The sequence below is a fragment of the Prionailurus bengalensis genome, chromosome E3 (assembly GCF_016509475.1).
Source record: "Prionailurus bengalensis isolate Pbe53 chromosome E3, Fcat_Pben_1.1_paternal_pri, whole genome shotgun sequence".
NCBI classification, from domain to species: Eukaryota; Metazoa; Chordata; class Mammalia; order Carnivora; family Felidae; genus Prionailurus; species Prionailurus bengalensis.
The window spans coordinates 7,604,622-7,658,047 of NC_057357.1; the positions used below are offsets into that span (position 1 = coordinate 7,604,622).

At 42.3% G+C, this 53,426-nt stretch overlaps 2 protein-coding genes across 2 annotated transcripts; both read right to left on the reverse strand.

Moving 5' to 3' along the window:
* Positions 1-21,093: 21,093 nt before the first annotated feature.
* TRIM4 (tripartite motif containing 4) lies at positions 21,094-37,731 on the reverse strand. The gene is made up of 6 exons (XM_043561245.1): positions 37,099-37,731; positions 31,754-31,849; positions 30,855-31,085; positions 26,525-26,547; positions 26,164-26,261; positions 21,094-22,799 (listed from the first exon to the last, which is right to left on the reverse strand). Exons 1-6 carry the CDS (start codon positions 37,489-37,491, stop codon positions 22,216-22,218), a joined length of 1,425 nt encoding a protein of 474 aa, XP_043417180.1. The 5' UTR covers positions 37,492-37,731; the 3' UTR covers positions 21,094-22,215.
* Positions 37,732-42,440: 4,709 nt separating this feature from the next.
* On the reverse strand, positions 42,441-44,184 carry GJC3 (gap junction protein gamma 3). The gene is made up of 2 exons (XM_043561265.1): positions 43,074-44,184; positions 42,441-42,761 (listed from the first exon to the last, which is right to left on the reverse strand). The coding sequence occupies exons 1-2, from the start codon at positions 43,918-43,920 to the stop codon at positions 42,754-42,756; spliced, it is 855 nt and encodes a 284-aa protein (XP_043417200.1). The 5' UTR covers positions 43,921-44,184; the 3' UTR covers positions 42,441-42,753.
* Positions 44,185-53,426: the final 9,242 nt, after the last annotated feature.

The window sequence follows — 53,426 nt, forward strand, 5'->3', positions numbered from 1 at the left end:
GAAAAAGAACTCAAATCTCTCTTCACAAACGTGATTAACTCTGAAAATCCAGAATATCTACATTCTGTTAAGTGCCATTCTTCAAAACAAGAGTCTCTCCTCATTAAGGAAGAAGTGTGTGTGTGTGTGTGTGTGTGTGTGTGTGTGTGTATACACATAAGGAAGAAATATATATATACACATACATGTGTATATACACATATATTTTTATACACATATATGATGTATATTTTATATATTTTTATATACCTCATATACGTGTATTTTTATACACATTATATATGTGTATATCTTTACACACATATGCTTTTATATGTGTATATATACTTTATGTGCACTAAATTTTATATACTTTATATATATACTTATGAGTATGTGTACTTTTTTATAAGTATAAATATAAACATATACGTTTAGTGGATTGTACAAAAATTTGGGGGCGCCTGGGTGGCTCAGTCGGTTAAGCGTCCGACTTCGGCTCAGGTCATGATCTCGCGGTTGGTGAGTTCAAGCCCTGCGTCGGGCCCTGTGCTGACAGCTCGGAGCCTGGAGCCTGTTTCAGATTCTGTGTCTACCTCTCTCTGACCCTCCCCCGTTCATGCTCTGTCTCTCTCCGTCTCAAAAATAAATAAACATTAAAAATTTTTTTTTTAATTTGGCCTTACACAGTTGTGAAAGCTGGTTAAGCTGTCTATATAAGGTTGTCACCTTTGTGTCTGATCGTTCAACTTGAGGTCTGTAGGGCAAGTGGTAAGGAAGGGAAAATGGATATAAAGGGTGGTAGACCAAGGGCAGACTGGAATATACAAGCCTAAGCTACAACCCCACAAGGGCAGACTGAAACCCATGTCAGTTCTTGTTGCCTCTGGAATTGGGGGATGTGGTTATTTGGAAGAAGCAGGGGCTCTTCCTAATGAGGCTAAACATGCACACCTGGCCCAGAAATCAGAGAGGATAAGTTAGGAGGATCCAGGGAAATGTAGAGCAATCGCGGGCCCAACAGCTGCTTTCACACCAAGAGATTAAGTCAGCAGATCAGCAACCACATATGTAAACTACAAAATGGCTACTTCCTTTATGCCCTCTAAATCTCCCTTAGAATCTCTCCTATGGCCCATCTTCACCAGAAAAGCACAAAAATGGGAATTCTGGGAAGTATAATTCACCCTAGCAAAGAGGACATATTACAAAACCACCAGAGTCCATCCTCTGTTGGCTGGACATTCATACACATTTCCTTAAAGCCAATGAACACAACAAAGTCATTCTTCTGCCTAACATAACTATCCTGCATACAACTAAAAATGTGCAAAATATTTGTATAAAAATAGGGAAGAAATACCCATTACTATCGTCCACAAAATAAGTCATCCTATCCAAGCACCAACGCATTCTGTGGACCACAGTTAGCACGTTCAGTCACTCCTGTTCATGTCAATGGACTCACAAGCAAAGTAGCCATGGCAACAGGGATGGTGGTTATGCATGGGCTCAGCAACATGGACCTCTACTCACTGAAGCTGGTCTAGCTACAACCACTGCTGGGTGCCCAGTCAGCCAACAGCAGAGACCAACACGGAGTCTCTGATAAGGCAGCATTCACCAAAGGAATCAGCCAGCTACCTGGTGGCACACTGATTATGTTGGACTGCTTCAAATTCGGAAGGGACAATACTGTGTTCTTACTGGAATAGACACTTACTCTGGATATGGTTTCACCTTTCTTGCCTATAGTGCTACCAGCACAACTACCACCTGCAGACTTATAGAATACTTTATTCAACATGATGGTATTCCAAGAAGCATGGATTCTGAATAAGAAATTCATTTCACAATAAATGAAGTGTGGGATTGGGGCCATGCTCATGGAATCTACTGGGCTTACCACAGTTTCCACCATCCTCAAACAACTGGCTTGATAGAATGGTAGAACAGCCTTTTGAAAACTCAGTAACAACACAATGGAGCGATGTCCTCCAGAATGTGGTATGTGCTCTAAGTCTGCATCCAGCTTAGAGTGCTGTTTCTCCTATTGCAAGGGTTCACTGGACCAGGAATCAAGACGTAGAAATGGGAGTGAGTCCTCTTACTATAATGTCTGTAACTGTTGTCCCCCAGCAAAATGCTTGCTTCCTGTCCTTGCACTTTTAGACTTTGCTGATTTAGAGGTCTTAGTTCCAAGGGGAAGTATTCTTCCACCAGGTGACACAACAATGATTCCATTTACTCAGAGTTGAGACTGTCACCCTGCCACTTTGGGATCCTCATATCACTGAATCAACAAGCAAAGGAGGTTACTCTACTGGCTTGGTGTGATTGATCCTGACTAGCAAGGAAAAACTGAGTTGCTACTATACCATGGGGATAAGAAGGAGCACATCAGGGATGTAGGGTATTTTCTATGGTGTCTCTCTATACTCAAATGTCCTGTGATAACAGTCAGTGGAAAACTACAACAACCCAATTCAGACAGGACTGGTAATGGCCCAGATCCTTCAAGAATGAAGGTTTGGGTCACTCCACAGGCAAGTAAAATGACCCTGTGGAAAAAGGAAATATGGAATGGGTAGTGAAAGAAATAGTTATAAACACCAGCCATGACCATGTGACCAGCTGTAGAAACCAAAAGTGTAATAGTCATAGGCATTTCTTCCTTATTTTAATATGAACATTTTGTACATGTATATTACCCAAATATTTTTGTTTTCTTCCCCTTAGCCATCCCTTTTTCTAACAACAGATATATTAATATAATTAATTTCATATCTCAGTATGAATTTAACTAGATTAATATAGTTAAATATTAAATATCTCAGCATTTAAGCTATAGGACATAAAAGCAGGAGTATAATCAGATAGGAGTATAATGAATTTTACCTAAAGACAAAAAGAGGATTTTGTATCCTCTTATGGGGAAATGCTTGATGTGTTTTATATTCTCCTCTTGGGAAAAGGATAACATGTTTTTTCATTATACATGGGATAGTTGTATCATGTTAGGTGGAAGGGTAACTTGGTATTGTCTTTATTGGGAAGTTAAGTATAGTTTAAAGAGTTGTGTATAGGTGCCAAGTGAACACATAACAAAGCCACCATATTTATGTACCTGGACACAAAAAAAGATATGTTCTGGGTAGACCTGAGAGCCTTCAAATCGGGCTGATAAAACTAGGATTATGAAATTTAATCATCCAGATTTCCCAATCAGCCCTTTATCTAATTTTTATGTGAATACTGACCAGAATGATAGTTTGGTCTCCATGGGAAAGCTCAACTCAGCAGAATAATAGTCCAAATTGATCCCCAGCCATCCCTCTTTATGTTTTTCCTCCTGAACATTTGCTTAGATCTTTATACATTCCAGATTATCTACTTACTTTTTAAAGCAAATAACTCAGAATTCAATGTATTCTTCAAAATATAATTTGACCACTAAGAAAGAGGTCACATTTTCTCTCTCCAAATTAATGCAGTCTGGGATTATCTATCTGGCCATCCCCCTCACATTGCCATTTCAAACTCGCCTCTTGTGGATTAAGAGCCCAACCTTCCCCATGCTCCCTCCAGTCACTCCAACCCAGTCAAAACATCCACATATTTCCCTTTTACTTAGATATCCATACTCTTCCCCATCTCCTTCCTTCTTGGTTTCCATCTTTCTCTGTAAGTCTCCACAGTGTAGATTTTTCCATCACCTGATTCATGTCCCTTCCTCTCTTAGGCAACTTTCCTAATAATTTCGCATTTTGATTTGTGGCCCTCAAGTGACTTTTTCTTCTGCCATTTCTGGCAACTTTGTTCACAAACTGTCCAAACATCACCCTTTGACTAAAGAGATGGGGAAATAAGCTGACAATACCAGAGGATACCCTAACTTCTAATAAAGATTTCCTAGATACCTCAAGCCCCAGCATTACCTTACCCGGAATTCCTTCTGCAGAGACTTGTGGGCAGAACAAATACAGAAGTGGAATAGAGAGGGCTGGATAGGTCCACACTGACTCACACAGTGGCTACTGATCACTCAGGTCTTTTCTGAGGTGCTCATCACACTTCCTTGTCTAATCCTGGAAATCGCCATTTAAATTCCAGTGGAATGGCATAAAAGATATTGTCCTACACAGTTACCATTGTTGACACTAATTATCCTAATGACAGAGTATCATCAGGAACAACAGTAACTGTAATTCTGTAATGCTCTTGCAATCTGTCCTCAGATTTTGAACTCGGCAGTGCACATCATGACATATTAAGTAACTGAACTTCTTTAACCTCTACTAGTGGGGCCTTTGAATCATGCATATATTTCCTCTGCCTCTAAACATGTATCTGAGCCACTGCTCTATCCCAAAATGGAAATGCAAGCTTGGACAATAAAAATTTCCATTAATGTGACCTGATTAAGAAGCTGCATTTAATATTAGATTAATCTTCAATGAGTCCAGAGTCAAAAGAACATCTGTTTTGGATTTTTCCCTATTTTGAATCACCCAAGGCACTGTCTTCTTAGCTTTATACTTCCTTTTCTGCTTAACTAGAATTTTTTTTCTAGCACTGGTGTTTTTAGAATAAGCCCCTTCCTAAATGCATGAATCTTTTCTCAGCAGCAATCATAGGGGTGAGAATGAGGATAGACTTGTCCTGACATGAACCAATCTTGAGGACAGAGGAGCAGCATCTGTGAGAAATAGAACATCCCTCTAATTCAGAAGACCTATGATGTCATCTGAAGCAAACTGAGGACACTAAATATATGGCATCAGGGATCCCAACCCAGGGGACATATCCTGAATCTTTTCTGGAAACCATTACTCAAGATGCCAATTAGACTTGCCATATGAATTGAGATAAGCATTCCCAAAGGGCTTTGCTTAAAGTTTACTTGTAGGGGTCAGGGGAATGAGATATTTTGAGGAGTGTAGATCTGAAGATACATGGGAGTATCTTCTCCAAGGGCCAATTAACTATGGAGACAAACAATCCCGAGAGTCCCTAGCTTGTTTTTCATCTTAGAACTCAGATCACCTTAGCCCCTTTCCATCCAACCCTTTTGAGAGCACAATCTGAGAAAGATCTAATCCCTATTGCTCACAACACACTTTAGAAGGTTTCCTCATGTGCCATATCATAGAAAAGAAGTCAAGGAATGGAAGCAGGCAATTAACCACTAGACTTTCCCACCCTGACTATGGGTCAAAGTCCAATTTTACACACTACATTAATATAATATGTGAGAAGATTTCAGATACAAAGGTTAAAAAATAAAATGGCATATCTCTTTATCTTCTTTGTATTTACTACCATCTCATCCTCATATCCTACTCTTCCTCTCCATTATAGGGATATGTTGAACTATTCTTTGTTTCTCTATCTCAACTCAAATACTAAAATGTCTTACTTCACTGAACTTATCTTGTTTATTCTTTGAGTAGATTGAATGTATCATTACTTTCTTCAAAACCTACTGTCTAATACTTTAAGCTGGTGCTCTCTTTCTCACCAGAATATAATCTTTCTCTAATTAAGGCATATATGGTACTTATATAATTCACTAACTTATTTGACAAATATATGATAAGCATCTGCTATATCCCAAGCACAATACTGGGTGCCATGTGTACACTGATTAACATGCAAGCATAGTGTCTTCCCTCATGGGATTTACAGATACAACAAACAAATATAACATATCATGTTAGGCTAAAAGTTTGTATTGATCAGTGCTCTTGTGACAATACTCAAGTGATATAAAAGAAAACTTATACTATCTTAAGGGAAAGGTGTGAAATCACAGCAATGAATACGGTTGAACGGATCTCAGAATCAGCTAGATTCAGTAGCATGAATAATGTGTCTTCTTTTCCCATCTTTCATCTTGGCTTGGGTCTCTGTGTTGATCTTATTCTCTCAGGCATTTTTTTTTCTTTTCCAATTTTTATTTAAATTCCAGTTAGTTAACATACAGTGCAATATTGGTCCTAGGAGTACAATTGAATGATTCATCGCTTACAAACAACACCCAGTGTTCATCATAACAAGTACCCACCTTAATACCCATCACCCATCTACCCCATCCTGCACCCACCTCCCTCCATCAACCCTATTGTTAAGGGTCTCTTATGGTTGGGGAGCCTGGGTGGCTCAGTCGGTTAAGGATCCAACTCTTGATTTTAGCTCAGGTCATGATCTCACAGTTCATGAGTTCAAGCCCCAAGTCAGGCTCTGCACTGGCAGTGCAGAGATTCTGCTTGGGATTCTCTCTCTCACTCTCTCTGCCCCGCCTCTGCTTGCCTGCTTTCTCTCTCTCTCTCAAGATAAATAAATAAACTCTTTTTTAAAAAGTCTCTTATGATTTGTTTCCCTCTCTCTTTTTCCCCCTCTGATATGTTTATCTGTTTTGTGTCTTAAATTCCACATATGAGTGAAATCATATGGTATTTGTCTTTCTCTGACTGACTTATTTCATTTGGCATAATACATTCTAGCTCCAACCATGCCATGGCAGATGTCAAGATTTCATTCTTTTTTATGGCTGAGTAATAGTCCAGTGTGTGTGTGTGTGTGTGTGTGGGTGTGGGTGTATACCACAATCTTCTTTGTCCAGTCATCAGTCAGTGGACATTTGGGCTCTCTCCATAGTTTGGCTATTGTTGATGATGCTGCTATAAACATGAGGGTGCATGTCTCCCATGGAATCTGTATTTTTGAATCCTTTGCATAAATACCTAGTAGTGAAATTTCTGGGTCATAGGTTAGTTCTATTTTTAACTTTTTGAGGAACCTCCATACTGTTCTCCAGAATGACTGCACCAGGTTGCATTCCCAGCAACAGTGCAAGAGAGTTCCCCTTTCTCCACATCCTTGCTAACACTTGTTGTTTCTTATGTTAATTTTAGCCATTCAGACAGGTGTGAGGTGATATCTCACCATGGTTTTCATTTGTATTTCCTTGATGATGAGTGATGTTGAGCATCTTTTCATATGTCTGTTAGCCATCTGAATGATGGCTTTTTTTTAATTTTTTAATGTTTAATTTTGAGAAAGAGAGAAACAGCGTGAGCAGGGGAGGGACAGAAAGAGAGGAAGACACAGAATCTGAAGCAGGCTCCAGGCTCTGAGCTGTCAGCACAGAGCCCAATGCAGGGCTTGAACTCATGAACCACGAGATCATGACCCGAGCCAAAGTCAGACGTCTAACTGATGGAGCCACCAAGGCGCCACCATCTGGATGTCTTCTTTGGGAAAGCATCTGTTCATGTCTTCTGCCCATTTCTTCCCTGGATGACTTTTTTTTTTTTGGTGTTGAGTTTGATAAGTTCTTTATAGATTTTGGATACTAGCCCTTCATCAGATATGTCATTTGCAAATATCTTCTCCCATTCCATAGGCTGCCTTTTAGTTTTGTTTCTTCCTTCACTGTGCAGAAGCTTTTTATCTTGATGAAGTCCCAATAGTTCATTTTTGCTTTTGTTTCCCTTGCCTCTGGTAATATGTCTAATATAAAGTTGCTATGGCCAAGGTCAAAGAGGTTGCTGCCTGTGTTCTCCTGTAGGATTTTGATGGTTTTCTGTCTTACAATTAGGTCTTTCATCCATTTTGAATTTATGTTTGTATATGGTGCAAGAAAGTAGTCCATTTTCACTCTTCTGCGTGTTGCTGTCCAGTTTCCCCAGTACCATTTGTTGAAGAGACTATCTTTTTCCCATTGGATATTCTTTCCTGCTTTGTCAAAGGTGAGTTGACCATATAGTTGTGGATCCCTTCCTGGATTTTCTATTCTGTTCCAATGATCTATGTTTCTGTTTTGGGGCCAGTACCATCTTGTCTTGATGACTACAGCTTTGTAATATAGCTTGAAATCCAGAATAATGATGCCTCCAGTTTTCTCTTTTTCAGGATTGCTTTGGCTATTTGGGGTCTTTTGTGAATCCATACAAACTTTAGGATTGTTTGCTCTACATCTGTGAAAATTGCTGGCGGTATTTTTTTTTAAGTTTATTTATTTATTTTGAGAGACAGAGCATGAGCATAACATCAGTCGAGTGGTGTGTGCAGAGAGAGAGAGGAAGAGAATCCCAAGCAGACAATGTGCTGTCAGGACGCGGGACTCTATCTCACCAACCAATATGTGATCATGACCTGAGCCAAAATCCAGTCTGAGGCTTCACTGATTGAGCAACCTGGGCGCCCCCTGGTGGCATTTTGATAGGAATTGCATTAAATGCGTAGATTGCTTTGGGTAGTACAGACATTTTAACAATATTTGTTCTTCCAATACATGAGCATGGAATGTTTTTCCATTTCTTTGTGTCCTCTCAATTTCTTTCATAAGTGTTCTATAGCTTTCAGAATACAGCTCTTTTTTACCTCTTTGCTTAGGTTTATTCCTAGGTATCTAATTGTCTTTGGTGTGATTACAAATAGCATCAATTCCTTGATTTCTTTTTCTGCTGCTTTGTTATTGGTGTATAGAAATGCAACAGGTTTCTGTACATTGGTTTTATATCCTTCAACCTTGCTTCCGCATTTTTTTAAGTTTATTTATCTATTTTGATAGAGAGAGAGAAAGGTAGAGAGAGGGGGAGAGAGAGAATCCCAAGCAGCTCTATGCTCAGCACAGAGCCCATCACAAGGCTCGATCTCACAACTGTGAGATCACGACCTGAGCCAAAATCAGGAGCTGGCCACTCAACCAGCTGAGCTACCCATGTCCCCCTGCTCTCAGGCATTTTTATATAGAGGGTACACATATAGCTCTAAACTTTGGTGCCATATTTATGGCTTAATATCTAATACTCCATCACCTCCAATTTAAAAAACTCTGGAAAAGAATTCTGTTCAACAGTTTAGCCTGGTGGCCACTCTTTGGAGCAATCACTGTGTGCCAGGAGCCTGCAGATAAATGATGGACTTGCCTAGGACCAGTGCCTGTCTCTTGCAGGGGGTGGAGAGGTAGGGTGGTAACAGAGCCACCAGAATCACATGGATCTGGATCAAAGTAGTATCACAAAGAAACCATGGTTTGAAGGGGTGAGTTTAACAGAAGTAGGGAAAGAATCCATAAAGGACAAAACAGTGCATAAACCTACTAAAGTGTGATAAAAGAAGAATTCACTATGCCAGAATAAAAGAAGAGAAGTTGCTATATTAGACTGGGTCATAAGGGAAAGCCTCCTTAAAGAAGTGGCATCTAAGCTAAGATCTCTAAATTAGGGTAAGTGTTAACCAGGTAACTAAAAGCAAAAAGAGGTCCAGATAAAGGCAAAGACATGTTAAAAATCCATGAGTTGGGAAAATGTGTGGTGTACTTGAGGAGCTGAAAGGAAGCCAAAGTGACAGGAGCTACAGTGAGGAAAGAGGTAGGAGATGATGTCAGGGAAATAAGCATGAATCCAAAAAGAGAAAAAGCAAGGCCTTGAAGGTTTCATACAGAGTCTTTAGAAAGCTTCTAAGCAAAGGAATATCAAGATAAAATTTACATGTTTTAATTTACACTAGATGATGCAGGAGGGTGGACATATACCAGTGGTAAGGACAGAAGCAGTGTGGCCACTTATGAAGTTGCTGCTCCATTCCAAGGAGAAACAATAGTGCTTTGGACTAAGACTGTAGCAGGGAATGACTTCAAGATATTTTCAGAGGGTGTCATTAACATAACCTGAAGATTCATTTATTTATTTAATTGAATTCGAATTTTTTAGATGTTAAGATCAAAATCCTTATTGAGCATAAAGGACTGTCATGATAGAAGACTAATAAAACTGCTTTTAGAAACAGAGGTTTAAAGGTGTCATGTAAAATTAATTATGAAGGAAAATACTAGGATAAAAATATACAACTTTCTTAAATTTCAGAACTATTTAAAAGGAAAAAAGTAGATATATGTATAAAGATTTTAAAAATAAGAGCAGAATGGAAACCAATTTGTCAATAAATTTCAGAAAAAAAAATAAATAAAATAAAATAAAATAAAATAAAATAAAAACTAAAAACTAAATAAATAAAAAAATTAAAAAAATAAAAATAAGAGCAGAAAACATATGAATACAATGTGACAGAATACAGGACAAAGATAGCTGAGCTATTAATAAATGTAAATGGACTTAATCCAGTTATTCACTGAAAAATATTTTCAAATTAGGTCACAAAGAAAAATTGAACTCTATTGAAATTTTTTTAATGTAACTCTAAAAAAAGTAGTTCATAAGGCTAAATATAAAAGGATGGGCAGAGCTAAATTAACATTTTTAAAAATAAGGATTTTTGGGGCGCCTGGGTGGCGCAGTCGGTTAAGTGTCTGACTTCAGCCAGGTCATGATCTTGCGGTCCGTGAGTTCGAGCCCCGCGTCAGGCTCTGGGCTGACGGCTCAGAGCCTGGAGCCTGTTTCCGATTCTGTGTCTCCCTCTCTCTCTGCCCCTCCCCCGTTCATGCTCTGTCTCTCTCTGTCCCAAAAATAAATAAACGTTGAAAAAAAAATTTTAAAAAAAAAAAAATAAATAAAAAATAAAAAAAATAAAAATAAGGATTTTTATCTTAGCATCTAAAAAAATTCAGATTCGATTCCAAAGGCATGAAAGACAAAGAAAATACTGTAATGTTAAAGGGTATTCTCTGAAGTGTATATAACATCAACATTGAAATCTATAAGAGACTGTAAAAATGGATGCAATCTATAATGAAAATATAGTAGTTATGAAATGTAAATACCAACACAGCAACAACACTCAATTAAGCAAATTATAGGAACTACAGGAGAAACAGATGTTCACTGTTGGAAGAAAATATTAATCCACCTCTCAGTCTAAAAAAGATTAGGTGGACAAAAATACAATTCAAGACTGAAGAAAAGAAAGATTCCTAACCAACATAGTCTGCTGAGAGAACCTGCCTGGTGCAGTGATTAAGCGGAGGAATATGGGGCCCAGAGATCCTGAATTCAAATCCCAGTTTCAGTACTTACTGGCTATGTGGTCTCAGGCTAGTTACTTCAACAGCTATGCTTATTTTCTCTTTTGAAAAATGGTGTTAAAAATAATATATACTTCACAGGATTTTATGAGAATTCAATAAGTTAATATGTTTAAAACATACAGAATAGTGTCATGGTGCCTGTTACATAGTAAGTTCTATGTACGTGTAAGCTATTATTATCCACAAGAATGTAGCTCTACAAGGGCAGAGCTACATTCTGATTTGTGCAGAATATGTTTTCTTCACTGATGCATTATCATTACCTAAAACAGAATTTGAGTTTTCTGACCACAGATAATTTTATGTAATCATATTACCAAGATAGGTTTGGAAAAAAGCCAGAAATTTAACACATCTGTTTTAATTTCTCTGTTCATAAATCCACATTACTTTATAATAATGTATATTAAACATTCAAGTTATACAATTAGAATATGACAAGTATTAAGGTACTCAAGAATTCCAATTAAGTAAAATGTGTTGTCTAGTGAAAATAAAATCAGAACGAGAGGTAGAGATGGTTTGAGTGTGAGAAAAATCCTTCTCTAATTGCTTAAAACATACTTGTAGGAACTTCTGGTTCTAAAGATGGAGTAACACAGGTGGGATTTTCCCTTCTGCCTGAAATTACTAAAAAATGCACAAAATGTATGAAAAAAACAATTTAAGATACAAAACATCAGATTTTTTAAAAGGACAGTGATCCCTGCCCTAAGAGTTTCCAGGTTTCAGTGCTAGAAGAAACCAGTGGAAGCAAACCAACTCCCTGAATTAAGAATATGGAGTTGATAGTCTGAAAATTCCATGCTTACTGGAATTTGTAGGTCAGACTATGCTAGAGAGAAAAAAAGCTGCACGGAGAGAAAAATCCAGAGATGTGCAGGAGCTTTCCCTCTTGTATTTAGCAGAGTATTGACCAGCATATGCACTTGATGCAACTACCCAACGCTTGGAAAAAGAATTACCTGAAAATATTGGGGGAACAGTACCTGGATCTGGACCAGGCCAGGAGCGGTGCCTGTTACCACCACCAAACCAGAAAAACAGTTTTAGAGTATTGGGTGCAATATGCAGAAGGGTCTTGAGGAATAATTAGACCTAGACTACACCCTGCTATGGTTCTGCCTAACAAATCCTAAAAAGCAAGCTCCAAAAGGATTCAATTCACAATAATTTAACTGCATTCCAGAAAAAAAGCTCAAGAATATTTGTAGGAATACAAAAATATCCAGAACATGGCAAGGTAAAATTCATAATGTCTAGCATCCAATAAAAAATTACCAAGCATGCAAAGAAACAAGAAAATATTACCCATCATGAATAGAAAAAAATATGTGACTTGAAACCAACCCAGAACTGATACTCAATATACCAATTTAAGGTATCTTATTGATATTGTGGTTTAGAGCAGACAGAATTAGCAAAGACTTTGCACATATTACAACTGTATTCCATCTGTTCAAAATGCTAAAGGAAATATTAGGCATGTTAGTAGAGACAAGAAAGATAAAACACAAACACATATACATGTTTCTAGTGTTGAAAACTACAGTGTCTATAATGAAAAACACTCCAGAATAATTAGCAGCAAATTGGACATTGCAAAAGAAAATACCAGTATATGAAGACAGCATATAAACTATTCAGAATGAAACAAGATAGAAAAAAAAGTCTAAAAAATAATGAACAGAGCATCTGTGATCTTTAGGATAACCTCAAACAGCCTAATATACATATAACTGGAGTCCTGAAAGAGCAGAGATAGAAGGGCTAAAAAAAAATTTTTCAGGTGGGTGCCTGGGTGGCTCAGTTGGTTAAGTATCCTACTGTTGATTTTGGCTTAGGTTATGATTTCATGGTTCATGGGATAGAACCTTGCGTCAGGCTCTGTGTTGACAGTGCAGAGCCTGCTTGGGGTCCTCTCTCGCCTTCTCTCTCTGCCTCTCCCCCTCTCATGCTCTCTCAAAATAAATAAACAAACTTAAAAAAAAAGAGGGGTGCCTAGGTGGTTCAGTCAGTTAAGCATCTGACTCTTGATTTCAGCTCAGGTCATGATCTTAAGGTTCATGGGTTCGAGCTCCATGTCGAGCTCTGTGCTGACAGTTCAGAGCCTGCTTGGGATTCTCTCTCTCTCTCTCTCTCTCTCTCTCTCTCTCTCTCTCTCTCTCATAAAAATAAATTAAAATTAAAATTAAAGTTAAAATAAATAAAAGAATGAATGAATGTTTGAGGAAATAATAAAACACTATTAGCTAAATAGACCAAATTGGGGGTACCTGGGTGGCTCAGTCAGTTAAGCTTCCAACTTTGGCTCAGGTCATGATCTCACAGTTCATGGGTTCAGCCCCGCATTGGGCTCTGTGCTGACAGCTCAGAGCCTGGAACCTGCTTCGGATTCCATATTTCCCTCTCTCTCTCTCTCTCTCTCTCTCTGCTCTTCTCCTGCTCACACTCTGTCTCTCGCTCTCAAAAATAAAAAAAATAAACGTTAAAAAAATAAAAATAAATAAATAGACCAAATTGACACTTGTAGAACACTCCATTCAACAAAAGAATAATACACATATTTCAAGTGCATATGGAACGTTTATCAAGATAGACTATATTCTGGGCCATAATAAAATCATCAGCAAATTTTTTTAAGTTTATTTCTTTTGAGGGGGGAGAAGGGCAGAGAGAAAGGGAGAGAGAGAGAATCCCAAGCAGGCTCCACATGAGCCCGACGAGAGGCTTGAACTCACAAACTGTGAAATCAAGAGTCAGACATTTAACCGACTGAGCCACCCAGACACCCCAAGCATCAATAAATTTTAAAAGAATTTAAGTCATACAAACTGTTTTTCAGGTCACAATAGAATTAGAAATAATAACAGAAAGATCTCCAGAAAAATCTCAAATATTTCTTAATAGCATAACTCTAAATAGTGTATATCAAAAGATAAATCAGAGGAGAAATAAGTAGGTATTTGTTTTGTTTAAACCACTTTATTGAGGTATGATTGGCATACAAAAAGTTATACATATTTAATGAATAAAACTTGATGAGTTTGGAGATAAATGTACATACATTAAACCATCACTATAATCTATGCCATCTATACCCATCACCTCCAAAATTTCCTCCTGCCTTATTATTTTTTTGTGATAAGAACACTTAACGTAGGATCTCTTACCAAAATTTTATGTATACAATATCATATTGTTAACTATAGTATGTATGCTGTACAACGTATCTCTAGGACTTATTCCTCTTGTATAACTGTAACTTTATAACCATTAACTAATACTTCCCATTTCTGCCTCCCCCCTCCCCAGACCTTTGCAACCAGCACTCTAATCTGTGCTATGAGTCTGACTAGTTTAGATTACATAAATGTGTAAGTGGTATCATGTAGCATTTGTCCTTTTGGTTGTGGCTTATTTCACTTAACTGATGTCCTCCAGATTCGTCCATGTTGTCAAAAATGGCAGGACTTAGGGGCGCCTGGGTGGCACAGTCAGTTAAGCATCCGACTTCAGCCAGGTCACGATCTCACGGTCCGTGAGTTCGAGCCCCGCGTCAGGCTCTGGGCTGATGGCTCGGAGTCTGGAGCCTGTTTCCGATTCTGTGTTTCCCTCTCTCTCTGCCCCTCCCCTGCTCATGCTCTGTCTCTCTCTGTCCCAAAAATAAATAAACGTTGAAATAAAAAAATTAAAAAAAAAATGGCAGGACTTAAAGGCAAATAATACTTCACTGCATGTACATACCATTTTCTTTTTTTTTTTTTTTAATTTTTTTCAACGTTTATTTATTTTTGGGACAGAGAGAGACAGAGCATGAACAGGGGAGGGGCAGAGAGAGAGGGAGACACAGAATCGGAAACAGGCTCCAGGCTCTGAGCCATCAGCCCAGAGCCTGACACGGGGCTCGAACTCACGGACCGTGAGATCGTGACCTGGCTGAAGTCGGACGCTTAACCGACTGCGCCACCCAGACGCCCCCCATTTTCTTTATCTATTCATCATGATGTCCATGATCTGATGGACATTTAGTTTTGCTTCCATGCCTTGGCTATTGTGAATAATGCTGCAATAAACATGAGTTTATTAATATCTCAAAGATTATTCTTTGAGATATTGATTTCAAGTCTTTGGGATATATAGTTAGAAGTGGATTTCTAGCTCATATGGTAGTTCTATTTTTAATTTTTTGAGAAACCTCCATACTACTTCCCATCTTTTGCTTTCTTGATAATAGCCATCCAAATAAATGTGATGCTATATCTGCTTGCAGATTTGATTTGCATTTCCCCAATGATTAGTCATGTTGAGCACTTTTTCATGTACCTGTTGGTCATCTGTATGTCTTCTTTGGAGAGATGTCTATCCAGAGCCTTTGCCCCCCCCCCCCTTTTTTTTTAATAGGGTTATTTTATTTTTGGTATTGAGTTGTAGAAATTCCTTATATATTCTGGTTATTAACTCTCTATCGGATCACGGTTTGCAACTATTTTCTCCCATTCCATAGGTTGCCTTTTCATTTTGTTGATCATTTACTTTGCTGTGCAATGTTTTAACTTGATGTAATACCATTTATTTTGCTTTTGCTGACTGTGCTTTTGGTGTCATATCTAAGAAATGATTGCCAAGGCCCACATCAAGGTTTTACAGTTCCAGGTTTTACATTTAATTCTTTAAGCCATTTCACGTTTTTTGCATAAGGATCCAATTTCTCAAAAACCACTTCTTGAAGAGCCTATAATTTCCCCATTCTGTATTCTTGACACCCTTGTTGAAGAACAGTTGACCAAAATGTCAAATTTAAAATATTTTATTTTATTTTATTAATTTATTTATTTATTTTTTTTTTTTAGAGAGAGAGAGAGAGAGAGTGCATGCAAGCAGGGGAGAGGGACAGAGGGGAAGTGAGAGAGAGAGAGGAGATCTTAAGGAGGCTCCACACTCAGTGTGGGGCGCAACAGAGGGCTCGATCCCACAACCCTGAGCTCAAGACCTGAACCAAAATCAAGAGTTGGACACTCAACCAACTGAACCATCCAAGCGCCCCTAAAATCTTTTATTTTTTAATAGAAGTATAGCTCTAAAGCGATCCAAAAGCTGAAATGAAATAAAACTTAATATTTTATTAACTCAAAAGAAGACAGGAAGAGTATTAGATTAAAAGCAGAAAGGCAAAATTTAAAACAAGTTCATAGATTTAAACTCAACTATATCAATAATTTCATTAAATATAAATGGACTAAACAGTTCAACTAAAAGCGATTCTAAAAGAGATTCTTACAATGGGCAAAGAAGAAAGACCTGAAAGTGTATGTCATGCTAAATGAGAAACCAAAAATGGGATGACATGTCAATAAGCATTCCACACATCTACACTATGACACTGATAATGGTAAAACTAAGGAAAGACAAACTGTAACCTTCAATTTTTTTCAGAGAACTCTGATCCCTTTGACTCTGGAAATCTTTTCCATTTAAGAGTTATCTATCTTTGGAGTGCCTAGGTGGCTCAGTCGGTTAAGTGTCTGACTCTTGATTTTGGCTCAGGTCATGATCTCACGGTTCATGAGATCAAGCCCTACATCAGGCTCTGCACTGACACTGTGGACCCTGCTCGGGATTCTCCATCTCCCTCTTTCTGCCCCTCTCCCCCTCAAAATAAACTTAAAAAAAAAAAAAGGAATTATCTATCTTCTGCATTCTTTCTTTTAACCCTGAAAATAGGCCAGATCATTGAAGAATAGAAGGCTAAAGTGTCAACATCTAGATTCTGGAGCTGTGATTTTCTCTTTCCTGAGTCTCTTTGGCTGCAGGAATGTAGTCTATAAGTTATAAGTCATTTTTCCAAAATCTCTTGAGTCTTCAGTTACTTGGCTTTATTCATTGTGTCTCCTTTCCACCTTTTTGTGTTGTTGTGTCAGTTCATACCCCCTTACACTTTCAATATACCAGAAGATGTTTAAAGCAAGTAAGTGTTTAAAACATTAAAAGTAACAATGTATTGGGTTTTTATTGCGTCCAAAAAAAGTGAAATGTATGATAACAATAGAACAAGGACTGGAAAACAATTTCTACTATTATAAAGTCTCTTTCTACACATTAAGTGACACGTTACTTGAAGGTAGATTCAGATTTTTTCAAAACGTATACTGTAAATCCCATGGCAATGACTAAAAAGGTTTTTAAAAGAAGTATCAATAATAAGTAGAGGAGATAAAATGAATTTTATTTTTTAAATATGCAATAAAACTAGAGAAAGCAGAAAAAGGAAAAAAACTTAGAAAAAATTAAACTAATAAAAGAACTAGCAAAATAATATATTTTCATCCAACTATATCAAACAATAACGTTTTCTGTTGCAGTTTTATACATTTATTTGACAATCAGTGGTTAGTTCTCATCCACATCTATTACCTGTAGATTTTTGAAAGTGATGATGTGTACATATGTAACCAATGTGTGAAGCCTGTTTGATGAATCTTCATCCTTGCTGTTTTTTGGACAACCACACATGGACATGGTATGAAACATTCCTTATTCCTTTGGCCCACATTGGTATCAATGTGCACATCTGAAGTTCACATCTCCTTCATGGCAAATTTCCAAATTTCTTTGAGTGCCCAAAGGGCACACTTCTTGAAATCCACTCCATGGATACTTGTGAATATTGATGGTGTATTCTCTTGTCACTACCTTGATGATAGAAGAATAGCCCTTCCTCTCACCACCCTTCTCTGTAGGAGCTATTCTGCTGGGCCATGTTGGAAAGAAACAATAACTTTAAAGGTGAATAGTTTAAGAATAACAGTTAAGAATGGAAAGACTAGATGATTTAAAAAAAAAAAAAAAAGCAAGGGGTCCTCCAGAAAAACAGAACCAATAAGATGGATGGATCACTGGCCATTGGCTCACGTCACCATGGAGGACAAGAAGTCCCACAATCTACTGTCTGCAAGCTGGAAACTCAGGGAAGCTGGTGCTGTAATTCAATCCAGGTCCAAAGACCTGAAAACTAGGAGAACTAATGATGTAAGTTCCAGTTGGGGTCCAGAGGCTCAAGAATCGGGGATCAATGGTATAAGTCCCAGTCCACATCTGAAGGCCCAAGAATCAGAAGCGCCAATGTCCCCGGGGCAGATGGACGTCCCAGCTCATGCAGAGGAGAAACTTGCCTTTCTGTTCTATCCAGCTCTCCATTGATTGGACAATGTCTACCCACTTTGGTGAAAATGATCTTTTTTTTACTCAATGTATCAGTTCAAATGTTAATCTCTCCTGGAAATACCTTCACAGACACACCCAGAAAGAATGTTTTACCAGCTATCTAGGCACCCTTTAGTCGAGCTGACACAATTAACCATACAGAGGTCTCACAAGAAGCCTATTTTAATATTATGATATATTATGACAGACTTGCAGTTTCAGCTCCTACATGTAAAGAATTGGGAAGTCCTAACTCACATCCTTACAAGAAAAAGATGAGAAAACTGAAAAGTAATGGCTTTTCCTGCACTTATCAGAGAATTTAGGTTGCATGGCAAACTGCCACCCCAAAATCTGGATAGACAAGCAAATCCACAGAGGCAAAGCTAAGATCTCCTTACCTGAAGCAAAATCTAACAGAGCTATAAACTTATAGGAATAAATAATGGTTTCGATGAAGATTGAGTGTGAGGTTGAGTGTGGGCTAGCTTAAGGGTGAGAAACTTCTTGGAGCTGCAGGGTTGGGCAGGGGGCTGGAGAACATATATTCATGGGTTTAACTCCAGGAACTCCACCAAATTCTCAGAATGAAAAGTTGAGAAAGATCTCCTCCTACCAGAGTCAGGAGGGGGGAGGAACAGAAATCACTGAAAAATGTGCCTAGAATGCTCTACATAACAAAAGCCCAGTCTCCAGGGGAAAAGATCTTACCAGAGCCTTATCCACTGTCACACAGTATAGACATTGGTGCTTAGAACACCAATGCATATACCCACCAACTTTGAGGGCAAGGCAGTGCAAGTCTAGGTTGAAATCTGAGAGAGTCAAGACCATCTGGAGAAAGTGTAGGATAGTTATTGCCAAACCATCTTCTGGAAAGTCTCTGAATTAGTCCCTCAGTTAGTTTCTGTGGTGAAATAAGCTTGAGAAATCCTGTGTAATAAATACCTCTTCCAATATGTCATAACATGTTAACATAGTAAAGACTCAGAAAAATCCCTAAGTAACACTGAAAACTATTACAGTCCTGTTTGTATATCAGAAGCATCATGAGTTTACTTCATTTTTAGTAAATATGATACCTGTGTCCCAGCTCATACCTGAGGGGAGCCAATATCAAGACTCACAAAAGAGGCAAAAAAAAAAAAATATATATATATATATATATATATATATATATATGTATTATATACACGTGTGTGTATATATATGTATATGTGTATGTATATATGTGTATATGTGTGTGTGTGTGTGTGTGTATATATATATATATATATATATATATATATATATATATATATTAGGTGGAGTAAGAATATTTTTCTCTGTAAAAGATGCAAGTTCTTTAATAATAGTGAAGGAAACCAGAATGTGTCAGCCCAAAATATGCCTCTTTAGCATAAAAATTATTTTGAGCTGAAGGCAATTAAGAGCAGCAAACCCAGAAAAAGCTCCCCTTTTTCTGCCTGCAGACAAGATATACATTCTCCTTTTGCTGGAGACAACACCAAAGAGGAATCTGCAAACATTTCCTCCATTAGTTTCCTCACATGCATTTACCTTCCCACACACTGCCGCACCTGGAAGGCTAAGACGTTCCTCCTACGTCCTCCACAAATGTATTGTTCTTTATTAAAGGTACTACGTAAACCAGAATTCTAAGCCTCCACTTTGAGTTGCTCTTCACTTTAGGTTTCTCCTGCATGGTGTGTGCTGCGTGCGTTAGTAAACTGTTTTTCTCTTGTTAATCTGATTTCTTGTCAGAGGCCCAGCCAAAAACTTAAGACAGGTAGAGGTAAAGTTTGCCTCCCCTACGGTAGTATGACAGGGCTCATGAAGCCTTGAAAGAGGAGGAAATGGTCTGGAATCACTGCCACCAAAAATGTAAAAGGAAGTCAAGGGATGAAAAAATAAAGTTTGTTCACCAAGGAGTTCAAATAGCCCACTTGAAGTCAGAGAGCAAGACTGTGTAGCAGAACCAGTCAACCTGGCTCAACAGCCCAGGAGGAGGATGGAGGAAAGGTAGTAATGAGTTTCCCAAGGACGGGAAACGAACAAGGCAGACACTGGGGGAAGTCCTGATGGGCAAGTGTATTTGCTTCCTAGGGCTCTGTGACAAGCCACAAACCAGCGGCTTGAAATAACAAAAGTTAATCATCTCACAGTTCTGGAGGCTAGAGGTCCCAAATCAAGGTGTTGGCAGGAGCATGTTCTTCCGGAAGCTTCTAGGGAAGGGTTCTTCCTTGCCTTTTCCAGGTTCTAGCAGCCCTCAGCTGGCTTGTGGCAGCATGACACCAATCTCTCCCATGGTCATTTTCCCTGTGTCTTCACACGGCACCTCCATGTGCACCACAGATTATTATTACTATTATTATTAGGGTGCCAGTTACATTGGGTTAGGGCCCACCCTAATGACCACATCTTAATTTCCAAATGAGGTCATATTCACAGGTAGGACTTCAACCTATCTTTTTAGAGGACCCAGTGCAACTCCTAACAGCAAGTACTTTAGAAAGTTAAGGAGAATTCAGCAGAAATCACTGAATGAGAGGGTTGCTCAGGCTGAAGAGAAAGACAAGCCAGGATGGGCAGAGACATAGGAGGGGAGGAGGGGTTAGGGAGGGTGCTATTAAATCACTGCCAGAAAGTCTACAGAAATCTGGGAGGAAACACATTAAAATGTTAGAAGTGGTGAAATTACCAATAACTTTCAGCTTTTTATACTTTTTGTATGTTCCAAATTTTCTACCATAAGTGGACAACTTTTACAGAGAGAAACAATCATTATTTTTAAAATAACTACCCAGTTCCTGTCACAATCCTGAGAGCTTATACTCTAGAAAACAAAGATAAAATGAGGGAAAACACATATAAATGGATAAAAATGTGTAACAAAATAAAAACCCAACACGAAGATGTTGCTGGCATGCAATCTGCATTCAATAAATGCTCACAAAGAGCATTACAAAAACCAGAAGCTTACAAAGACCAGAAAAGGGCACAGGCTCTTACCTCAGACTGATCTGGATTTAATCCCAGCATTCCCATTTGCCAGCCAAACAATACCGAGTGAGTTACCCCAAAGGTCTGTTTTCTTACTTGTAAAAAGAGGATTTTAATTTCCATCTCACACCAAGCTTCTGCAGGAGTCGTACAAGAGCATTAATGAAGAGGCCAGAAGTGCAGTGTGAATACTTGGCAAGTGCCTCCCAATGTTTTAGATGTGATGTGAATACCTTGCATACACAACAGTAAGAATTTGACAGATAGAAACATAATCAACACTTGAGGGCGTAGGCATGGTCGGGTGAAAAAGAGTCATAGCCTGGGCAGAGTAAGGGAAGATTCCCTCACTTTCTGATTGGGAGGTATCAGTACTTACTGGAGAGTAGAGGAATTATGTGACTGAGCAGAAACAGTCTACAAATCTGTCAAGTTTCAGGAAAAGAGACCATCCTATACAAAAATGCAACCTGAATTGCCTTGTACACTGAGGGAGCAGTAACCTCCTCTGACAAGAAATTGGGGATTAAGGAAATTCCAACAGTTCAACAATGCTAGCAAAGCCCACGTTCCCTCTTCCTTTCCACTGTCACTGTGCTCTCCTCAGTTCCAAGACAGCTACTAACGTCAGAAGAGGGGCTGTGTCTCCTTAAACACCTCTTTTTTAAAGCTACATGATCTTTCCCCAGAAGCATCTTGGAACATTTCTCATCCCAGCTCACTGGCCAGAATTGCCTCGCATTGGGGAGAGCTGCCTCTCCTGAAGCACAGGGAGGGTGCACACCAAACAGCTCAATAAGGAAGAACCAGAAGAGGAGGGACATGGGGCAAGTGGGTGCTGGAAAGGCCACCAACAGGCTCCACCATACTTTTTGTGCACAGCACACACAGGGAGCTGAACAAGACATCAAATTAGAATCTGAATGGACAGTACTGATGCGCTACCTGGACCAGTATGTACAGAGTGAAAGAAGAGGGCCAAGGGATGCATGTCCCCAGGCTAGGGTACAGGCAAAGATTCCTGGGCAGGGGAAGACTCATTTCCCACCAGTCACTGCTGGGATGACTAAAGATGCTAACGGACTCAACCAAAAAAATGGCCGGAGGCAGATGTGAGGACAAGAGAAAGTGTGTAGATGAGCTCCATCCACGGCGCTATAGAAGGAGATGTCCCCAGCCTCGTGATCTAGGAAAACTCCCACCCGGTGAAGAGCAGGTTCTTGCTTGGTAGGACTTACAGAAAAGCTTATTAGGGGCCGGTAGCCAGCAGAACTCCAACAAATAGCCCAGATTCCCACATGGGGGGACATTTTTGAACTATCAACAATCCCCATGATGTCCTCCCGACATACCCCCACGGCAATCTCCAGGCTATCTCGGCTCTCAACTTCCCAGTAATGTTTCCCTGAAGTGAAAACGTTTTTTCCCAAAACACAGGGTAAGTGCTGAAATCTTTCCACAGACTGTGTGGTCTTCGGAGGGGTCCTCCATCCACTAACATAGCCCCACGCTGAGGAAAACAATGGCCAAGAACTGGCTGATGCTCCATTTTTTACATATCTCCCTTCCTGGGAGAAGACAAGTTTGGGATGGGCCGTGTCTTCAGCTAGATTTACAGCCACTGCAGAGAAAATGAGAGCAGAGATTTATAATGCGACAACTTACCACCAAACCTCCCGAAATGCCCCTCTTTTCCAGCTTCACCCCATCCTTCTCCTAACAAGAACTGTTAGGGATGAGATACCCCACTGCCTCTCAACTGATCCTCAGCTGGGTGTGGCCTTAAGCAAAGTGAAATCTTCGTTTCCCTTCTGCTCTACAAGATTAAGACCTAAAAACAGGGGGCTCATTATTTCATGGCCCCAAGTCTTCACAATCAGCATAAAGTTGGGAAAACACTAACAATTCTGACTTGTTGAATCAGGACCAGACCAAGATGGCTGACAGGCTGGTTCTTTGCCCTGGGACGCAGAAAAGTCATCGTTAGCAAGTTTACTCTTTCCTGGTTCCAGCTGTTCACTGGGAAGCTCCACAGGCCCCTAACAGATCACTCAAAATGGAACTCACTATTCTGTGCCTTTCCATCCTCTTGAGACGAATACCCCTTCACATGCAGACATCTTGTCTTCTGTGTTCTCTGTGGTGTAACAGCACTACCTTCACCCAGACAACTCACACTTTGAAATCTTGAGGTTATCTGACTCCTCTCTCCCTCTGACCTTTGATGGCTTATTAGTCACCAAGTCCTATCAAATCCACCTTTGGAAATACCACCCAGGTTCCTTTCCTCCTCTCTGTCTTCACTGCCACTGTCTTCACTCAGACTTTCAGCACCTCCCACTTTAACGGTGTCTCTAACTTCCTCCCTGGCCTCCCTGCCTCCCAGTTCTCTTCCCTCCCAGACTCTTCATGTCTCTCTAGTTTCTCAAGAGGATTTTTTTAATCAGAAATGGATGTTAGGTTTTGACAAATGTTTTTTCTACATCTACTGAGGTGATCATATAGTTTTCCCTTTTTCAGTTTTCTAATGTGGTGAATTACACTGATTTTTCAAATGTTAAACCAACCCTGCTTTTCTAGAATAAAACCCATTTGGTTGTGATGCATTATCTTTCAATATGTCGTTAGGTTCGATTTGCTAAAATTTTCTTTAGAATTCTTCTGTCTGTGTTCATAAGGGACATTGATCTATAGACCTTTTCTCTCATAATGTCTTTGTCTGATTTTGGTATAATGATAACACAGGCCTCGTAGAATTATTTTTGAGAGAGAGAGACACACAGGGAGACACACAATCTGAAGCAGACTCCACGCTCTGAGCTGTCAGCACAGAGCCCAACACGGGGCCCGAACTCACAAACCGTGAGATTATGACGTAAGCAGAAGTTGGACACTTAACGGACTGAGCCTCCCAGGTGCCCCTGGAGATTTCTTTCTTAAATGTTTGGCGAATTCAGGGAAATATGATGTCATCTTTATTTTTCCATTGTAAGTAACGTCCTTTTTCTCTTCTTGCTTTGGAAATTTTCTCTTAACACTGGTTTTGGTGTAGTTTCCATCCTATTTCTTATTCTCTAGGGCTTGCTGAGCTTATGCGATCTGTGGACTTAGGGTCTTCATCAAATTTGGAAAATTTTTGGCCATTATTTCTTCAGATATTTTTTCCTATCTCATCCCCATCCTGTTCATCTATTCAGGGACCCCAATTACCACATGTAAGGCTGCATGATATTGTCCCCCAGCTCACCAATGCTTTTTTCATTTTGTAAGGTTTTTTCCCTGAGCATTTCATTTTGTAGTTTCCACTGCTTCATCTTCAAGTTCACTCACCTATTTCTCTGTAATATCTAATCACGTATTAATCTCAACCAGTGTATTCTTTGTCTCAGTCACTGTGGTTTTATCTCCAGAGGTTTGATCTGGGATTTTTTAGATCTTCCACGTCTCCAAATGCCTCTTTACAGGATAGTTATAATAACTGTATTATAAAGTCCTTCGGAGCTTATTTTAATATCTGGATCAATCCTGGTCAGTCTCAATCGATTATTTTTATTATGGGTCATGCCTTCCTAACTTTTTGCATACCCGGTAATCTTTGATTGGATACCAGGCATTGTGAACTTAGATTGTTAGGTACTCATTTTTAAAATTCTCATGGTTTGTCTCAGGATAAAGTTACTTGGAAATAATGTGATCCTTTTGGGTCTTAAGCTCATGACTTTTAAGGTGGGCCCAAAGCAGTACTCAGTGTAGGATTAATTACTCTCTACTAATGAGGCAAGATTTTCCCAGGAATTAGGAGTTTTCCAGTCTGGCTGGTAGGCACAGGCATTGTCTAGGCCCTGTGGGAGCACCAGGAACTGTTCCTTCTAATCATTTTGGAAACGGCCTTCCTCAGCCTAAGGTAGTTTTTCACAAGCATATGCTAAGCATTACTCTGCTGAATACTCAGGGGGCACCTCCATAGATCATCAGGGTTCTCTCTATAGACGGCCCTCTCCTCACCAATACTCTGCCCAGTACTCTGCAAGTTCTCACTGCTTTGTTCTCCCTGGACTCAACCCCATTCCTCAGCCTGGCTCCACCTCCACTACCCCTCCCTGCAGTAGCCTGAAAGCTCTTTCAAGGCTAGAGGCTGGAGCCATCATAGAGCTCACCTCATTTGTTTCACATTTTTCAGGGGTCCTTGGCCTGCACTGCCTGATATCCAGGGTTGGAAAACTGTTCTCTTCATGTACTGTATGTGTTTTCTTTTAGTTTTCTTAGTTAGCTAAGTTTTAGGCTGAGGAGTAAATCCAGTCCCCATTACTTCATTTTAGCTGGAAGTAGACACCTACCACACGGAGATGTGCACGTGAGAACCAGCTATGTAGTTCTGACAACACCTATGTGCCTTGGTGCTTCCCTGGAGATCCAGTAAGTTTATCTTCAGACTTTCCTATGCTCATCTTCTCAACCTCAGCTCCTGCCTTTTCCCACAATGCACCTTATGGTTTAGTCACATTGGATACCCTCCCCTCCATTTCCTCCACACCTTGGCTCACACTGCTCCCTCTGGTTACATGAATATGCCTCCATTTTCTACTTGGCAAACTCCTACTCACGCTTCAAATCCCAGATCAATGTCACCTGTGTGTGAACCCCCCCCACTTCACCCCCAACAGAGCTCTTTCTCTGTACTTCCATATTTTATTCATACCACCATAAACAGTAGATCCCACTATGTTACAGTAAGTGATATGGGTCTGCCTCTCCAGTTTGCTTAAATTCTTAGGCCTTTTTCTTTCTGTATCACTGGCACCTTATAACCCACAGTATATGTTAAGTAAATGCTTCTTGAATGAAGCACATATCTATGTATTCCTAAGTAGTTTTTACCACTTTTCATGCTAGCTGTATGCTCTGTTTCCTCTTTCCTTTCCAGGCTTTTCTCATTGCTTATTCTCTTATTTTAACGATTTCTAGGGAGCTCCAACCTTGCTCACCTTGGAATCGCTTCAGCATTTCCTTCATCATGGGTATCTTGCACACAGTCTTCACTGTTAGAACTTCAGGGGAATAGTTCACATCCTGGTTCTCACTCCTAAGAAAAGTACAGAGGGTTGCTCTTCTTAAAGGGGATAACTCAGGCAGCCAAGACCCCCAACTCCTGAGGAAGGTTCCAAGCCCAAAGCTCACACCACCACTCTCCCATTCCCCCTTGCAAAAGTCAACAGTAAAATCCCTCCTCCATGGACTCCCAGGGTGTGCCCAGACTGTTCTATGGAGCCCAGGCCTGTTTCCCCTCTCGTCAGCGTGTATCTTTACCATTCCACTCAGGCCCCATAAGAAAGCAGCCGCTCATACCTGGTCAACACATCTTTTGGATTCTGTGAAGAGAAGAAAAACATAAGTAAGTTATGCCCCTTCCTCCTGAGATCTGGTACTCAACTTCGGGAGCAGGTATTTTTCTGTCAACCGCTTTTGTCAATGTCATGTATGCTCTCATGCTGCCAAAGCCAATGGACTGATACATGGAGTCTTTTTCTTCATGTGATCTCTCTGCACCATCTGACAATGTTAACCAATCCCTGAAACCCTATTCTTTCTCCTTTGCCACCATGACACTAACTCTCTCCTGGCTTTTTGCCTACTTCTCCATCTATTCTCTTTCAGACACAGACATTAACAAGTGTTGCTTGAGGATGTGGTAGGAACATAAAATGGTTCAGCCACTTTGGAAAACAGTTTGGCAATTTCTAAAGAATTAAATATAAATATATGACACAACCCAACAATTCTGCTCCTACTATCTACCCAAGAGAAATGAAAATATATGTCCACACAAAGAATGTCAGGCAAATGTTCACAGCAGCATCATTCCTAATAGTCAAAAGGTGGAAACAACCCAAATGTCCATCAACTGAAAAGAGAAACAAAACGTGGTATAGTCTACGATGAAATACTATTCGGGGATAAAAGAAAAAAAAGGAATATAAATACAATACTAATATATGCTATAATACGAATGAACCTCAAAGACATTATAAATGAAAGATTCCATACACAAAAGACCACATTATTATATGACTCTGTTTATATGGTATATTTCAAAAAGGGAAATCTATATAGTCAGAAAGTAAGTTGTCTAGGGGCTGGAAGCAGGAACAGAGATTAACTATAAATAAGCACAAAGTGATCTTACTGGGGTGATGGAAATGCTCTAAAACTGGACTTTGGTAAGGTTTCCACAACTAGGGAAAATTATAAAAATCACTTATTTAATGATAAAAAGTACACTTTTAAGTGTATGGGTATATGTATGGGTGAATTATAAGATATGTACATTACACCTCAAGAAAGCTTTAAAAAAAAACAACAAGTGTATCAAAATGGTTAATTACCACATGAAAAAGTGCTCAACCACATTAGTCATTTGTAAAATTCATCTACCCTTTGGAAGGAGGAAAGGGGTGCTGACTGAGGGCCTGAGCTAACATTCTACACCATTCAGCTAAAAGTAAAGAGCTGACAATTCTAAGCACTGATGATCACACAGAGCCACTGATCTCTCTCACACTGCAAGTAACAGTGTAAACTGATACAATCACTTTGGAAAACAGTTTGGAATCATCCGTTTGGAACCAACAGATGCCCTGTGACTCGGAATTGTTTTCACAGGTACATAACTGACAGAAATGTGGACACATGTACACCAAAAAAGACATGTTCATAACTGCTTTTTTGTAACAATAAAAACTAGAAACAACCCAAATTTTGCTAATAGTAGAGTGAATGGTATTTTTGGTATATTAGTACCATGGAATACTACAGAACAGGGCCTTCAACCTGGCACTATTAACATTTGGGGCTGGAAAAGTTTTTGCTGGGAGCTGGGGGGGAGGTGTCTTCTGTGCATTATAGGATGTTTAGCAGCATCCGTGGCCTCTACAAGCCAGACGCCGATAGTAGCCACCCTCACGTTGTGACAACCAAAAATGTCTCCAGCACTGCCCCCTGGGGGAGCAAAATCCCTCCTGGTTGAGAAGTTGTACACAGTGATGGAAACAAATGTCTGCTGCCACCTACGACAGCCTGGGTGAACTTCACAACATAATGTGGAGCAAAAGCAGCAAATACTGAAAGAGTTATACTCAGAAACAGACAGAACAGTGTGAGAAGTCTGGAGGGAGAACACCCTCAGGGAGAAGGGAAGGGGTGTTGACTGGGGCACGCAGCGGGCGCCTGGCAAGCTATTCATGTTCTATTATGTGACTTGGCTGGTGGTTCCATGGGTGGGTCACTTGGTGATAATCTGTCAGGTTTATGATTTATGCATTTTTCTCTATGGATGTTATACCAAAATGTTTTTAAACATGTTTACTTTGTTATGACAGTAAAAATGATGTTGCCCGAATCCATGGACACAAACAATACTTAAAGGTGAAAGTATAGTTTAAAAACATTTACCAGCAGGGGCACCTGGGTGGCTCAATCGGTTAAGTGTTCAACTCTTGATTTCAACTCATAGCTCATGAGGAGATCAAGCCCTGCATCGGGCTCTGTACTGACAGCACAGAGCCTGCTTGGGATTCTCTTTCTCCCTCTCTCTCTGTCTCTCTGCCCCTCCCCTGCTCACACACACACACACACACACACACACTCTCTCTCTCTCTCAAAATAGATTAAAATAAACTATAAAAAATATAAATAAATAAATAAATAAATTTACCAGCAAACAAAAGGGTCAATGTAGATGAACTAGGCATGCCAGCTCCAGAGGCTGAGAAAGAACTATAGAGCAAACCCAAGAACTAATAAAAAAAAATAATAACAAAAACAATAAAGCAGATATTAATGATTTCACTGCATTATTTGTAGTGGTAATAGTGTTGGGGCAACCTGGGTTTCCAACTTTGGAAGAAGGAACTGACAAAATGTGGTAGGTAGACACGTGGGTTCAACGTACTGTATAGATAGCAACAGGAATGGATCTTAAAACATAGTACCTAAGGGGCGCCTGGGTGGCTCAGTTGGTTAAGCGTCCGACTTCGGCTCAGGTCATGGTCTCACAAGTCGTGGGTTTCAGCCCCACATCGGGCTCTGTGCTGACAGCTCAGAGCCTGGAACCTGCTTCAGATTCTGTCTCGTTCTCTCTCTCTCTCTATCTCTGCCCCTCCCCCTCACACTCTGTCTCTCAAAAATGAATAAATGTTAAAAAAAATTAAAAGAAAACAAAAACATAGTGCCTAAGGAAAGAAGCAAGAGATGGAATGCAGCAAGATTCAATCATTGCATAAATTAAAAATACATAAACCAAAGCAATACTGTACATTGTATAAGAACACATTCAAATGAAAAGATAAAAATTAGGTACAACAGAATTTTTTTTCAATATTTCCATAGTTCTTTTTTTTAAGGTGTCTATACAGTTCTAAGAAGAAAAGAAGTGAGTTATAGGCTAAAAATGATGAAATAAAGGAAAAATAGATGGATAAGTGAATAGATTAGTAAAATAAGTTCTCTTAGGCTGAGATTCTATAATCCAGTTCTGTCTTCTTTAATCATTTCCCTACCGTTGCACTTATATTGGCTGATATATATTTTGTAAGTATTCTGCTGGTTCATGCGTATCTTTGAGGTTTCAGATTCTGAGTAGATATTAAACCTCTATTTAAAAAATTGTTCCAATGTGTTATTTCAAAGATTCTGCTGAATATACATTTGGATATGTAACTGGAACATCGTGGCTTAAGCAAGCTGTAAAAGTTGTAGACAATTCTTGGAAATCATTACATTAACATAAGCTATAATACCCTTCCCCTAGCAATTTCTTGCTGAAAATAACTGGTGAGTGGGTCCATGTGTCTCTCTTCCTTAAAGGTAGAGCAGAATGTTGTATCCTGGTGAGGAAAAAAGAGTAATCGCAGACTGAAGCGCTCTTCAACAATTCTTTCCTCCTCAGTCACATGATGTGGAAGAGAGATTCTGAGGGATCTAAGACAGTTACAAATATTGGATCCTATCCAAAAACTTGCTGAGGATATAAAGGTAAAGATTATATAATAAACTGCCTTAAAGTCCCAAATCTAAGTGCTAATGAATTACTTTTTTTTTTTAAGGAGGCTTCATGCCCAAATGGGGCTTGAACTCACAGCCCTGAGATCAAGAGTCACATTTTCTACTGACTGAGCCAGCTAGGCGCCCCTAAGTGCTACCAAATTAGAATTATAACTTTTTAACAGTTGCTAGATATTAGAAATTATTTAAATGAATATACCTATCAAAATCTGAGGCTAAGAGCAAAGTTATTATCAAGCTATGATTATAATGATTAAAAATTAGTAAGGAAGACAAATTTATCTTAAAAAATACTGATACAGTTATCTCCTTGGTGATTGTAGGTTTGCTTTATTTTACTATTTTAACAAAGAGTCATAAATGTATAAGTAACATGAATGGAAAAGTCTTAGATGTGCTTCAGACCCGAGGCAAACCAAGCGAACCTGGGTATCTCCACATCACCTGAGCTCAGCATACCTAAATGTTGCGTTAATTTCCTCTGAATGGTGAATCTTTGACTCTTTAATTGTATAGTGACAGTAGGAACACAATTATCAACAGAGAGAACACATTTCCTCTATTAAACCCACTCACCAGGAAAGACAAGAGGGAGTTCAGTGTGTGACTGTCTCACCTGCAGCAACTCCAGGGTGGGGCTCTGGCTCTTCCTCCCGACCTCTAAGATGAGCTGCTTCAAGGAAGTGATCGTCTGATGGAGCTTTAACGTGTTCTCATTCTGTTTCTTCTTCGTCTCTTCTTCTTCTTTGCTCAGTCTCTGAAGAAACAGTTGCTCTTCTTCGGCCAGGAAGTGGTGCAGCTTTGCAAACTCTGCACCGAATCTCATTCGCTGGTTCTTCATCTTCTCCTGCGGCCACATGACACTTGCTCAGTCCTTGTCCTGCCCTTGCTCCTAAATTCCATGCACGTGACTCCCCAACAGTCCATGGCCCCTCCATCCCAATCACCTCCTCCAGAAAGCCCCTGCCCACCCTCCACAAATTCCCGCTAATTTATTTATACTCACTTGGTATCTTTGTACTGGCCTGTATAGTATTAGTTCATTCTTTGTGACACTTGAGGCTCTACTACTGACAGCAATGCCTTGTTTGTGTACTTTTTAAACTAAAACACACTTTCACATCTATTACTTAGTTTAGCCTCCAGAATACCTACTGTTTGGTCTCATTAAGCTTTAGATGTGCTTCTGTGCGTGCGCATCATGCCTCCCAACTAGACCAGTATCTCTGAAAGCAAAGTCCATTTACTTTCCACGATGCCATGGACTCAGACCACCCATAACCTAGGGAGTATATTTAGGAAAAAGTGGGAAGGAGAGGGGTACCACCCTAGAGAGATGGGGATGAAGTATGTGGTACTGCCATCGCCCAAAGCCACAGGTCAGTAGAGACACACACTTCCTGATCTATCACCTTATCTGCAAGGGGCCTGACCACTCTTAACATCACGAAAGCTCCTCCCAACAATACCGAAGGGTCTCAGGGGCAAGAAAGGCTCAACCGATTCTGCTATTACCTTCCACTCAGTAGCATTTTTCACTTCCATGTCCTGCAAATGCATGGCTTTCTTCATCTTGGCCGTCAGACTACACTGAGTCTCAAGAAGTTTCTCCTGCCAGCAGAAACACGTATCAGAAAGCATCTCTGCAAACATCTTGCTTGTTCAAGAGCTGAACAGGCAATGAGATTGAGAAAACGTTGAAGACAGTTACAGAATTAGGCATAAAAAGTATTCTGATCTGAAATCTTTGCAATACTCTATAGAGCCTGCCTATTAAGTTGGCAAAAAATGAAAACTGTTAGAGGCTTAATAAATACCTTGTACTGGTGAGGGAGGCCTCTGACACTATAATAGTAGGAGACTTTTATAAAAAGGTGCCATCCTTTTGAAGGGCAACTGACAGGATTTAAAACCATCTGAAATGTGCATAATCCTACTTCCAATAATCTGTGCAACAAGACACTAGCAAAAATAATATGTATAGGAATGTTCACTGCAGCAGTATTCATTATCCATTCATGGGGAATTATTAAATAAATTATGGTATATTGATACTCTGTGCCAATCTCAGGTAGCTCTCTCTCTATATTGATGTGTTTTATTAAGTAAAAAAACTACACTGTAAAACAATAGTATTGTGTAATTCTGTTTTGAAAAGAACAAATACACATGTATCTGTGCATGGATGTGTGCATTTAAATAGAAGAAAAATCTGGAAGAACATACACCTAAAGATTAACACTGGTTATTTCTGGGGAATAGAAATGGCTTGGAAGTTTGGGAGGGTGGGGACTAAAACTTTTATGAATTTCGGTCTTGATTTTAGAATTTAACAACCTGAATGAGCTATTAAAAAGTAAAAGGAGTCGATCAGCATTAACAAAAATGGCTGTGGAGGGGCAGCACCTGGTAGCATAAGGTCAGCCATGACCTCAGACAGAAGCACACGGGTTAGACACACATGGGCGCGCGCGCGCACACACACACACACACACACACACACACACACACACGAGGAAAACCAGCAAGAACAGATGACCAAATGGCTGTGAGAGGAAGGAGTCCAGATTTTGCCCCTGGGTTCTGGCTTGACAACTAGAAGGACTGTGGTCTATTTACCAAATAAGGAAATACAGGGAAATGAGCAGTATGTAAATGGAAGGGGGGGAATTAAATTCGACTTTACTAAATTGAGTTTGGAGGGGGGGGGGGTGTCCCTGATGAGTACAGTTAACAGTTAAGGGTCAAGAGATCTGAGCTGCAGAAGTAGACTGAGGGGGGAGGGTTAGAGCACAGGCAGCAGGTGCAGCCAGGGTGTGAGTAAAATCCCCCAGTCAGAGTCTATCAAGAAGGCAATACAGGCTGGAACAAGGAACAACCACACTTAAGGGGTGTGCAGAGGACAAAAACCCTGCCAAGAAGCTAAGCTGAGTGGTGGTTGGTGAAAAACCCAGAGGGGATGTTTTCTCATACACCAAAGGAAGAGAAAATTTAAATAAAAACCAGTGAATACCGTCAAATGCTGAAGAGTGGCCTAGGGCAGCTTTCTGGAAGTGTGAATATGTGTCAAAATAAAAAGCTCAAAGGAAAAAAAAATGAACAGAACTAAGAAATAAGCAGGGCAAGTTTTTTTTTTTCTTCCCTAGGAGAATAATGAAAACCAGTCGGTGTCACTTTTCTTCCCACACTTACAAATGACAATGTCTACAGCAAAATGAAGTCATTGGAAAGAGCGACACCACCAAAACTGGTGAAGGTGTGGAGCTGCCAGAGCTCCCCCACGGCCACATGGTGCTGGTGGCTGTGCGAAACAGAACCACCACTCTGGGGAAAGGTCCGGCGTCAAACTAAGCATACATCAATCCCAGGCCCAGCAGTACAACTTCTAGATACGGGAAACATGAAAGTGTGCATCTATAAAAATACCTCTATGAGAATACTCATACCAGCTTTATTCATAAAAGCCAAAAACTGGAAACAGCCCAGGTATGCAGTGATGGAAACATGGATAAGCCAACTGCGGTATGTTAATAAAATGGAATACGACTCAGCAGGAAAAAGAAACAGGCTACTGATATGCACAAAATGGGTGAATCTCAAAATCGATACGCTGGGCAAAAGGAGCCCATATAAAGGAGTACAGACTATTCTTCCCACTTTCATGTTTGCTTGGAAATTGCATAGTGAAATGTTGGAGGGGGCAGATGAAGCTAGGTTGCAAAGGGATTCCATTCACATGAAGTTCCACAACAGGCAAAAATAATCGTCAGTGCAAAAAGATTAGAACAGTAGCTGGGTTGGGAAGAGGGAGCAGATTAACTGGGAGAGAGGATGGAGGAGCTTTCTGCAGTGATGACAATGTTCTTTTTTTTTTTTTTGTCTTAAGATTTAAGTAAGCACCACACCCAATGTGCAGTTCGAATTTACAACCCTGAGATCAAGAGTTACACGCTCCCCTGACTGAGCAGCCAGGCACCCCAGTAATCTTTATTGTCTTTATCTTAAGAAGGGCTTAGGGTGCCCAGGTGTATGCATTTGTCAAAGCTCAGCAAATGTACACTAAAGACATGCATATTTAATTATATTAAATGTGACTTCAAAAACCACCACTAATGCTAAATGTGGTTGGTTGGTGGTAAGCATGCTAAAGTATAGGAGGAAGTGGACTATCTGCAATTAACTTTAAATGCCTCAAAAGGAAACAAGAATTGATGGATGCAGAGAACAGACAGATGGATAGATAGGTGATAAACAGAGTAAAATGCTAATGGCAGAACCTAGATGTGGGTATACTGGTATTATAAACTTCGTCAAACATTCATGTTTGCTTGGAAATCGCATAGTGAAATGTCGGGGGGTGGATAAAATTAGGTTGCCAAGGACTTCCTATAGTTCTGTTATACGTCACAAAATCACCTGTGTTATTTTCTTTCTTACACTATGCTTTCTAATATTATATAATCTACTTATTTCCTCTAGTTGTTAAATAGGTATATAATCCTGCTATTTGGAAAGCTATTTCAAGTAATTTTATTCCTTTATCAATTATACAACTGCCACTCTGTAATCACTGCCAACTTCGATGTATATGGGAGGACTGCAATCAGATAAGTAGTTCTTTTGAATGTGATCAAGATTTTTTTTTAAGTTTTCACTTTTGTTTAATCATGAAAAAAATATTGGGGGGGGCGCCTGGGTGGCGCAGTCGGTTAAGCGTCCGACTTCAACCAGGTCACGATCTCACGGTCTGTGAGTTCGAGCCCCGCGTCAGGCTCTGGGCTGATGGCTCAGAGCCTGGAGCCTGTTTCCGATTCTGTGTCTCCCTCTCTCTCTGCCCCTCCCCTGTTCATGCTCTGTCTCTTTCTGTCCCAAAAATAAATAAACGTCGAAAAAAAAATAAAAAAATATATATATATTGGGGTGCCTTGGTGGCTCAGTCAGTTAAGCATCCATCTTCAGCTCAGGTCATGATCTCACGGTTCATGAGTTCAAATGTTTATTTATTTTTGAGAGAGAAAGACACAGTGTGCGAGTGGGGGAGGGGCAAAGAGAGGAAGACACAGAATCTGAAACAGGCCTGTGTTTAAAAATAATAATGAAAAAATGTTTAAAATAATGTTTTAAAATATGTTTAAAAATGTTTAAAATGTTTAAAATGTTCAAAAATAATAATGAAAAAATATTTTAAATAGAATTTTTCAATTTTTAAAAGCCCTTAACAATTCCAGTATTTGTGAATTATCCTGTATTGCTGGTTGTATTCCAAGATTCTACCTAAGTCTTTTTGAATCCTACTACAATTGAGATCTGAAAAGGGGCCCCTGAATGAAAATAGTAATTCCAGGGAGATTAGAAAAATCCTTCCCTACAATAACAGAAACTGCCAGGAGGTGGCAGGAGGGCAACACCAAGCAGTTCTCCAAACTTAACTGCCACCTTCCTCTCTCCCTCTACCCTCCAAAAATACTAAGCAACTTCCAGTCCTCTCACATTGATCACATGCCATTCCAAGCAGCCATGCTGAATATGCTGTTCCTTTGGCCTGAATATCCTCTCCTTTACCTATCATACTCACCCTTCAAAAGTGAGTTCATGTTCAACTCCGTGAAGCCATTTCTCCTCAGACCTTCCATGTACTCGATACAAACTTGAATAACTCACTTACATACTGAACTTATTGGTCTACATGCTTATGTACCCTACAAGACAAGGCTCCTGTCCTTCTTATCCATTTATGTCCAGATTCTAGAACAATGCCTGGCCTACAGTAAGCATAAATAAAGGTTGCTGAGTGAAGGGGTGGATGTATAGTTCATAGTGCTACTTTGCATATTTCCTGTTTGTAGTCAGTTAATAAAACTGTATGGCATTTTATAGTTTACAAAATACTTTAACTTGTATCATTAAACTTGTGTTTTCAACCAGTACTTACTAGATACCAATTCTGTTGGAGACCACTGGAGTTACACCATCAGTATAGAAGGGGGTAGGGCTACTCTGGAAAGGATGATGAAGGAAGGTCTTCAAGCTAAAAGCTAAAAAGATGTAAAGGATGGAAGGTGTGGGTAGAGAAAGAGAACAGACTTGAAACAAAAGAAGGCAGTGTGGCTGGAGTAAAGTAAGATAAACTGCTTTATTCCAACTGAAGCGCCTTAATCCATAAAATAGGCAGGACAGATTAATCTCCAAATTCAAACAGTAAGTGATTTTTCCCAACTGATGAAGGAAGCTAGTATCAAATCCCGGCCTCGCACTTCAAGCCAGGCTTTTCCCAAATCATCAGTTGTCTATAAACCCTGTAGATATACACCTGCACTGTCCAATACACCATCCATTAGCCAGGTGAGCACCCAAACTGTGGATAGTTCGAATTGACATGTGCTGTAAACGTAAACACAGATTTCAAAGTCCTATTACGAAAAACGTAACTAAAATGTCTCACTGATCACTTTTCATAGCGATTGATGTCAAATGATAACACTTTGGAAAACTGGGTTAAATAAAACATATTATTAAAATTAGCATCACCCGTTTGTTTTAACCACTAGGAAAGTTTTATTACATCGTGTTTCTATTGGGCGGCACTGGTATACACCCCCTCGGTATGACTGTCTTAAACTAGGAGATCCCAAAGGCCAATACTTTGAAAATTCTATGCAGACCCTCCCCATCTCAGTTTTAACCCCAACTCTGAGATCTGTGTGTCGCTTAATTTCTTCGCACAGGTGGTGGGGGGCGGGGAAGGTCGTACTTCCAATGGGCATTGCAGCCACCTCGTAGGTCTCTCATGACAATGGCCTACGACAAGACATGACAATGGTATTCCGGGAATACCGGCAGCCCCGCTCCGGCCGGCTCACCCGGTAGCTGGCGAAGGCCTCGTCGATGGGCGCCATGGTGTGCGTCTGGTGCTCCTGCGACTCCCTGCACACCAAGCACACGGGCCGCTGGTCGTCCTCGCAGAAGAGCCGCAGCGCTTCCCAGTGGCGGCCGCACAGGCCGGGGGGCACGGGGCCCTGACGCCGGCGCCGCGTCTTCTCCGTCAGCCGGGCCAAGGCCCAGTTGGGCCGCAGCGCCGCGGGCGCCGACGGCTGCCGGCACTCGGGGCAGGGGAACGCGCCGCCGCCCGGCGCCCAGCTGCGGTGCAGGCAGCCGCGGCAGAAGTTATGGCCGCACTCGATGGACACCGGGTCCTCGAAATAGTCCAGGCAGATGGAGCAGGTCAGGTCTTCCTGGAGGTCTTCGGCTTCCATGCCGATTCTCCGCCCCCGGGTCGGGATCCGACGCGAGGCGAGGGACTGCGGGCGGCGGGGAGGGGAAAGTGCCGTCCCTCCTCCGGGGCCTCGGGACCAGTCCCGGCGCGCGCTGGCCAACCGGCGGCCCCTCTGCGCGCGCCGCGGGGCCCGAGCGCGAGCCCGGCAGCCTCGGGGTTTCGGCTACTAGAGGGCGCCGCGGGGCACGACGGGACGCGGGCTGCCCCTCGGGCCAACAATAGAGATGCGGAACTTGCTCCGGGACGCCTAGAGAGGACCGGAGGAGCCCTCGCGAGCCGAAGCTGGAGGAGCAAAGCGAGGCGGCGCTAAGGAGTTTGGCCTGTCCTTCACGTTGGAGAGGTGAGTTCAAGTTCTGGCGTCCTTGGCGAGCTGCAGTCGGGCGGGCGTTCTGGGAGTGCTGCAGCGCCAGGGCCTGGGGTGAGCGAGGTCTGTGCAGCTGGGCGTGGAGTGGGGGCGAATGAGGCGCCGGGCCAGTTTAGGCTTGCTCTCCCTGAAGTCCGTTCTTTACATTCAGCCTTCATTCTTGGCCTCCACCCTCAAGAGCTAGTCGAGTTCTTGGAAAGGCAGGATTTCCTGCTGCCCCCGCGAAGCCCACCTGCTCTCCTGGTGTTGGGTGAATTGGAGAGCCAGTATTCCAGGAGGGGAGCAGGAAAAGGGAGCGTTTAGCCGCACACGAGCTAGTGGGGTGATAACTGGTCGCCCTGCCACCCTGATTTCCCTCTCTTTCTTCCCAAGCACCCGAGACAAACACCAGGTAAAGGAAGCCCATTCTTTGAGCATGGGACACGTTCACCCAGCGCAGATGGGGCTTCTAACAGTTAAGTCAGGGTAAAGAATCTCGGGTTAGATGATCTTACCCACATCGGAGACTTCCCACCGGTGTCTTCGGTGGTTCAACTCCTAGGAGGTCTGTGGGTATGGGATGCGCTAAGCCATCTTGGGGTGATCCGCTGAGTGGCTGTTATCTAAGATGCTCGAAAAGAGCAGATCCTGTAGCTTCAGCCCCAGCTGCGGGAGCCTGAGGAGGTCAAGACCAGGTGCCAAAACAGTGCCTGGGGAGTGGAGCTGGAGCTGTCATAAGGAGGACATTATAAAGGATCTGCTGGGACCAGAGAGTGGGTGGAAAAGAGATCAAGTTTTTTAAGTGGGAGTGATTAAGATTCAGAAGCATGGATACATCCCTTTTGGTATCCAACTTGTAGTACAGCAACCATTTTTCTACCTCAAGAAACATCCACTGAGGCTTTCAACAAGCAAAATGCTTGCCTATTTCAGGGAATTGTCTGTTTCCCTTCATTGGATTTTTTATTTTATTGTTGTCTATTCCTTTTCTTATGAATGCAAGTTTAAAATTCTTCTTGCATCCCAATATCAGATACTGCCTTTCCCATAATATGCTCAGTCAGTAGTTACCGAATGTCCAATTAAATGACTTGGAAAGGGGATTCCTGTGATCCGTTTTGGGATTTTTGACAAAAGCCCAACGGAAAATCTACTTTTTTAAATGTTTAAAAATATATAAATAATAAATAAATAAATAAATAAATAAATAAATAAATAAATGTTTAAATTACACAACTAATGAATGCATTTTCTATGAAAATTAGAATACTTTATTGAGAAGGAATCTGAGTCTTAGTATGGACCAAGAAGAAAGAAATGCTCTCATCAGTTATTGATGTTTGCCATGAGTGTGATATAAGTGCGTATGTGTCTATATGTCTTCCTGTGTACCGAATGACAAACATAAGGTCCCATGACACCTTAAGGTTCTTATGGCTTCTATCCTGCCATATGCCTGAGATAAACTTCCTTCTTTACTGAAAATAGTGAGCCCCGCTAACTTGCAACTTTATTCATACGGAATTTCAAGCGACCCCAAGGAGCCAAACAACCTTGAAAAGAAGGATTCACATTGCCCAATTTCAAACCTTATTACAAGGCTACAGCAATCAAAACATGTGATACCAGGGGCGCCTGGGTGGCGCAGTCGGTTAAGCGGCCGACTTCAGCCAGGTCACGATCTCGCGGTCCGTGAGTTCGAGCCCGGCGTCGGGCTCTGGGCTGATGGCTCGGAGCCTGGAGCCTGTTTCCGATTCTGTGTCTCCCTCTCTCTCTGCCCCTCCCCTGTTCATGCTCTGTCTCTCTCTGTCCCCAAAATAAATAAACGTTGAAAAAAAAAAATTTAAAAAAAAAAAAAAAAAACATGTGATACCAGGATAGGGATAAACATAAAGATCAGTGAAATAGAATTGAAAGTCCAGAAATAGTGCCATACATCGACAAGCAATGGGTTTTCAACAGGGATGCCAAAAACCATTATATGGAAGAAAAATGGGCTTTTCCATAAATGGTGCTGGGAAAACTAGATATCCATGTGCAAAAGAATGAAGTTTAACCCTTATGCCATATATAAAAATTAATTCAGAATCAATCAGACCTAAATGTAAAGCTAAAACTGTAAAACTCTTAGAAGGAAATGCTGGTGTAAACCTTCACGATCATGGATTAGGCAACGATTTCTTTTTTTTTTTTTTTTTTTTTTCAACATTTATTTTTGGGACAGAGAGAGACAGAGCATGAACGGGGGAGGGGCAGAGAGAGAGGGAGACAGAATCGGAAACAGGCTCCAGGCTCTGAGCCATCAGCCCAGAGCCCGACGCGGGTCTCGAACTCACAGACCGGCGAGATCGTGACCTGGCTGAAGTCGGACGCTTAACCGACTGCGCCACCCAGGCGCCCCGGCAACGGTTTCTTAAATATGACACCAAAATCACAAGCAACAAAAGAAAAATTGATAAATTGAATTTCATCCAAATTAAAAACTTATGCATCAAAGGAGACTAACAGTGAAGTGGAAGACAACCCACTGAATGTTGAAAATATTTGGAAATCATATGTCAGATAAGGACCTAGGAGCCAGAATATATAAAGAACTCAACAAAAAAAAATACAAACAACCTAATTTAAAAATGGGCCAAGGATGAGTAGACCTTTCTCCAAAGAAAATATACAAAGAGTCCATAAGCACATGAAAGATGCTCAACATTGTTTGGGAAATGCAAATCAAACCACAATGGGATACCACTTTACCTCACTAGGATGGCTACAGTTTTAAAAATCAAATAAGAAAGAAAAGAAGAAAACAAAAAGAAAGAAAATACCAGGTGTTGGCGAAGATGTGGATAAATTGGAACCCATTTATACATTGCCGCTGGGAATGTAAATAGTACAGCTGCTGTGAAAACAGTTTGGTAGTTCCTTAAAAGGAGTTACCATATGCCCCAGCAATTCCACTCTTAGGTATTTACCCAAGAGAGGTGAAGACATATTCACACAAAAACTAGTATATGAATGTTCATAGCACCATTATTCATAATAGCCAACAAGTGGAAACAATTCAAAAGTCCATCAACTAAAAATGAACAAAAAATGTGTGGTGAGCTATACAATGAAATACTAAACCATAAATGGGAATGTAGTACTGATTTGTGCAACATGGGTAAACTTCAAAAACATGGTGCTGGGGCACTTGTGGCTCAGTCAGTTAAGTGTTGACTTCAGCTCAGGTCATGATCTCACAGTTTGTAGGTTCGAGCCACACATCAGGCTCTGTGCTGACAGCACTGAGCCTGCTTCTGACTTTCTGTCTCCCTCTCTCTCTGTCCCTCCCCTGTTCACACTCTCTGTCTCTCCAAAATAAATAAATAAACATTTTTAAAATAAATTTGCATATGTTTATAAAAAAACAAACAAACATGGGCTAAGTGAAAGAAGCCAGTCCCGAAGACCATATATTGTATGATTGATTCTATTTATATGAACAGTCCAGAATAGGAAAATCTATATAGAGAGAAATTATATTTGGTTGTTTATGTTTGTTGGGGGGGGGGGGGAAGCATGGAGGATTGTGGGTAAAAGCTAAGGATAACAGGGTTTCTTTCTGAGTTGATGAAAATGTCCTAAAATTGTATTAACAGATGTGCAATTCTGTGACTGTACTAAAAGCCATTAAATTGTATGCTTTAAATGGGTGAATTATATGGCATGTGAACTATTTCTCAATAAAGCTGTTTCAAAAGGGTTATCAAAGAGGAATTATGAATGATGACATTTGCTTTTTTCCATCCTTGGTCACTTGGCTGGACTCTGGTTATAGTAGATGAGGGATTCTTTATAAAACACTTGTATAGCAGAAAGAAAAATTATTAATTTTCTAGTTGCTGCCAAAATGTCCCCTGGGGGACCAAATAGCTTTCCTTAGCAACGAGCCTTCCTACTTTACCTAAGGATAATTTGGGATTCAGAAGGAGAAAACAAAACTAGGTAGCTGCTCTTGTTGAGAATTTGAAGGCAAGGAAGAAGGGAGGGGAAGATGTTTCTGCAGGAAGGTGACAGGCTGGAATACCCTTGGGCAGACTTGACAGAGAGACTCAGAAAAGAGATGCTTGATATTTAGCTTTATGTTATCTGCTACCGTGATGTAAACCTCCCTTCCTGAGTCAGCAGCAAACCTCTCCTGTCTTTTCTGTGTGGAAATGAGGGGAATGAGTTTAAAAAGTAGCAATTTGATGGGGATTGAGCCTGGGTGGCTCAGTGGGTTAAGCTTCTGACTTCAGCTCAAGTCATGATCTCACAGGTTCGTGAGTTCAAGCCCCACATCAGGCTATCTGCTGTCAGCACAGAGCCCACTTTGGATTCCCTGTCCCCCTCTCTCTCTGCCCCTCCACCCCAAAATAAATAAATAAATAAAACATTAAAAAAATAAAGGTTATTGGTTTAGATATGCATGGAAGGCCAGTCTGAATATGGCATATGCCGCGGGGCTGGGGGCATCCATAGGTTACAAGACTTCAAAGTTGGGGGGAGCAGAGAAAGTGGAAGAACAGAGGACAGGGAAGTAGAGTCACTATGACAGGAAAGTCACATTCAGCCACAGGAATGCCAACAGCAGCGGTCAGAATTTATTGCGCAGGACAGGGGAAAAGCACAGCTTTACGGAGGCTTCTGCTGGCTGAGTCTGGAACCAAGCCCATGATCATTGTAAAGCTGACGCCAGAGGATTGTGGCAGGAAGGCACAAGGGGGAAATCTCCCAGGAAGACTTAGGCAGCGTGGCCCACCATGGCCCTTAGAGATGCTTCAACAGCCTCTCATTTGTCACAGAAGTAAATCCCCACTCACTGGATGTTCGGAAGAAGATCCAATCGCAGAGTTCCCTTCAGAGGCGAACCAGGTGGCTTCATAACTCTGCAAAGTAGAGAATCAAGCAGGAGCTGAGACTTTTTCTAAGTGGGAAGAAACCTAAAGGGAAGGGCAGGAGGTACAGCTGGCTGAGAACCCTGGTCCTGGTTCATTGGAAGGAATCGGCAAACGGAGGGGGATGAGGGTTGGGAGATGGGTCAGCAGCAGCGGTCAGAAGACGTCTGCCTTGAACCTGGTTTTCTATTTTGTAACACGTAGGAAGTGTGCCTCCCAGAGGTCCAGGGACCTGCCTTGGGAGGTCATCAGGACAGAGACCTCAGAAGCAGGAAGAAAGAGGGACATCAGTGCTCTTCTCACCTGCTTCTCGGAATGGCTCTTTGATCTCCACCACTGGGAAGTTTTCAGTCGGTTCCTTGTGTCTTCTGGTGCTCTCTGAAGTTGGGGAGTAGTTAGAAGGGGGAGATCTGTGCTTCCGGGCCCTCCACCATCGCCCCAGGCCCAGGAGCACAAGTTCCAAAAGCGTGAACAAGAGACAGAGCCCACTGACCCCAAACATGGTCTTTAGGAAGATGGTCTTCTCAAACGGGCGGGACAGGTAACAGGTTATACTACCAAGGCAAGGCTCTCGGCGACATGCAAAGGAGCTGGGCACGTTGAACCCATACACATGGTACTGTACCCCCAAGGCTGTCCCCTCAAGGACCAGCCGCACGCCCAGCTGTGCCACATAGGCCCAGAGCAGCCTGGGGCTTCCAGGACCGGAGGCATCTCTGCTCTTCTCCCCTCGGCGGATCAGAGTCTCCTCCTCCTTCCCCTTTCCTGACTCTTCCCAAAGCCAGATGACATGATACAAAGTGAGACCCATGTAGAGGGCGCTGGGCACAGCCACCAAGATGACCTGGAAGACCCAGAAGCGCAGTGGGGAGAAGGGGTGGAAGGCATCGTAGCAGGCAGCCTTGCAGCCTGGCTGCTGGGTGTGACACACGAATTCACTCTGCTCGTCGCTGTAGACCCCGGCCCCGCTGGCAGCCAGCAGCACGAGGCGGAACCCCAGGAGCACAGGGAGCAGGAGGCGTCCCACGGAGGTGGAGTGCCGGCTCTCCTCAGCCACCAGCTGCCTCAGGAACCGGCCACACATCCTGTTAGGGAGCAGAGGGCAATAATGAGTGTGAGTGTACTGCTCCCTGATCTTGAGGAGGCGCATGGGGCCACCTCTTCACTGTGAATCCAAGGATAGATAAGGCAAGACTTCGCGCGCCTCTCCAAGGATCTAGTTGGTTTATTACCAAGACTCTGATGGCGCCTGTTTATAGGTAATGGAGTCATCGTGGAAAATAGCGAGGGGGTGTGGGTGTGGCTGTCTCTTCTGCCCCCTTCTGTACCTGGCAGTGGAAAGCCAGGATCCATCTTTCCCTCTCTTTCCCTCCCTCCCTCTGTCCCTTTCCCAAAGGCTAAACAGCCAGAGAGTCCAGAGCCCTCTGAAAACTACTGTTTCCCCCATTGATGGCCACCAGGCCTGGCGCTACTGTCACTGGCGCCTGAACAGAATCAGTGCCGACCCCAGAAGGGAGCGTGCATTCTCTTGCTCTCTGCTTTTCTCTTGCACCAGGCCTTGGCTGCTCATAGGCGTGCGGTCTGGCCTCCGCTCCCATCGCAGTGGTAAGATTGAGATTCAGTTAGCTTACGGGCCCCGGTACGGGTCAAGTGAACAGTGAGTGTCAAGGCCCACTTCAGTCTGGTGTTCTTTAGACCTAACCAGCTTGGGAAAAGGAGAACATTTTAAAAGAAACCCAGCAGAATTTACCGATTGAATGTAATGGAGTATGGGGCCAAAGCCAGAGATGACTGGATAAAAATTGGAAATTCCTCTCTGCTTTGTAATTGTCCCTTGGGTTCATCTCTCCCACACTGTGAGAGGTGACCATGCTCAGGGACAGGCTTCAGAAAATTTCTCACTTCTCTGGAGAGAGTAGCACCCTGCTATAAGCCTGTGTGTCATCTTTATTTATATTTTATCAAGGCAGCCTCCTCAATGCCCAGCTGCTGCTTCTCACCGCCTGTGTTTGGCCTAAACTCTGACATGCCTGCATCCCCTCATTGAAGGGTCTAGAAGACCTTGCAAACATTTTACTCCACAGGGAATATAAAGACACTTTGCTGGGGAGCCGCACAGCCCCGTCTTGTCTACATGCTGCTCCCTTCTGTAGCATCTTAAAGAAGTGGTCTAGCATTTACCCAAGGCCACCCTCCCTCCCAGACCCATGTCCTTGGGTCTCTCCAGCTGCTTCAAGGACTTGACCACCCTCATTTCCTCCCTGAACCTGCTTAGGTCTCTCCCTTTCAACTCTAGTAATAATAACCTGAATTTCTAACTCTTTGACATGGCAGCAAATGAGACATGCCCAATTTGCCTCGTATCAACTTCCCTATTATAAGACCCAGAGGGGTGCCTGGGTGGCTCAGTCATTAAGTGTCTGACTCTTGGTTTCCACTCAGGTCATGATCTCATGTCTCATGAGTTTGGGCCCTGCATCAGGCTCTGCACTGACAGCGTGGAACCTGCTTAGGATTCTCTCGTTCTCTCTCTCTCTCTCTCTCTCTCTCTCTCCCTCCCTCCCTCCCTCCCTCCCTCCCTCTCTCTTCTGCCCTTCCCTCACTTGTGCTCTCTCTCTGTCTCCAAAAATAAATAAGCTTTAAAAAAGCTACATATAATATTCAGAAAGATGCACAAAGCAATTTAAGTGGGGATTCGTGCCATAAATAAACTACAGTTGTTTGACCCTTGAACCACGTGGGGGTTAGGAGCGCTGACTCCTACACAGTCAAAAAACCCCATATAACTTTTGGCTCCCCCACATAAAAAACACTTAACTACTTAAGCTTATTGTTGAGTGGAAGCCTTACCAATAACACAGTCAGTTAACCCATGCTTGTAGGTTACTAGAAATTCATAAGGAAGAGAAAATACATTCATGGTACTGCATGTATATTGAAAAAGAAACCCATGTATAAGCCAGATGGCAGGGACAGGGGCAGCTGCGGCCACTCATGAATGTGCTGGCCTCCAGGAAGCTGCCTTGAGGAGGGATCAGTACCTGGCAGGGAGGAGCCCAAGGCCCACAGCTGCCCTGGCACAGCCCCGAGACCCAGGTGTTCCACCTGACCACCCCAACAGCACACTGGACAACCTGCGGCCTGACCAGTACCCGGGCCTCTTGGGGGCTGCGGGCGTCGTCAGGCCTCCCCAGGTGCTCAGGTCAGCAGTCTCGACTGCCCGAGTAGCCTTCCGTTCAGTCCCCCCCGTTCAGTGCACGAGACAGGGTGCACAGCTGTAAATAAATGCCTTGTGGCCTTTGCCTGTCAACTCCCTTAAAATCCACTGGAGAGGCACCTGAGTGGTTCAGTCAGTTAAACGTCTGACTTTGGTTCTGGTCATGATCTCACGACTCATGGGTTCAAGCCCCATATCAGGCTCTCTGCTGTCAGCACAGAGCCTCCTTCGGATCCTCTGTCCCCCCCCCCCGCCCCTCCCCTGCTCATGCTCGCTCTCTCTCTCTCTCTCTCTCTCTCTTTCTCTCTGTCTCTCAAGAGTAAATAAACATGAAAAAAAGTCCACTAGGGAACCTGTCTGGCTGGGTCCATGGAGTGTGCCACTCTTGATTGCAAGGTCATGAGTTCTAGCCCCACATTGGGTATAGAGATTGCTTTTTCAAAAAATCCACATATGAGGGGGCACCTGAGGGGCTCAGTTGGTTAAGCATCCAACTTTGGCTTAGGTCACTATCTCATGGTTCATGACATGGAGCCCCAGATCAGGCTCTGTACTGACAGCTCAGAGCCTGGAGCCTGCTTCTGATTCTGTGTCTCCCTCTCTCTCTGCCCCTCCCCTGCTTGTCCTCATGCTCGCTCGCTCTCTCTCTCTCTCTCTCTCTCACTCAAAAATAAAAATAAATAAACAAAAAATAAATAAATAAACATTAAAAAATAATGAAAAATAAAAATTCACATATAAGTGGACCAGCAGGGCTCAAACCTGTGTTGTTCAAGGGTCACCTGTATAGATAAGAACAGGCCATAGCACCAAAGCTGAGGTGGAATGGTCACTTCTGTGCAGTCGGAACAGATGGATTGAGATGCTTCCAAGGGACTGTTGTAAAGGGCTTAATTGACCAGAGAACCATGTCACCACCCATCAACTGTGAGAGACCATGTTTTGAGTCACTAACGATCAGAATTTGAACCTCTACCTGCCTGTCTGTCCCTATCTTTCTGCCTCCCTCATAGACTATGAAGACTCCTAAGTCTGTCAGGCCACTGAAAATTATTCTCCATAAAATTGGGTTAAAATTTTTAGAATAAATCCATTCTCCGTCCTTAGAAAGATGTGAAATCGGTCTCATGATTAAAAGATGGCAGATTGAAGATGGAGATTTACCCCCTCTCATTCCTGAGACTCCTCCAAAATGAGAGTAAATGGATCTTTAAGTGTATAAACCCACTACACATGGAAGGGAAAGATCACCGGTAGCACAACTAAAAATCCACTTTGAAAGCAAGAGGATAGACAAGAAATTCAGATTGTGGTGCTGGCGAGCACACTGGGTAATTCTTCCAGAATTCAGAGAAAGAAGATAAATCCTTGAAAATAATAAAAGGTGACTAGATAAGGGAAATCTATATCCTAATTTGAAAATCAAAGACCACAATAAAGCAAAATCCCTTGTCTGTTTATTGGATGAGAAAATACTTAGTGAAGTGCCTGGGAAAAAGCAGTTTCTCCATAAATGTTTAACCAAGTTTTGTTTGGAGAGATACTGAGTTCCATAGAGGACCAGAAGGAAGGTCAGCTTCCAGTGCTGGCCCTGGGTTTCTCAGCCTTGGCACCACTGATATTCGGGGACTGATCGATCATTTGGTTTGGGGGCAGGGAAGGCTGTCGTGTGTGTTGTGAGATGTTTGGCGGCATTCCTGGCCTTCATCCACCAGATGCCAGTAGCACGCTTCTCCCCTCCACCCCCAGAAGCCCCCAGACACTGCTGAATGTCCCCTGGGGTCAGATTCACCCCTGGTTGAGAACCACCACCTGAGGGTCACACCTGTCCATCACCTCTCCACCCATGGCTTCAGTCACCAGCTCTGTAAAGCAAGACATTCGTGCTGGAGCATCTCAAAGGGTTTTAATTTGGTGGGACGTGATATTCGGCCCATTTCCAAGCTGCCTTGCGCATCCTCCCCTCAACAAGCTCCATCTGTGAGGAAACCTGCAGGCCCTATGGGGTCCTTGCACTTAGGGGAGGCACCCCCAGGTTCGGTGGGGGCGGGGGGGGGTGCGGGGGTTCCACCCTGGTTGTCCTGGAGCATTGAGAGACTAGAGACTGATTTGGTAAATTCACAAGTCTGGTTCTCAGCCTCATCTTGTTTCAAAGTGGAGGCCCAGCACACTCTAAACACATTTCCAGCGCATTCCCAGCAGACCTGGAATTTAACCCAGAGCAGGCTTGGCATATTCCAATGTTGGGAATTTGAGGAATTCTGAGAGGCCCTATAACTGGTTCTTCTCTCTCTCCTGCCCACCCCAGACCTGTATCCAGATACCCAGTGTCCTCTCAGAGGCTCTAGGAACTGAACTGGGGTCTCCACAGCTCACCACAGAGCTTTGGAGATTTGGGAGAGAGCGTGGAAAAAGCAGGATGAAAGGACTTGCCCAAGAACCCCTTGGTTTGGAGCTCCCATATTAAATTCTGAGCACCCTTCTGTGTCCTCTGCCCTGTGGCTGTTACAACCAAAACAACACTAATTCTGGGACTTCCTGAAAGATTCACACAAAATCATACTCCATCTCCTAAAGTCTGCAGACCAAAGGCAATTTCTTATACAAGTGGGGCCTCAACACAGGCAGATCTTTCCTCCTCCCTCCTCCCCTGCTTTCATGTGGTCTCCCCCATCTCTTCTAGCTGTCCCCAGCCCTCCAGGCTTACTCTCTGAGACCAGCGTCCCACAAACATCTGCAGCTTTGCACAAGGGCACCAGAGCCCCCAAGCTAGAGTCAGACCAGGGGAGCTGAGAGCTCAGCATTGTTTTCAAAGCTCAAACTCCAGGGAAACCATTCTGCTCCCGGGAGTGGAGAAATCATTTGCAAATAAATCTTTTGGGAAGGAGTTGGTGGAATCTGAGCCCTGTCAAGATATTCACTGGTGAAGCAATACCTGTGAGCTCAAGATTTGGGGGAGGGATGGAGTGCCTGGGTGGCTCAGTTGGTTAAGCATCTGACTTCAGCTCAGGTCATGATTTCTTGGTTCACAAGTTCAAGCCCAGCATTGGGCTCTGTGCTGACTGTTCAGAGCCTTGAGCCTGCTTTGGATTCTGTGTCTCCTTCTCTCTCTGCCCCTCCCCTGCTTGCATCCTCTCTCTCAAAAATAAATAAGTATTTTAAAAAAGATTTGGGGGAGGGAGGAAAGCCCAGCATGTGAGGGGATTTTTCAAATATGTAAATAGATTTTTTTTAATTTCATCATGATTTTGGTAAGAATCTTTCTAAGCATCTCTATTCTATGGGAGAAAAATTTCAAGATTCCATGGGTGGCAGAACTCATCTCAGCCAGTGAAGGCACAAGGGAGGGATGTCCACCGAGAGCAGTTCTGGACCCAGCTCTCTGCTCCCGTCTCAGCCCACCTGGCCTGGAAAACGTTCCAGATTCTTTTACCTAAAGTGTGATCCCTGGATGCACTGGCAGCACCAGGAAGGCAGAACCTCAGGCTGTATCCCAGGGTTAGCAACTCAAATCTGAATTGTAATAATACCCCCAGCTCACTGGTGTGTGCAGCCCTGAAGCCCACTGTCTCTCACCCTCCCACCCCTACACCCTGCCCCAGCCCAGCCACTCTCCTTCCCGGCACTCACCTGGCAGCGCCTAACAGAAGCACCAACAACACGGGCAAGAGTCAGGGAAGAGTCCTCAGGCTGCAGCCAGCAGGGTCCCAGCTCTCTCTCCCCCAGGCCCTGCCTCCTGCCACCACCCACGTCTTCTCCCCTCCCCTCTTCATTCCTGGCAGCCTTAGCGAAGGGTGAGAGAATGGCAGCTGGAGGAGCCCGTAGCCATGCTATTAAAGAATGGGGTCTGGAGAATAACCCTCTGTTGTTGAGGGTGAGGGATGCCTCTTCTAAGTGAACTGAAACAGAGGTTTTGAAATCAACTCAAAGGAGAGCAATGACCTCTGCATGTTTCCAAGTGGGGGGTGGAGGCAGCACTCCCAGGCAACAACAGACAGAATTTCTGTAAGTTTACATCTCTGTTAAGCCCCCCACTCTCCTGGCCAAAGTACCCAAAACACAAGTTTACCCACAAGAGTGTGAGTGTGTGTGTGTGTGTGTGTGTGTGTGTGTGTGCGCGCGCGCGTGCGCTCTTGGCTGGGAGAAATAGCACAGGCTTCCCCTCATCTGTTCCCCGTCCCTCAGCATCTCTGGGAGCCCAGCGCCTCTCCATCAGGCCCAGTGAGAACTGTGACACCTGCCTATACCCATTCCTGTCCCCATGGCTCAAGCCAGGATCCCCTCCAGAGGAAGGAAGGGGTGAGGCTGAGCGAGCGAGTTGTGGGTGAGAGCGCAACTCACCACTGCAGAGTTTTGACCAGAGTCAACCCTGCACTCCTCAAGGAGGAGAGCTGGAGGGACCCTGGGTTCCAGATGCTGTGGGTCTTAGCGCATCATTCACTGTCTTCTAGCACATAGCATTGTCAGGGAGACATTTAAGTCCAGCTTGATAGTCTTCGAAGCCTAAGTTATTTGACCTTCTTGACAGTTGCCAACTGGATTTTTTTTTTTTTTATGATCCTTGGAGCCTGTTCACTCCTACAGGGGATTCCATCAAGCAAGGCATGAGATAAGCTGGCACTGCCTCTCTCCTTGGCATGTTCGCATCTGATCCACAGGCCAGTTCCAATGCAGCCATATGTCCATCCATTCATCTGCTGACTCACCCATCACTTGCCTTTTTGATTTTTCAGGCAGGAGTCAATAGACCTGTTTGAATCCCTGTCTCTAGGCTTGAGATTAAGAAGGCAGCACCCTCGCCTCTTGCCCTTGAGAACTAATAGCATATCTCTTTCCAAAGAAATCCTCTCTCCCTCTAATTTCCAACAACTCTGCCAATTGTATACAATTCTGATGTGGGCATAGAGTTTAAGAATGATATGCCCGTGGGGCACCTGGGTGGCTCAGTCGGTTGGACGTCTGGCTTCGGCTCAGGTCATGATCTCACAGTTTGTGAGCTCGAGCCCCGCGTCGGGCTCTGTGCTGACAGCTCGGAGCCTGGAACCTGCTTCGGATTCTGTGTCTCCCTCTCTCTCTGCCCTTCTCTCTCTCTCTCTCTCAAAAGTAAATAAACATTTTCAAAAAATTTTAAAGAATGATATGCCCGTTATTTATTGATTTGGCACCTTTTTTTTCCTTTGAAGTATTTCATCTCAGATTAGCAAATCACTTTAGAATGTCCCATGTGTTGTATTTTCTAAAACATGATATCTTGAAATCCTAGTCAGATTTTCCGATTTAATATCCTGTTACACTAGCGCTTATTCAGTACTTAATAAGTGACAAATATTCCAAGTGCTAGAGGACTACTAACTTGCTTATCCCCCATAGCAACCTCATGATGTAAGTCTGTTATCATCCTCTGTTACAGAGGAGAGAGATGAAGAATAAGGCGGTTAAGTAATTTATTCGGGGGTGAACAGCTAGTGAGTGGAGAAGTTGGGATTTGAACAAGCATTGTGGCAGCAGGTGGCGGACCCTTAAATGCCACAACATGGCTAGCTTCCCCGTTATTCAGATTATCAGCCTTTAAAGAACTTTCGATTGTAAACCCATTGTAATTTCATACCCGCAAGAAAATAAAAATCCTCTGCTTACATGTTACACTTCTTAATGACTAACTTCATTATCCACCCTGGATCCCAACCAAAACCTTGGGTGTCCTCATGGACAACCCTTCCTTCATTGACCACGTCTTCCCTGCTGACCAGTGGCACCGATTCTGCCCCTTGAACTAAGATGGTGTTTTAGTTCAAGAGTGAACGACCACCCTCATGGCCCTGCTCCTAGATGTGTCCCACTTCTAATCCATTCTGTGCATTGCAAACAGAATGTTTAACTCAATTCTTACTTAGATTTAACAAAAAATATGTTTCACTGTTTCTTGGCTCAGTGTTGCTTTTTGAATCCCGTACCTTCCTTCTGCGTTAAAATTTCTTCTTTTTTTTTTTAACTTCTTAATCATTTTAAGTGTGCAGTTTCGTAGTGTTAAGTGTACTCATGTTGTTGTGCAGCACACCTCCAGAATTCTTTCATCTTGCAAAACTGAAACCTCATACCCATTTATCCCTCCCTTCAGCCCCTGGCGACACCATTCTACCTTCTGTTACCATGAATTGGACTACCTCATTGAATTCACTGGAATCATACAGCATTTGTCTTTTTTTTCTTTAATTATTTATCCTGAGAAAGAGAGAGAGAGAGAGAGAGAGAGAGAGAGAGAGAGAGAGAGAGAGAATCCCAAGCAGGTACCACACTGACAGTGCAAAGCCCAGTGTGGGGCACAAACCCATGAACTGCGAGATCATGACCTGAGCCAAAATCAAGAGTCAGATGCTTAACCAACTGAGCCACCCAGAGGCCCCACAGCATTTGTCTTTTTGTGATTGGCTTAACTTAATGTCTTCAGCGTTCATCCATGTTATAGTTATCTATCAGAAATGTATTCCTCTTTAAGGGCAAATAATCTTCCTTGTGTGTATATATGTATATACCAAATTTTGTTCATTCATTCATCCACTGATGGACATTTGGATTGCTTCCACCACTTGGCAATCATGAATGGTGCTGTTGTGAACACAGTGTGCCAAATTTTCTTCTTAAAACACAACCTTCAGTAGTTTTTCTACTGGGGAACTGTTGGGGGTAAACTCTTTTGATCCTCTTTGGTCTCAAAGTGCTTTCATTTTATCCTCAATCTTGAATTGTTATTTAGTTGGCTAGAGAATTCTTGGTTGATGATTATTTTCTTTCAGAACTTTAAAGGTATTATTTAATTGCCTTCTATCTAGTGGGTTTATAAGTCTTTTATGTAAAATGCCTATAGTAGATCACATAATGCCACCTGAGGTATCCACGTCGTCATCCTCAGAAGCTTGAATGTTGCCTTATATCAGAAATGGAACTTTGCAGGGGCACCTGGGTGGCTTAGTTGGTTAAGCGTCTGACTTCGGCCCAGGTCATGATCTTGTGCTTCGTGGGTTCGAGCCCTGCGTCGGGCTCTGTGCTGACAGCTTGGAGCCTGGAGCCTGCTTCAGATTCTGTGTCTCTCTCTCACTCTCTGCCCCTCCCCTGCTTGCACTCTGTCTGTCTCCCCAAAATAAATAAATATTTTTTTTTAATTTAGAAATGGGACTTTGTAGATGTGATCAAGTTGAGGATCTTGAGATGGGGACACACATGGTCTTAGTGGGCCTGATGACATCATAGGGTTCCTTATAAGGAGAGAGGAGGTCAAAGGGTATGATAAGAGATGTGATGACTGAGGCAAGACTCTGGAGCCGTATGTGGAAGAGGCCACGAGCCAAAGAACACAAATGGCTGGGAAAGGCAAGGAAATTGATTGTCCCTGAAGTTTTCGCAAGGAATACAGCCAAAACCTTGATTTTAGACTTCTGTGT

Bases quoted from the DNA above. Each gene is read 5' to 3' on its own strand.
- TRIM4 (XM_043561245.1), bottom strand. From the start codon at position 37,491: ATGGAAGCCGAAGACCTCCAGGAAGACCTGACCTGCTCCATCTGCCTG. The intron at 26,548-30,854 runs GTGAGACAGTCA...TTCTCTTCACAG, and splicing joins CCACCCTGGAGTTGCTGCAG to AATCCAAAAGATGTGTTGAC. The intron at 22,800-26,163 runs GTGAGCAAGGTT...TTTTCTCTGCAG, and splicing joins AATGCTGAAGCGATTCCAAG to TGGCTGTAAATCTAGCTGAA.
- GJC3 (XM_043561265.1), bottom strand. From the start codon at position 43,920: ATGCGCCTCCTCAAGATCAGGGAGCAGTACACTCACACTCATTATTGC.